We start from the raw sequence: 72089 nt of genomic DNA on the forward strand, positions 1-72089 counted from the left end.
AATAAATGTATTGTAGTGTGCTTGTACTTTTATGTTCTATGTAAAAATTGCTTGTATTGTTTGTTATTACGAATCTAATCCTTGTCTATTTTACAGTATAAAAACAAAATGGATGTTAAGGGTAGACAACCGAATATTTTAGAATACCTACCAGAGGATATGATTGAGGAAATCTTGTCTAGAGTCAGTCAGAATTCATCAGCACATTTAGTTATGGCGAAATTAACTGTCAAACATTTGAAAGAATTTCCAGTAATGCCTTAGTTTATAAAAGGCTTTCCTTTGATAGGTGGGGTATATCACATTGGGGAGACCGTAAGTTAAGCCGTGTTTTCTTTAAAGCGTTAAATGCGGGGAACCCAAATGCAATTTTACGCTACGGGTTAAGAACCTATTTTGACTCAACATATCCCAACATAGGATTTCGTGAATTAGAAAGAGCTTCTAACATGCAACATAAAGAAGCATGTTATGCTTACGGGTTAGTGATGTTCGCTTCTTATCAAAGTGAGAAAAAGAACATCGGATTGCAGCTTTTAAATAAAACTTTCCCACAAGTGATGGATTCAGTAGTTGGGGTGAGAAACAAGGTTTTAAGATTATTACGGGGCTGTTGGACATTACGAAACCCTCGTCCTTTTGATGACATTACAAGATGCTGCCTAGCTAATGGTCATAACGGTTATTTTCCACAAGACCAAGGATGGGAAGTCATCTTAGTAAAACCAGAATGCATGACTTGTTTATGGACTTATGAATTACGTGTCTTTATTTCCTTTGCTGAACAACTTGCGTATTAACTAGATTTATCTTCAAAACTGTCCTGTATCATAGTGTACTATATTTCATGTTATATGTAATATAGCGAAGTTGTAAGTTTGAAGAATATTTGTATGTGATATATTATTATAATCAGTTTTTCATATGGAATTGTAGTAGTTGAATTGTATATTAGCTACTAAGTATGAACTTAAAAGGTAGGTAGTACCCGAATTTAAACTTATAAAACGCTAATATGAAGAAAAAGCTTTTATAAATGAGTTCATATTATGCTACGAGATACTATTGACTACTCTTAATATTCTGTATGATTAACTTGTTTCATTTGCCTATTTTGAAGGAAATGGCACCGACTACTCGACACACCATGAATATGAGTGAAGAGGAATTTCGTGCCTTTCTTGCTTCAAACATAGCCGCAGAACAGGCCGCGCTACATACCAACAATAACTCTGAATCTAGCAATACAGCTAACAGCGCAAGAAATCGTGTAGGATGCTCCTACAAGGAATTCACTGCCTGCAAACCTTCAGAATTTGATGGGACCGAAGGACCAATCGGATTGAAACGGTGGACCGAGAAAGTTGAATCGGTGTTTGCCATAAGTAAGTGTGCTGAAGGAGACAAAGTGAAGACGCTACGCATACCTTCACAGGTATTGCGTTAACATGGTGGAATACCTATCTATAGCAAGTGGGACAAGATGCTGCTTACGCGCTACCGTGGTCAGCATTCAAGCACTTGATGAACGAGAAGATCAGATGAAGAAGAAATACCCGCACTTATTTCCAGAAGATACGTCAACACCTCCAACTGCTTAAAATTTCGGGACGAAATTAATTTAACGGGTAGGTACTGTAGTGACCCGAACTTTTCCATGTTTATTTATATTAAATGAAATTGTTATTTACATAATTAAATGTTTCCAACATGCTAAGCAATCAAACTTTTTAAGACTTGATTAATTGAAATAGGTTTTATATAGACAATTGACCACCCAAGTTGACCGGTGATTCTCGAACGTTAAAACTTGTAAAAACTATATGATGACATATATATGGATATATATATATATATATATATATATATATATATATATATATATATATATATATATATATATATATATATATATATATATATATATATATATATATATATATATAGTTAACATGATATTATGATAAGTAAGTATCTCATTAGGTATTTTAACAATGAGTTATATAAATAAAATTGAGTTTATTGAATTAAGAAACTCGAAACAATATATATAACGATTATCGTTATAACAACGTTTTACTAAATACATATGAATCATATTAAGATATTGATACACTATGTTTAATCATGATAAATGATAAGTAAACATGTCATTAAGTGTATTAACAATGAACTACATATGTAAAAATAAGACTACTAACTTAATGATTTTGAAACGAGACATATATGTAACGATTATCGTTGTAACAACATTTAACTGTATATATCATACTAAGATATATTAATATATCATAATATCATGATAATGTAATAATTTAACATCTCTTTAGATATAATAAACATTGGGTTAACAACATTTAACATGATCGTTAACTTAAAGGTTTCAAAACAACATTTACATGTAACGACTAACGATGACTTAACGACTCAGTTAAAATGTATATACATGTAGTGTTTTAATATGTATTCATACACTTTTGAAAGACTTCAAGACACTTATCAAAATACTTCTACTTAACAAAAATGCTTACAATTACATTCTCGTTCAGTTTCATCAACAATTCTACTCGTATGCACCAGTATTCGTACTCGTACAATACACAGCTTTTAGATGTATGTACTATTGGTATATACACTCCAATTATCAGCTCTTAGCAGCCCATGTGAGTCACCTAACACATGTGGGAATCATCATTTGGTAACTAGCATGAACTATCTCATAAAATTACAAAAATATTAGTAATCATTCATGACTTATTTACATGAAAACAAAATTACATATCCTTTATATCTAATCCATATACCAATGACCAAAAACAGCTACAAACACTTTCATTCTTCAATTTTCTTCATCTAATTGATATCTCTCAAGTTCCATCTTCAAGTTCTAAGTGTTCTTCATATATTCCATAAGTATAGTTTCATAAAAATTAAGAATACTTCCAAGTTTGCAAGTCTACTTCCAAGCTTTCTAATCCATTCCAAATAATCATCTAAGATTAAGGAACCTTTGTTATTTATAGTAGGTTATATTTATAATTCAAGGTAATATTCATATTCAAACTTTGATTAAATTTCTACAACTATAACAATCTTATTTCGAGTGAAAATCTTACTTGAACTGTTTTCGTGTCATGATTCTGCTTCAAGAACTTTCAAGCCATCCAAGGATCCTTTGAAGCTAGATCCATTTTTCTAATTTCCAGTAGTTTTATCCAGAAAACTTGAGGTAGTAATGATGTTCATAACATCATTCGATTCATACATATAAAGCTATCTTATTCGAAGGTTTAAACTTGTAATCACTAGAACATAGTTTAGTTAATTCTAAACTTGTTCGCAAACAAAAGTTAATCCTTCTAACTTGACTTTTAAAATCAACTAAATACATGTTCTATATCTATATGATATGCTAACTTAATGATTTAAAACCTGAAAACACGATGAACACCATAAAATCGGATGTACGCCGTTGTAGTGAAACCGGGGGCTGTTTTGGTTTGGATAAATAAAATCTATGATAAACTTTGATTTAAAAGTTGTTCTTCTGCGAAAATGATTTTTCATATGAACATGAAACTATATCCAAAAATCTTGGTTAAACTCAAAGTGAAAGTATGTTTTTGAAAATGGTCATCAAGATGTCGTTCTTTCGACTGAAATGACTACCTTTACAAAAACGACTTGTAACTTATATTTCCGACTATAAACCTATACTTTTTATATTTATATTCATAAAATAGAGTTCAATATGAAACCATAGGAATTTTATTCACTCAAAACGGATTTAAAATGAAGAAGTTATGGGTAAAACAAGATTGTATATTTTTGATCTTTTTAGCTACGGGAAATGTTTAACAAATCTATACAAATCATATCCTAGCTAACTTATATTGAATTATACATGTATTCTAATATATTATGTAATCTTGGGATACCATAGATACGTATGCAAATGTTTTGACATATCATATCGACCCATGTATATATATTATTTGGAACAACCATAGACACTCTATATGCAGTAATGTTGGAGTTAGCTATACAGGGTTGAGGTTGATTCCAAATATATATATATACTTTGAGTTGTGATCTAGCCTGAGACGTGTATACACTGGGTCATGAATTGATTCAAGATAATATATATCGATTTATTTCTGTACATCTAATTGTGGACAACTAGTTGTAGGTTACTAACGTGGACAGCTGACTTAATACATTCAAATCTTTAAAACATAATAAAAATGGTTGTAATTATATTTTGATCATACTTTGATATATATGTACATATTTGTATAGGTTCGTGAATCGATCCGTGGCCAAGTCTTATTTTCGAGGAAGGATATATCTGTGAAAGTGAGTTATAGTCCCACTTTTAAAATCTAATATTTTTGGGATGAGAATACATGCAGGTTTTATAAATGATTTACAAAATAGACACAAGTACGTGAAACTACATTCTATGGTTGAATTATCAAAATCGAATATGCCCCTTTTTATTAAGTCTGGTAATCTAAGAATTAGGGAACAGACACCCTAATTGACGCGAATCCTAAAGATAGATCTATTGGGCCTAACAAACCCTATCCAAAGTACCGGATGCTTTAGTACTTCAAAATTTATATCATATCCAAAGGGTGTCCTGGAATGATGGGGATATTCTTATATATGCATCTTGTTAATGTCGGTTACCAGGTGTTCACCATATGAATGATTTTTATCTCTATGTATGGGATGTGTATTGAAATATGAAATCTTGTGGTCTATTGTTACGATTTGATATATATAGGTTAAACCTATAACTCACCAACATTTTTGTTGACGTTTAAAGCACGTTTATTCTCAGGTGAATACTAAGAGCTTCCGCTGTTGCATACTAAAATAAGGACAAGATTTGGAGTCCATGTTTGTATGATATTGTGTAAAAACTGCATTCAAGAAACATATGTCGATGTAATATATTTCTATTGTAAATCATTATGTAATGGTCGTGTGTAAACAGTTTATTTTAGATTATCATTATTTGATAATCTACGTAATGTTTTTAAAACCTTTATTGATAAAATAAAGGTTATGGTTGTTTTAAAAATGAATGCAGTCTTTGAAAAACGTCTCATATAGAGGTCAAAACCTCGCAACGAAATCAATTAATATGGAACGTTTATAATCAATATGAACGGGACATTTCACTTAGTATCAGAGCGTTGGTCTTAGAGAACCAGAAAATTTGTATTAGTGTGTCTTATCGATTTTGTTAGGATGCATTAGTGAGTCTGGACTTCGATCATGTTTTCTTTAAAAATGATTGCTTAACATTTTTGTTGGAAACTATATATTATTAAGATGTAAATATTATGTGATATATTAATCTCTTAACATGTTTGATATTGTGTGATAGATGTCTACCTCTAGCACGAATCCCATTGACTCACCTAATAATAACGAAGAGTCGAATATATATTGGCAAGATTCACAAGTTCCCGAAGAACTGGAAGAAGAGGAAACGAAACCGGAAGAAGAGGAAACGGAAGAAGAGGAACTGAAAGAAGAAGAGGTTCCGGAGGGGGGAATAGTAGGAACCACAGAAAACCGGTCAAATAAAAGAAAATCCTCAACCAATGGACCAAAGTTAATAATGGTCAATGGTGTTTCCGCTAAGGAAGCAAAATATTGGGAAAATTACCAATTTTCTGATGAATGGATTCTGATGAGGATTCCGATGATGTTATAGAAATTACCCCGACCCAATTTAATGAGGCAAAAGAAAATAATAAGGGAAAAGGCATCAAAATAGAGAAATCTGATTCCGACCCCAATGAACTTTATATGTACCGTCAACACCCGTATTTTCAATATCGTGACAATAACCCGGGAACCTCTAAACCACCAGGTTTTTCTAAACCAATGTGGAAAATGATGACTCGTATTAGAGGAACATCATATATCCCTAGAAGATTAGGAAAAAGAACCAAGTCCGAAGAAGAAGAAACCAGTGATTCAGATTAGAGGGGTGTGAGCATGTTGTGTAATAAATGTATTGTAGTGTGCTTGTACTTTTATGTTCTATGTAAAAATTGCTTGTATTGTTTGTTATTACGAATCTAATCCTTGTCTATTTACAGTATAAAAACAAAATGGACGTTAAGGGTAGACAACCGAATATATTAGAATACCTACCAGAGGATATGATTGAGGAAATCTTGTCAAGAGTCGGTCAGAATTCATCAGCACATTTAGTTATGGCGAAATTAACTTGTCAAACATTTGAAAGACTTTCCAGAAATGCCTTAGTTTATAAAAGGCTTTCCTTTGATAGGTGGGGTATATCACATTGGGGAGACCGTAAGTTACGCCGTGTTTTCTTTAAAGCGTTAAATGCGGGGAAAACAAATGCAATTTTACGCTACGGGTTAAGAACATATTTTGACTCAACATATCCCAACATAGGATTTCGTGAATTAGAAAGAGCTTCTAACATGCAACATAAAGAAGCATGTTATGCTTACCGGTTAGTGATGTTCGCTTCTTATCAAAGTGAGAAAAAGAACATCGGATTGCAGCTTTTAAATAAAACTTTCCCACAAGTGATGGATTCAGTAGTTGGGGTGAGAAACAAGGTTTTTAGATTATTATGGGGCTGTTGGACATTACGAAACCCTCGTCCTTTTGACGACATTACAACATGCTGCCTAGCTAATGGTCATAACGGTTATTTTCCACAAGACCAAGGATGGGAAGTCATCTTAGTAAAACCAGAATGCATGACTTATTTATGGACTTATGAATTACGTATCTTTATTTCCTTTGCTGAACAACTTGCGTATTAACTAGATTTATCTTCAAAACTGTCCTGTATCATAGTGTACTATATTTCATGTTATATGTAATATAGCGAAGTTGTAAGTTTGAAGAATATTTGTATGTGATATATTATTATAATCAGTTTTTCATATGGAATTGTAGTAGTTGAATTGTATATTAGCTACTAAGTATGAACTTAACGGGTAGGTAGTACCCAAATTTAAACTTATAAAACGCTAATATGAAGAAAAAGCTTTTATAAATGAGTTCATATTATGCTACGAGATACTATTGACTACTCTTAATATTATGTATGATTAACTTGTTTCATTTGCCTATTTTGAAGGAAATGACACCGACTACTCGACAGACCTTGAATATGAGCGAAGAGGAATTTCTTGCCTTTCTTGCTTCAAACATAGCCGCAGTACAGACCGCGCTACATACCAACAATAACTCTGAATCTAGCAATACAGCTAACAGCGCAAGAAATCGTGTAGGATGCTCCTACAAGGAATTCACTGCCTGCAAACCTTCAGAATTTGATGGGACCGAAGGACCAATCGGATTGAAACGGTGGACCGAGAAAGTTGAATCGGTGTTTGCCATAAGTAAGTGTGCTGAAGGAGACAAAGTGAAGTACGCTACGCATACCTTCACAGGTATTGCGTTAACATGGTGGAATACCTATCTAGAGCAAGTGGGACAAGATGCTGCTTACGCTCTACCGTGGTCAGCATTCAAGCACTTGATGAACAAGAAGATCAGATGAAGAAGAAATACCCGCACTTATTTCCAGAAGATACGTCAACACCTCCAACTTCTTAAAATTTCGGGACGAAATTTATTTAACGGGTAGGTACTGTAGTGACCCGAACTTTTCCATGTTTATTTATATTAAATGAAATTGTTATTTACATGATTAAATGTTTCCAACATGTTAAGCAATCAAACTTGTTAAGACTTGATTAATTGAAATAGATTTTATATAGACAATTGACCACCCAAGTTGACCGGTGATTCATGAACGTTAAAACTTGTAAAAACTATATGATGACATATATATATATATATATATATATATATATATATATATATATATATATATATATATATATATATATATATATATATATATATATATATATATATAGTTAACATGATATTATGATATGTAAGTATCTCATTAGGTATTTTAACAATGAGTTATATAAATAAAATTGAGTTTATTGAATTAAGAAACTCGAAACGATATATATAACGATTATCGTTATAACAACGTTTTACTAAATACATATGAATCATATTAAGATATTGATACACTATGTTTAATCATGATAAATGATAAGTAAACATGTCATTAAGTGTATTAACAATGAACTACATATGTAAAAACAAGACTACTAACTTAATGATTTCGAAACGAGACATATATGTAACGATTATCGTTGTAACAACATTTAACTGTATATATCATACTAAGATATATTAATATATCATAATATCATGATAATGTAATAATTTAACATCTCTTTAGATATAATAAACATTGGGTTAACAACATTTAACATGATCGTTAACTTAAAGGTTTCAAAACAACATTTACATGTAACGACTAACGATGACTTAACGACTCAGTTAAAATGTATATACATGTAGTGTTTTAATATGTATTCATACACTTTTGAAAGACTTCAAGACACTTATCAAAATACTTCTACTTAACAAAAATGCTTACAATTACATTCTCGTTCAGTTTCATCAACAATTCTACTCGTATGCACCCGTATTCGTACTCGTACAATACACAGCTTTTAGATGTATGTACTATTGGTATATACACTCCAATGATCAGCTCTTAGCAGCCCATGTGAGTCACCTAACACATGTGGGAACCATCATTTGGCAACTAGCATGAACTATCTCATAAAATTACAAAAATATTAGTAATCATTCATGACTTATTTACATAAAAACAAAATTACACATCCTTTATATCTAATCCATATACCAACGACCAAAAACACCTACAAACACTTTAATTCTTCAATATTCTTTATCTAATTTATCTCTCTCAAGTTCCATCTTCAAGTTCTAAGTGTTCTTCATATATTCCACAAGTATAGTTTCATAAAAATCAAGAATACTTCCAAGTTTGCAAGTCTACTTCCAAGCTTTCTAATCCATTCCAAGTAATCATCTAAGATCAAGGAACCTTTGTTATTTACAGTAGGTTATATTTCTAATTCAAGGTAATATTCATATTTAAACTTTGATTAAATTTCTACAACTATAACAATCTTATTTCGAGTGAAAATCTTACTTGAACTGTTTTCGTGTCATGATTCTGCTTCAAGAACTTTCAAGCCATCCAAGGATCCTTTGAAGCTAGATCTATTTTTCTCATTTCCAGTAGTTTTATCCAGAAAACTTGAGGTAGTAATGATGTTCATAACATCATTTAATTCATACATATAAAGCTATCTTATTCGAAGGTTTAAACTTGTAATCACTAGAACATAGTTTAGTTAATTCTAAACTTGTTCGCAAACAAAAGTTAATCCTTATAACTTGACTTTTAAAATCAACTAAACACATGTTCTATATCTATATTATATGCTAACTTAATGATTTAAAACCTGAAAACACGATGATCACCATAAAATCGGATATACGCCGTTGTAGTGAAACCGGGGGCTGTTTTGGTTTGGATAATTAAAAACTATGATAAACTTTAATTTAAAAGTTGTTCTTATGGGAAAATGATTTTTCATATGAACATGAAACTATATCCAAAAATCTTGGTTAAACTCAAAATGAAAGTATGTTTTTCAAAATGGTCATCAAGATGTCGTTCTTTCGACTGAAATGACTACCTTTACAAAAATGACTTGTAACTTATATTTCCGACTATAAACCTATACTTTTTCTATTTATATTCATAAAATATAGTTCAATATGAAACCATAGCAATTTGATTCACTCAAAACGGATTTAAAATGAAGAAGTTATGGGTAAAACAAGATTGGATATTTTTGATCTTTTTAGCTACGGGAAATGTTTAACAAATCTATACAAATCATATCCTAGCTAACTTATATTGTATTATATATGTATTCTAATATATTATGTAATCTTGGGATACCATAGACACGTATGCAAATGTTTTGACATATCATATCGACCCATGTATATATATTATTTGGAACAACCATAGACACTCTATATGCAGTAATGTTGGAGTTAGCTATACAGGGTTGAGGTTGATTCCAAAAATATATATACTTTGAGTTGTGATCTAGCCTGAGACATGTATACACTGGGTCGTGGATTGATTCAAGATAATATATATCGATTTATTTCTGTACATCTAATTGTGGACAACTAGTTGTAAGTTACTAACGAGGACAGCTGACTTAATACATTCAAATCTTTAAAACATAATAAAATTGGTTGTAATTATATTTTGATCATACTTTGATATATATGTACATATTTGTATAGGTTCGTGAATCGATCCGTGGCCAGAAATATCTGTGAAAGTGAGTTATAGTCCCACTTTTAAAATCTAATATTTTTGGGATGAGAATACATGCAGGTTTTATAAATCATTTACAAAATAGACACAAGTACGTAAAACTACATTCTATGGTTGAATTATCGAAAGATAGATCTATTGGGCCTAACAAACCCTATCCAAAGTACCGGATGCTTTAGTACTTCGAAATTTATATCATATTCGAAGGGTGTCCCGGAATGATGGGGATATTCTTATATATGCATATTGTTAACGTCGGTTACTAGGTGTTCACCATATGAATGATTTTTATCTCTATGTATGGGATGTGTATTGAAATATGAAATCTTGTAGTCTATTGTTACGATTTGATATATATAGGTTAAACCTATAAGTCACCAACATTTTTGTTGACGTTTAAAGCATGTTTATTCTCAGGTGAATACTAAGAGCTTCTGCTGTTACATACTAAAATAAGGACAAGATTTGGAGTCCATGTTTGTATGATATTGTGTAAAAACTGCATTCAAGAAACATTTGTCGATGTAATATATTTCTATTGTAAACCATTATGTAATGGTCGTGTGTAAACAGTATATTTTAGATTATCATTATTTGATAATCTACGTAATGTTTTTAATACCTTTATTGATAAAATAAAGGTTATGGTTGTTTTAAAAATGAATGCAGTCTTTGAAAAACGTCTCATATAGAGGTCAAAACCTCGCAACGAAATCAATTAATATGGAACGTTTATAATCAATATGAACGGGACATTTCACGTTATAGAGCCGATACTGCATGTCATGAGAAATCTATTCACTTGAAGACCCCAAGTGGGGGAGAGTTAATTATTCATGGCGAGAGACGGAGAAGACTTGTGCCATTATGCACTTATGCACGGGCACGTCATTTTCTTGTTAGTAGTGGCATGTCTTTTCTTGCCTATGTAGTTGATACTCGTGAAGAGCCGCCATCCATTCATGAAATTCCGGTGGTTAGTGAATTTGAAGACATTTTTCCGGATAAATTGTCGGGTGTTCCGGCAGAAAGACGTTGAATTTCGTATTGAGTTGGTTCCGGGTGCTACTCCCATTGCTAAGACTCCTTATCATTTAGCACCAATGGAAATGCAAGAGTTGTTAAATCAAACCCAAGAGTTTCTTGAAAAGGGTTTTATTCAACCGAGTGCTTCGCCATGGGGCGCTCCGGTTTTATTCGTGAAGAAGAAGGATGGTAGTATGCGGATGTGCATCGATTTTTGGGAGTTGAATAAAGTGACGATAAAGAATCGTTATCCGTTGCCTTGGATTGATGATTTGTTTGTCCAACTCCAAGGTGCAACGTATTTCTCTAAGATTGACCTACAGTCCGGCTATCACCAAATGCGGGTCCGTGAGGAAGATATTGAGAAAACGGCTTTTCGAACGCGTTACGGGCATTATGAGTTTTTAGTTATGCCTTTCGGTCTTACGAATGCACCGGGGGCATTCATGGATCTTATGAACCGAGTGTGCCAACCTATGTTGTACAAGTCGGTGATTGTGTTCTTTGACGACATACTTGTCTATTCGAAGAGTATGAAGGAACATGAACATCATTTGCGTGGTGTGTTGAAGACTTTGCGGAAGGAGAAGTTGTATGCAAAATTCTCCAAATGTGAATTTTGGCTAAGGGAAGTTCAATTCCTTGGCCATATTGTGAACAAGGATGGTATTCAAGTAGTTTCGGGGAAGATTGAGACGGTAAAAAGTTAGGGACGACCGACTACGCCTATGAAAATCCGAAGTTTTCTCAGATTGGCCGGTTATTATCGTCGGTTTATCCAAGACTTTTCTAAAATCTCTTCTCCATTGACAAAGTTAAAGAGAAAGAACACGAGATTTAATTGGGAAAACGAGCAAGAAATTGCTTTTCAATTGTTAAAAGAGAAGTTATGTCAAGCTCCGGTATTAGGGTTTGCCGGAGGGTGTGGAGGACATGACAGTTTATTGTGATGCTTCTTTAAATGGTATTGGTTGTGTTCTAATGCAACGAGGTAAAGTCATCGCGTATGCCTCTCGACAATTAAAGGAACACGAAACGAGATATCTGACTTATGATCTTGAGTTGGCGGCGGTTGTTTATGCGTTGAAAATTTGGCGCCATTACTTGTATATATATATATATATATATACATGGTGTCAAGTGTACGATTTATTCAGATCACAAGAGCTTAAAACATATTTTTGATCAACGAGATTTGAATTATCATTAACGTAGATGGATGGATGTGGTGAAAGTCTATGATTGTGAAATACTTTATCATCCAGGTAAGGCGAATGTGGTCGCGGATGCATTAAGTTGGAAGAGCCAACATCTGGCGATACGAGTAGGATCGTTACGCATGATTATTACTAACAATTTTGTTGTAAAGCTTGGCGAGACTCAAATTGAAGCCTTTGTTAACAACAAATATGAGGAACGAATCGTGGGCCAAACGGAGTCTATTACCTTAGGCCCGCATGGTTTGTTATCCTTTCAAGGACGAGTGTGGGTGCCTAGAATGGGAGATTTCTGACGAGTGCTACTTGATGAAGCACATAAGTCAAAGTATTCCATTCATTTGGGCGCGACGAAAATGTATCTTGATTTAAAGAAGGAGTATTGGTGGCCGGGCATGAAACGTGATGTTGTAAAGTATGTTGAACAATGCGTCACATGTTTGCAAGTTAAAGCCGAACACCAAAAGCCGTATGGTACGTTAAAACCGTTAGAAATTCCAAAATGGAAATGGGAGCACATTACCATGGATTTCATCACAAAGTTACTAAAGACGGCGAGAACCCAATTTGATTCGATTTGGGTAATAGTTGATCAATTGACGAAAAGTGCCATGTTTCTTCCCATTCGGGAAGCGATATCATCGGAGGCTTTGTCTAAGTTATTTATCAAGGAGGTGATATCGAGACAAGGGGTTCCTATATCTATTATTTCGGATCGAGATACCCGTTTCACATCTCGGTTTTGGGAAAAGTTTCATGAAGATATAGGTACACAACTGAAATTGAGCACGACGTACCATCCTCAAACGGACGGTCAAACCGAACGTACGAATCAAACATTGGAGGATATGTTACGGGCGTGTATTTTTTATTTCAGTGGTAGTTGGGATGAGCACTTACCATTGGTGGAATTCTTGTATAATAATAGTTATCATACTAGTATCGGGATGCCACCTTACGAGATGCTTTATGGGCGTAGGTGTTGAACTCTGATATATTAGGGTGAAGTGGGTCAAAGAGAAATCGGGAGTACCGATTTGGTTTTAGAGACGAATAGCAAGATTGATATGATTCGGGCTCATTTGAAAAAGGCTCAAGATAGACAAAAGGCGTATGCCGACAAACGAAGGTGACCGATTGAGTTTCAAGAAGGTGACATGGTGATGCTTAAAGTTTCGCCATGGAAGGGTGTTATTCGGTTTCGAAAACGAGGAAAGTTAGCTCCTCGGTTTATTGGACCATTTAAAATTTTAGCTCGTGTTGGTGAAGTTGCATATCGTTTGGAATTACCCGAAGAGCTTGCGGGGATCCATAATACATTTCATGTTTCCCATCTCCGTAAGTGTCTTGCGGATGATTCTTCATGGGTGCCACTAGACGAGATTGAGCTAAACAATAAGTTAGAGTATGTTGAGGAGCCGATTGCTATACTCGATGAAAAAGTGAAAACGTTGAGAAATAAAGAGATGAGAACTTTTAAAGTTCAATGGCGTCGAAGTATAGGTTCTGAGTTTACGTGGGAATCTGAAGAGTTTGTGTTGGTGTATCTTCCTGCTTGTCATGCGGCTTGGATCGCGAGGTCGCACTCCGGTTCAAGTGGGGGAGAGTTGTAAGATCATGTTTTCTCATAATGGGACGCCGTCCAAAATGGTGGGACGCTGTCCAAACTTGAAGGGCTGGACGCCGTCCAGTATTCTGGACGCCGACCAGATGAACTGGCGAGCCAGCTGTTTTGTTTTTAGATATTACAAAGGCGTATTTTTGTATTTTCACTTTGTGGACGAATTTAAGGCACTAGATCAGTTGGGGGAGCCTCATTTACACCACTTTCACCAACCTTATCCCTTTCCACTTGAATTCTAGAGAGAGAGAAAGATCTAGAGTGAGAGAGCTAAAATCAAGGAAGAAGAAGGTCGAATCGGGGCTTCGTGTGAGCTCTAAAGTGGTTCATTTAGTCCCTAGCTACATTTTGATTGTAGTGGTAACTCTTAACCTTGATTTCCTTGTTTTATTTGTTTAAGGGTTAGGGTTTGGGTTAGTAATGAACATAAAACCTAATTGTTAGTGTTTTGGGGGGTTTTGGGGTAAGTTTGGGTCATGAGGACTCAAAGATGACTAACCTAGGGTTTTGAAATGTTAAATTGTGTATATGGGTCTTAAATGTTAGTAAATCTCTAGCACACTTAGTGGTTAAAGTGAATGGGTGTATATGGGTATGATAGTGACCCAAATGAGTGTGTTAACCTTGAAATAGGTCAAATGAGTCTTTGATGACCTAAGTGGGTTAAGGGGTGCGAAAATGAGATAACTTTGTGTTAAAAGGTGTATTAAGACCATAATTGAATTGTTGGTAAGGGTTTGACATAATCCCGACCTAGTGTTAGAATGAATGGTGCAAATGGGTCACGTTTGCACTATGGGCCAAATGGCACTTGTATGGCGAATAAGTTAGTTGACCAACTCGAATGAATAATTGATATATGTACTTAATGTATTAGGTACTTTGCTTTGAAGTGTACGGAAGTGTTTAATCATCACCGACGTGTAAGGTGAGTGGAATAATTATGCGTGTACGTATATAATGTATTTATTTCTGTAGCGTGGAATGTGGAATTGTCGCGGTGTTCAAGACACCACATTCTACGTAACGAGTGGAATTGTCGCGGTGTTTAAGACACCACTCATTGGCTTGATTGACATGTGAAATAGTCGCGGCGTGTAAGACAACACATTGTCATGGGAGTGGAATTGTTGCGGTGTTCAAGACACCACTCATTGGTTTGATTGACATGTGGAATTGTCACGGTGTTCAAGATAACACATTGTCATGGGGGTGAAATTGTCGCGGTGTTCAAGACATTACCCGAGGGATTAGTGATTACGCGTCGTATGTACACTAATGGATGTTATGAACTCTGATGGTCTCTAGCAATTACCGTTCCCTTGTACGATTGGTTAACCATGGTTGTGTGAATTTTGTATTAGCATATTTAATTGTGAACTATATGCTTTTGGTGTCGCTAGCTTATTGTGAATTGCGGATATTGGTTTATGCATAATGTTTGCATAGTTGTCGAATTGCTAGCTTGTATGAGGTATTGTGTAATTGATTGCAAGTAAGTAGGTTATATATGTATATGTATAATTATTGCATTCACTAAGCTTTAGCTTACCTTCTCGTTGTTTACCTTTTTAGGCTTCGGCGTAGACAAGGGCAAAGGTATTCGTTTGGAATAGTAGTGGCTCTCGGGGGTTTAGCTTTTTGGAAGTTCGACCAAGATTTGGGTAGTTTAACCCCAAACACCATGCTCTAGTGTCGTTTGGAAATTAAACTAGTACGGTTGAAACTTGTATTTTTGAACGAAACTCGTAAAACGGCCGATGTGGGCCCGATGTTGTAAAACTTGATTTTATTGTGGAAATCTCTTAGTTTAACTTATATTGACATGTTGTGAAAAGGTTTTCGCTTAAAAGTGTCGGCAAGCGGGTTTTCTGCTCATGTAAGTTGGACATCCAGATCAGAACCTGACAGTTCATTTGGACACCGTCCAGATCTTCTGGACACCGTCCAAGGCTTCTATGTTGGACGTCGTCCAGATAACTGGACGCCGTCCAGATGTATTGCTTCAGAATTTTTTTTTCAAGCGTGTTTTTGGTATAACGAAGTCGGGTCGCTACAATCATCCTCAACCTCTTGTTGAGCTGCATGACATTTACCCCTACCCTTGACTCCGATACTCTTTTGGCGTTTACCATGTGATCTCATGGGTTCGTTAGTCTACAAGACATGACAACAAGAGAAAAACATTGCGGAGAGGTAAAAGTTAGCATATAAACAATTTTGCTTTCAAATTCCAAACATTATTTCCAAGTTGACTTCAAATATTTCACAATTAGTTTCATCATGCAAAACATGTGCGTGTATATGATGCATGAATAAAACAATTGCATTTAGACATGGTCAAATGTGAAACGAAACAAGGACAAACCACTTGGTGAAATTTCAAACTTTACATAAAGTTGCAACATTTAGCTCATGCAATCAACTGTCAATCACAAGTAGTATCATAAGCTAAACATACATTATACTTTATCATTAAGCTCATCTTGGTCAAACTTGGTCACCATGAATCAATTGCAAAAATTCAACGCTAGTCAAAGCCTAATTAGTTTAAAATTTGACTAAGACCAGAGTATTCATCAAATTATATCAATTCTTCATGTTATGGCATAAATATACCGTAAACAAGCACCTTATCAGTAATCACATGGTCAAATTGGTCAAATCCATTCAAAACCCTAGCTTATGAACCCTAATTTTCAATTTCAAATCATACAAGCATGAAAGATGGATTCAAAGCAAGATAATCATGGTAGACTAACAATTAAGCATCAACAATAACAATTAACCCTCCAATTTGGCTCAAAATCAAAAACCCCCAAATTGGATGAAGCCTAGAATTTCAAAGTTGAAATCGATGTAACTAAGCATGCATATCATGTTAATAAACATCAATGTAGTCTAGATTCATCAACAATTTGACTATTAACATCATAAATCAAGCATAATCTACGATTTAAGCATAAAGAGAAAAATGGTAAAAATCAACCAAATCATGTTAAAGAGTGAATTAAAATGATAGACTCTTACTTTTCCCATGTTAGATGATGAAGATTTGCAAGAAAATTGATGAAATTTAAAGCCTTGGGTCGATTTAGGTTGATTAGGGTTATAGTAGCGCCGCTATTAGAGAGGAAATTGAAGTTGGGTGTGAAGAAATGATGTTTTGTTCGTGCAGAATTCTTAAGTAGCAGATGCAAAAGCGCCGCTTTTCAAAAAGGAGCGTCGCTCCTGACAAAATAGAAGCGTCGCTTTAGAGAGAAAAGTGTTGCTCTATGCGAACTAAAAGCGCCGGTTTTGAACACAAAAGCGCCGTTCTTGGCTACTGTCCATTTTTGACACAAAATCACAGGTTAAAGCATCGCTATTGTAGTAAAAGTGTCGCTCTTGGAAGTGAAAAGGGCCGCTCCTAGGTCAAAAGCGCCGCTTTTGTACCTGATTGCAGTTTTTCTAGTTTTAAGTCCATTTTGACCCATTCACAAACTATTTTTGACGTTTTCCGGTTTTACCCATATGCATGTAATGCAAAAACATAAAAATGAAACTAAGAAAAGGAATATCATACAATTCTAAACGGAATGCAATTAAAAGAAATTATATACATAATTGTAAAAAGTTTTTGACGAGTCTATCACCCGACTCCCATTCTCTTGAGATTTCAACTAATCTCGGGGTGGTAAACTTCCCTTCCCTTTGAGCTAAGGGAAATATTTTCATTACCGCCACCACTTAACATTGACATTAACCAATCATTCATTACCTTAGTTTCATTGATTAACTCCTTAAGTTTGACTTTCTCATTTTTTGACAAGTTTGACACTAGGTGTTTTCTCAAGTGTTCATCCTTTTGGATGAAGCCCGATGCACCCGCCCAAATAAATTTTGCATATACTTTTCAACAACGTTGTTTTGATTTTTGGGTTTACCTTGAATTCCCTTGGTTAATCCCCCACTACCTTTAGTTGGTGAACCAACTTGCCTTGTGCTTGTGATGCATTGCACACTAGCAATAGCTTGTGGTGTATTGATGGAGTTTTAACACGTTTGGTTTTTATGCTCATGCATTTCTCTTTATCCCAAAGAGTCAATTTCCCGGTTCTAAAGTTAAAGAAGGAGCCTGCGGTTGCCAAAAATGGTCTTCCTAAAACAAGGGGCACAACCAGGTCTTCCTTTATATCAACAATAACAAAGTCAATGGGAAATTCCATGTCCCCCACCTTAACATTTAAGTCTTCGGCGATCCCCATACTAGAGTTAATTGATTGATCAATTAATTTAACTCCCATTGTAGTGGGTGAAAGGTCACCTAGGCCTAGCCTTTTGTAAACGGAGTAGGGCATGAAGTTGATACTTGCTCCTGAATCGGCTAAAGATGTGAGCATCTCCGAACCGTTTACATTGCATGGGATAAGGAAAGGTCCGGGATCACCCATTTTTGATGGTAGGTTACTTTTCTTTAAAATTCCATCACACTCCTTTTTCAAGAAAGCGGTGGGTGCTTGCTCAACATCTCCCTTTTTGGCCATGAGTGTCTTCAAAAATCTCCCATAGTTGGGCATATTCTCAAGCACCTCCGCCAAGGGGAGTTTAACATAAATATTTTCATTGTAGGGTAAGGTTGACTTACAATCCACATCATTTAGATGTGTAGGAGGTAATGATTGAGGTTGTGAGACCGGTGTCTCATTTTTCTCCTTAGTTGATGTAGCAAGAACCTCGACCTCGTTCGTTTGCGCCTTTGTCTTCAATAAAGTTTCGACCTTTTGCTCTTTATCAACCTTTCCCAATTGAAATTGCTCAAAACCACCCTTTAACTCCTTGCATGTCGACTCGGTAGCCTCCATGGACATTACACTTTTAACTTGGTAGGGAATGAATGTTGCATCGTCCAAATCTTCCGAAAATTGAATACTCCATAATCGGTAGTATCAATTTCTAATGCTTCATCAAAATCAAACTTGTCTCCTTCAATGTCGAACTTGAAAGCTTGAGGATATTCGGCTTGATCCTCTTTGGTTGATTCAATCGAGTTCACTTGAGCATAAGTATTGGTAGGATTTAATGAACTCGCTTGATTTTAGGTTGGATTGGTAGTGTTGCTCTCGATAGGAATAACTCTCATGTTATTTTGGTGGTTTTGTTGGTTGTTTCGGTTATTGTTGTAATTATTCGGGTTAACTTGAGTGTTTGAAGGTAAAGTTCCTTGTGGTCTTTCGGCAACTTGATTTGAAATTCTTCCAACGGTGCTCTCAAGGTTTTGAAATTAGGCTTGTTGGTTTCGGAGTTGTTGCTTCAAGAGCTCATTCTCTTTTATTAGAAAAGCTTCGGTTGATTCTACCTTCTTGATGTAGTTTTGCATGATTTCTTCTAAGCTCTTCGAAGGTTGGGATTGTTGATTGTTTTGTTGAGGTTGTTGATTGTAAACTTGGTTATTTTGTGATTGACTATAACCTTGGTTGTTTTGATAATTTGAATTGGCTTGATTGTTGTAAGGTTGGTTGTTGTAAGGTTGTTGGTTTTTGTATTGAAAATTGTTGTTTCGGTTTTGGTTATAGATGTTGTAACCTTGATTTCGGTTTTGGTTTGTGAATCCGGGTGGTGTATTGGTTTGGTTATTGAATGATACTTGTTTTTGATTAGGATTGTAGTAGCTTTGGTTAGATGTTCCTCCCCGTTGGTAGTTTTGATTACTCACGTAGTTCACATGAACATCCGAATTCATGGGAATATCATTTAGATCAACATGATTGCATTGATTAATTTGAGGACAATTCTTCGTGAGATGTGGACCTTCGCATCGTTGAAAACCTACTTGCATTGAACTACCGTTTGTTGAATCTTCTTCAATTCTTTCCCAAATGTTTGAAATTGATTGTTCAAGCTTGCAAGCGTCACTTGTCCATTATCACTCTCGACTTGTGCTACACTTTTCATTGTCAAATCTCGCGGTGAAGGTGCCCATTCATACGTGTTGACCGAGATGTCTTCTAGCATAATTTCGGCCACATTTAGTGATTTGTACATAAATACCCCACCGGATGAAGAATCAAGATATTGCTTCGTAAAAGTATTTCAACCCCGATAGAATGTGTTGATATACTCCTTCTTCGTCAAACCATGCGGTGGACAAGCTCTTAGTAGCTTCTTTAATCGAACCCATGCATCATACAAACTCTCATCACCCCGTTGTGTGAACCCATTAATCTCCATTCTAAGCCGCTCTACTTTTGACGGTGGAAAGAAATGATTAATAAAATCGTTTGTTAATTCTTGAAAATACCTTATGGAATCAGATGGTAAACTTCACATCCAAGCTTTTGTGTCTCCTTGAAGTGTGAAGGGGAATGCCCTTAGCATAAAAGCGTCATCGGTGACGTTTTTGGTTTTGTAAATATCACAAGATCATTAAAGTGTTGAAAATGTTCGAACGGATTCTCATCAATCAACCCATGAAAGTATGTATCCTTGATCAACGTGAAAAAGTTACCCTCGATCTTCCAATTATCCGCTTCAATTAGTGGTTTTTTAATAGCCGGTGCTATCATTGTTGGTGCCACCAATCTAGCGTTCCACATTGGTATGTCGTTTGGATCATTCAATAATTCTTGATTAACCGGAGGACCATTAGGATTGCCCTCTTCAACGTGAATCGGATTACCGTTTGGATCCATCTCTTCTAAACAAAATGGCAAAGCTTTGAAATTCTTTCTAATACCCTTTCTTCTCTACGATTATAAACCCCGTGCACGTGTCTTTCCGGATCGGAGAATGGATGTGTGAACTCTTGATCCTTGTGAGACCTTGTTTTCATACACCAAAGGTACCTATCCTTCAATCACAACATAAACACAAGCGATTTTCCAAACGAAAAAAATAATATAAAATGCGAAAAGTAACTTCTGTAAGGGTAAACCCCTACGAAAGGATCGAACAATTAAAAGTTTAAACCAAATAACCAACTAGGCTAACCGCATCCCCGGCAGCGGCGCTAAGTAAGTGTGATGCGTTCGTGAGATATACATATTTTACCCTCTAAATTTATATTTGATTCAAACACTGCAATCAAGCACACACAACTAACGAGCATTTAGAACCCGGTTATTATAGCACTTTAATGTAAGTATTCATATTAAGTTCATCCCAAGGGACACAGTGTAAGTCGGATATTTGAAACTATCAATTGTCCTAGGGTTTGTTTGATTGGGGGGGTTTCGATTGATATCAACTAACAACTAAAACTTGCACAATTAAACAAACCTAAATTTATCAATTAAACTAGTAACAAGAAACAAGTAGTGAAGTATTAAGACTTAAAACAAATTAACTAAGACGTGTTCACTTATCTAATCCTCTCTATGCTTGGCTTGCCCCATTTTGCCTATATTGCTATCTCATTAGTTGTTAAACTATTAAATATTTAGGATTACTACTAAACCTCAAATCAAATGATACTCCACGAATTCACATAAGCTTTATATCTTAAGATCAAGTTAAGCATGATTTGGTCATTGAGATTGAGCTAAGGTTGAAATCACTTAAAACCCCCAACTATCGAAATCACTTAAGATAATCGGCATTACTATGTTGACTAGAGGCCAATTGAAAACCAACCTAGATCAAGAACACAATCACTTACAATTCCTAAGCTAGTTGTCTAGATCACCTAAGGTGTTGAAGCACATATTAATTCACTTCTCAAATCACTAAGAGAGCTACACAACATATGTAATCAAAGTCAAGCCTAAAACAAACTCATAGCAATGGATCTTTACCTAACTCAACAACACATGATCATATAATTCATTTAAACAACAATAATCAATTGATTTGGAGCAAACACTAGCATTAGAGATTCATAGATAAGCAAACACAAGAAATTTAGCCAATCATAGCTAAAATTAAACTAATAATAAGCATAGAAATGTAAATCATCATCATCTTCAAGTTATTACAAGTAATCAATGCAAAATATGAAAAGTAAAGTGAAGATTACAACCCAAAATGTAAAGAAGATGAAGATCTAAGCTAAACAATGATGAATCTTGAGCTTGCTTCCTTGAATCCACCCTTAAACACCAATGGATGATGAAATTAGGGTTTTGTATGTGAAATTCGGACCTTAAGCAGCTGCTCCCAAAGATGCATATGAAAAATGACCTAATCTCGTTCCTTTTGTAGTGCTGAAAATTTGGGCTGAAACAGCGACAGGAGTGCCGCTTTTGGACAGGAGCGACGCTTTTGGCTTTAATGAGGAGCGGCGCTTTTGATCAGGAACACCGCTTTTAGCTCTAAACGGGGACGACGCTTTTGTTGAGGAGCGACGCTTTTGGCTGAATAGGAGCAACACTTTTGTTGAGGAGCGACGCTTTTGGCTGAATAGGAGCGACGCTTTTCACTGTAGGAACGACGATTTTGCTCACTGGAGGAAAATGGAGCTGAAATGTGCATGAGAACGTCGCTTTTTTAGTTGGTGCGGTGCTTTTGGCTCACAGGAGCGGCGCTCTTGATTGAGGAGCGGCGCTTTTGATGCTGATTCTGCACTTCTCCATTTTCTTAGCCAATTTTGCCCAAGATTTGGTCAATTTTACACCAAATCCACTTCTTACCCCTTAATTTATCATTTAGCTCAATAGCACATAAAATAGGCTCCAAGATAGTCATAAACCGAGCAAAGTGAGGTAGATATCACGAAATAAAACATATATAGATAGAGCGATATCCAAATTCAAGAAAATCAGATTACACAATTAATCATACCGAAACCGTTTTAATCATAAGTTTCGACCCGTAAATCGAAACCATACAATATCTAAACTCTAATTTAATAGTTTTTCGAAAGCTAATAAATAATAAGCATGTTAAGATCAGTATCATGTCACAATATCTCAGAAAATCAGATTTAAGAACGAAGTTGCACTAAAACCCTAGTTGAACGTATCTTGTTAACGGGTTATCAAAATCGTGTGTTATCTATATGCAAAAGTATTAATTTTTCGAGAGCAATCTAAATATGTAATTAATTTATTTGATTTAAGCATGAAAAATTTGATTTAGGTCAGATCCAATTTTGTGATTTCAATAAAAGCATACAATCGAACAATAAATCACAATAACGCATATAATTAATCGAAGACTTGAGTATAGACTCTATTGCAACCCTATATGAGCTTGAAAAACAATAAAATACGAAAAAATAGAGTTTTTGAATCTTAACCTAATCATACAATTATTGGTATAGATGCGGAGAGCACGATGAGAGGATCATGAATCCGTAATGGATTTAATGATCAAACAACTAATTGATGGCATTCTTGAGGGAGGAAGAAGTCGACCTAGATAATGAAGATGAAGTTTAAAGCGGTGAGAGGGGGAGAGATGAATGCGCGTTCAAATTTTTTTTATTTTTTTTATTTTTGTGTTTTGTGGGTTTGAGGAGTTTAAGTGTTGGTGGGTTGGACTAAACAAGCAATCGAGCCACAAAATAAAAGAATATATCATGGGGAGCAAGGATTTCAGCCAAAGGGATGAAAAAGGGGCCCTTAGGCTCACAAAAATTGTTAATTAAATTCTTATGGTTTTTCGTTAAGTGTCGTTAACCGAAACCTAAAATTCGGAATGTTAACCTAGTGTTTAAACGATTTCGTCGTGCTTTTAATTTATAATATTTCTAATAAATCAAAAAAAATAAATTAAAACTTAATAATTATATAAAATAATTATTAAAAATAAATTACCATACATTTCGATGTCTTAAAAGACGTTTTTCGCGATTTTCACTAACCGTACGTTCATTTTCCAAGTTTCTCGCAGACTTCTAAACTAAAGTATGAAATCAAGTAATATGTAACACATATTAAAATATCTTATTCTTTAAAAAAAAAAATTGACGTAGAAATTCATAGAATTTAACTAACGGTCGTTAAGTATTTATTGGAAAGTTAACAGAAAAGTCGGGTTGTTACATGGTAGGTGGCAATAAACCTTGTGTGATTGTCACAATCGTTTTAGGCTACGGATCTGCTAGCATTATGTGTCGTAAGTGTTACTACTTTTGTATGTATGTATGCCATGCTTAGTTGTTATTGCTATTTACACATATATATTTTACTAAGATTTTGCTTATTCATAGAATGTTGCAGGTGCAGTTGGTTCAATTGACAAGGGCAATGGAAAGACCTAGCTAGACGTTTAGAAGTAATCTTTTGGTAAGTGGATGCTCCGGTTGTAAACCATGTGAAGATACAACTACTTGATTGCGTAACGCCCTTTTGTGTAATTTGAATATGATTTTGTGAATGAATTGTTGGAAGCCTTTTTGGTTTTGTGAATGTATAACGCTTAACGAAGGTTTCCGAAGGGCATGAATTATTAGTATATATTTTCGAAACATGGGAGTCAAGATCAAGTATCTGATGTAGTCATGTTTATGAAATGATTTTTTATATCATGGACATGTGTTTTTGTTCCACTGAAAGCAGAAAATATCATTTAGGACTTTTAAGTTTGGTGAAGAAACGGGTCAAGTTGATTTTTGTAACTTCAGGCTTGGAGAGGCTTACTGTGCGCCTCGCAATAACCCTGTAAGAAAAAATTTATAGAGTCGTGGGCATTTCAAAGTAGGTATATGATTTAGAAGTTGAGAAATCAATCAGTTTTCTGTAGAAATCGTCTTGGACCTATGGAGTTTAACGTGATATCAAGTGAAGAGTTTTAAAATGATAGAAATAGGTAGAAAAAGGGTTTCTTAGATCAGAAAATTTGATTATCTAATCCAAAGCTACATGTTTCGCAAAAAGTAAGACGAGGCATTGGCTGAGAGCACAAGGGTCTGAGTTGCTGCACGCTTTATGAGCAAAACTTTTGGCTGTTATTTTGTTTTGAGGATTTCATATTGTGTTATTGAGATAATGGGTTATTCACACATTTAAATACTATAAATGATGTAAATACCTGTACTCAAATCGTATATAATTAAAATTTGATTTCTTTAAAAAATAAACAAATAAAAAGAAGTGTAACTTGAAAAAAGTTTGATTTCGAGGACACTCCTATTGCCCTTAGATCACGTAGTATATCACGTATTATGGTCACTGTGATGCAAAGTTATTTTGAAGTGGGGTACGTGTGACGTGACAATGTCATTTTTTTGAAAAGGTGTAATTGGAGAGTGTTGTAAGAAGGTTATAGTGATTTCTGATAAATATAATAAAGAGTTGAGTGAAAACCCCGCATTACAGGAAACCGATCCCTTAACCATCCCGAGAGGCAGGCGGACCGAGTTTGAATCCTAAATGGATCCGGGAGAAAACCCCGCTGAGGTTAATATGGATATCCATATTTCAGGCAGATTAATTAATAGGTTGGACAGAGCGAGGTTCAAACCCACAAGGTTGTAAAACTAGTGACTCGGGGAGTTCTTGGCAGGAAGTTTTTGAGGAGTTCTCGGCGACTCGGGGAGAACTCGGGAGAGAACTCGGGGGAGAACTCGGATGTTGACTTTTGTTGACTTTTTAAATATATAAATATATATATTCTAATATATACAGGTATAAATATAAATATAAATATTAAACATTTGAATCAAACATGTAATGAGTTTTGTAATTATGAGGGGAATTAATGTCAATTGGTTAAAATTTTAAGAGTACATATCAAATTTGTTCTTGTTATTAAAGTTTGTAAAAGCTCAGCGATTGTTATTCTCACTTAAAAAAAGGAAAAAGAAAAAGAAATTAAAAATAAAAATAAAATAGAAGTAACGTGTTCATGTTATTAACTTCTAACTTAATTAATAAAACCTTAATATTAAAAAAGAAACACACATGTCGCTATGTATGTACGCTTCTTCTTCTCCGTTCTTCCTCTGTCACTAATCTCCTTCTCCAACAACAATCTTAATTCATAATCAAATCGATTCAGATTCAGATGTTGCTCTTCAGATTAGAAACCACAATCTTTCTGGTCACCAACTAGTCACAATTACGCTGCCATCTTCAACATTATTTCATTCACCAACCCTAACTTGTTCGAAGACTTTTCTGATATGAAAATCGCCACAAATTACATGTAAGTTTCTTCAATTCGTTCGAAGACTTGGCCGTAGTTGACCGCCGTTGACCGTGTAATTGGGCAAATTAGCCCCCGATTTCTCATTGAGACCTTTCTGGCGAGTTATCGCCGATAAATCGGCCGAGTTGGCCGAGTTTTGCAGCCATGCGAACCCATGACCTAATCACCACCCCAAACACACAAGGTGAAAGGGATGCCGTTGAAGAAATGTTTCGTTGGCAGTAAAAGTGTTAAGTACAGAAAATAATCAATAAGGTCGGTCGCTCGTCAACATATGAAGCACGACCCTCTAAACTTTTAAAAAAAATTAACTCACTTAAGAGGTGTTATGGGAGTCATCCCTTCGCCATCTTGACGAACAAGGCTCGTTACTTGTACCAATACCTTTGACCAATACTGTCTGTGGCATTTTCTCCTTGCCCTCACTATGTTCTCTTCACCCTTTGTCGCCCTATCATTTTCGCCCTGATTCTCGTGCTTGTTAAGGACAAATGAGAACGAGCAATATGTATATATTGTTTGTAATATTATCTTTAATACTTGTATATTTGTATAATTAGACGGAAGTTGTGATGTGGTCCAGCGATTGGTGGTCTGCCTCCTTTAAGGGATGTCAGGAGTTCGACCCCCGTTGGCTACATATTAAAACACAATTTCATCCCTGCCATGAAGTATCCACCCATGGCACCTTTCTCATATCGTTTTTTTTGGGGGGGGGGGGGGGGGGGGGGGGGGGTAAAGGGAAGGTTGTTTTACTTAGCCGTGCCCTTGGATCGGTTTCAAGGTTTCCTCCCGGGCAGCGATGGGGGCGGGGTTATTATCGCTGCATCGGCATAGTCGAAACGGGAGATGATCGCAACGGGGGGTTTAGTCCCCCTCGGGTGATCCCAATCGCTGTTCAGAAACATATAATTAGACTCCTTTTTTTAGAAAGTATGTCATTGATTGTAGTGGTTCAGTTATCGTTATGTTCTAGAAAGAAGTATTGATGTGACGCTGATTTGAAAGTTCATCGTGAGAATAAATTGTTAGTTTTATGATTAAAAATTAAATATTTAGTTTTTATGCACATCGTACTTGAGGTTTCACGGGAGAGCCAATGTCCAACATGGTTTTTTTTTAATAATCAGTCCCTACACATTAATTATATTAACTCAAGATTCAATATTTGCAAGAGAGTTTTTAGAATTTAGTAATTTACATGTACTAGTTGACAAAGCCTGTGCGTTGCACGGATTGGTCTTAAATTTCAAGATTTTGATGTTAATGTTTTGAATGATTTCATCATCGAGTTGGCTAAGATCTTTGATTAGGACGTCGTTGCAAATTCATGTAAAATCAATTAACAAACGTAAATAATCACACAAAATCTTGTGTAAACCATGATGTTGTCCGATACACACCCATAGCTTCCGATAATAATAATATGTAATGTATTAAGGTCAGATATTTAATCAAATAACTTACAACATATATGTCACAACATAAACAGAAAACACCAAAGTAAGCAAAATAATCATTTCTTCTATTAAGTTAAACTCTGTATCACAAATTTATGCTTGTAACATATGATCACTACACACACACTTACCATCATAATGCTAAAATGTACGCCGTAATACTAAGTGTCAAAATTCAAATACATTTAGAATTATTGTTCCAAACAACATAAAGTAATTCACACTCATAATTTATAATAAACAAAAAGAAAATATAATAAAACTTAATAATGTTTGTGATAGGATTCTATAATATTTGAAGATATGATTCGATAATTTTTTAAGAACTTAACTGTGTCTTTAATGTTTACTATTAGATGTCATTGTATCTCTTCATCACTTCCCAAGTACCAATAACCACCGAACTATTGGTTGAGTGGTAAAAAGTCTCAGTTGGTTGTGAGGGGGAGTTTTCTCCAATGTTGTGCATCTGGTATTCTTCACTCTGTGCGGGCCAAACATTTAACCTAAAGCATTCCGGATACGCTTTGCACGATGGATGCGAGGAGTTTCTTCCTAACGGGTGTGTAGGTGACAAATGAGAGGATTCGATGCCAAAATTGTTGTTCTAAAGAAAAACTTCCCAAGTACCAATATCCAACTACATAACACAAACAAAAATGGTTGATATGAAAAAAGTATTACGAAGTATTTGATAAGGATGCCCACACATAACACGAACAAAAATAAATCCATATATAAAGCATTTAGATCAAATCAATAAACATATCTAAGTGATAAATTTAATAATAATAATAGAGACTATTCTTCTTCAAGATAACCAACTACATAAATAGTAAAGAGATTAGAATAAATGATAACGTAAACATACATAATATATCAATTGCAATAACATACACTTTAACATAAAATAAACGTACTTATTAGAATGGAAACTAAAACTTGATAATACATTAACATGTGTAGACTTACTCAGAGAACCCATGAAACCCACGTACTATCAGTATTAGATCGATACAGTAAAAAATGAGTTTGAGAATCAGATATCAAGTATGGAACCCACTTACAGTAATAGGTATCAATATAGTGTTTGATTCCCAATCTTTATTCAAAAACTGGCAACCAAATAAGTTAATGAGTAGCTATCCGATTTCTACTCTTATTTCCATCACCTAACCTGAAAAAACAAACACACTATGAATATTTGATATCAAAATCTACAATATTTTGTAAACTTACTGAGAGAACCCATGAAATAATTAAAAGAGGTGTAGGTTTTTAACTACGAATATTAGTAGTGATATTTTTCGAGTTGTACTGTTGTACATACTAAAAAATTTCTTTCTGTAAATTTTTCTGTGTGCTACACTGTTTGTTCCAATTTATACCTGAACAATGTGAGAACGTTTTTTTTTTTTTTTTTTTTTCAGTTCCATGTGAAATAGTGAGGAGGAGTTAAACATCCTTTAATTTAGAGTTGAATTTATTGATGTAAAGTAGTGATGATTCGTAACCATCGGTTTGTTTATGCATTGAGAAACGTAAGAGTTTAAAAACAATTGCATTACACTTGTAGTTATTACTGACGATATGTTCCGGCCCGCGCGATGCGGCGAGAGCTTTCGGCCTGTGTATTCATATTTAATGTAGTGTTGTGTATTTACAGAGGGGAAAATGCTCATGTCTTAAGCGCCGTTTTAGATGTCGTTGTCTTAAGTGTTTTCTAAAAAGTGTCCGTTTCGAACGTAGTTAGTTTCGTTTTGTTCATAAAAAATTTTCGAGTGTAACGGTGCTGTCGAAAAAATTTAACTTGCGGCGAACAGAAAGATACGGGCTGTCGTTGTGTTAAGCGTTTTTTAAAAAGTGTCTGTTTCGCGTACAGTTAGTCCCGTTGGCTTCGTGAGACTGTTTCGAGTTGAACGGTGGCCTCGAAAAAATTTAACTCGCAACAAGCGAGAAGGTAGGGCTCGTTATAATTTTGGGGGAATTAGTGTATTTTATTTTAATAAAATTATATGGTTACACTTTTTACCCTTGAAAAAGTGTAAAAATGAGGGGCTGTTGTGTAAATTGAGCCGAATTTGAGGGATCGATTATAATGTGGATGTAAACTCAAAACTACAATCCAAATTAACTAAAACTACACATCTATCCATCCCTTTTAGTATATAAGGGTTAATAATTAGAATTATCCCTTATAGTTATTACTGACGATATGTTCCGGCCCGCGCGATGCGGCGGGAGCTTTCGGCCTGTGTATTCATATTTAATGTAGTGTTGTGTATTTACAGAGGGGGAAATGCCCATGTCTTAAGCGCCGTTTTAGATGTCGTTGTCTTAAGTGTTTTCTAAAAAGTGTCCGTTTCGAACGTAGTTAGTTTCGTTTTGTTCATAAAAAATTTTCGAGTGTAACGGTGCTGTCGAAAAAATTTAACTTGCGGCGAACAGAAAGATACGGGCTGTCGTTGTGTTAAGCGTTTTTTAAAAAGTGTCTGTTTCGCGTATTAGAATTATCCTTATTATAATTAGAAAATGAAACTGACAAATTGAATTTATAATTTATGAATAAAATCTTAAAATTAATGCCATGTAATGATCTTTCACATAACTCAAAATATGAAAGAACACTTAAAGTTAATGCCATGGCATGATCTTTCACATAACTCAAAAGGTAATGTACGAACAAAACTGGTGTTTTTGACGTTTAGGATTACCAACACTAATTTCTAATGCAAAACTAATTTCTAATGGCCTTTAATGTTATGATATACGGAGTACTTAATTTTTGATTAAATGAATTTGTAACTAAGAAGACACCATAGCTTTTTTCTTTACTTTTATATTTTTTCTTTTACTTATTACCATCAATTAATATAGAGGTAATTAACCATAATTACATGTAGGACTCAATCTTTGGATAGAGAATATAGATAAAGTTTTACCATATGATTAAGTGGTTATGTTGGGTAAAAAATTAAAAGTAAATGAAGTGGGTTAATGAACTTATTTATGACATTTGGAGTCAAAATTTAGATATACATAGAAGATTACCCTCAATTATTTTGCACATATAGCCTAACTCCCTAACGTTTTCACATAAATTTGGAAATATACCAGCTCAAATACGCCACAAAATTAACACGCATGGCCTAAGATCATATATATTGTAAGGAAACGATAAAAAATTTTAAACACTTACTTTTATTACTTTTCTCAACTAGTAATGTGCGCGTCTCGTGAACTTTTACAGAAAATATGTTATTTGTATTGTGCATTATGTTTTAAAATCGTAAGCTTTCGTATTTTACATAACAACATACATAGGTATCAGGTATGTGTAAGCATATGTAGCATTGTAGCAACCAGATAATACCTTAAAGCAAGAATCTACACTTGAAACTGTAAGATTGTATAAAGATAATGGTTCTCTTCGCATCATTCTATTTAGATCGTATGAAATGGTTAACTGACCATTATCGCTTCTAGCTATTACATGATAAATTCTTGGGAAACATGTTTCATCTCAAAATTATTATTTTTTTAACGCCAAAATATTATATAACTGCAAAATATACCTATACGATTTATTTTGTTCATAAACTGATACATATTTATTATTCTCAATAAAACTTATATTTAAATATTTCCTATAGCAAAGTTACAAGCAACTCAAATAAAGTCAACTGCAAGTTCAAGGGTTAATCTGTATTTAGTTTGTAGAATAGGGACTATTCTTGTAACATTTCATAGTTAGGTTGTTAGTGGCAGTTGAGCTGTTATATTAGGGCTCATAACCATTTCTGTATTAACTTAATCAATTCTGTAAATCAATTCTTCAAATCAGTGAAATTGATCTTTCAAATCTATTCATCTTGATCACGCTAAACTTCTCATGGTATCAGAGCGTATGAGTTTAGCTGTTCATCGTTCAATTTGATTTCATTTCATCCGGTGTTCGCTTAAATCAAACTAGATCTGGTGATTTCACTAAAAATGAAATTCAATGTGTTTGATTTCGAATATTTGGATTATTGTACTGCTTCCGCAATCATTGTTAAGTCATGGATCCGCAAGTGTTTCAAAATCCTTTGTTTCTACATCCATCAGATGGTCCTGGATCATTGCTGATACAAGAAAAATTGATGGGAGCTTAAAATTATAGGTCATGGAGGCGTTCGATTGAAATTGCACTCTCAACCAAGCGTAAGCTTGGATTTGTTACTGGTACAATTGCGAGACCTGCAGATGATCTTACTCGAGCAGATCAATGGGACACATGTAATAACATGGTGAATAGCTGGTTGATGAACTCTGTAAGTGAATCAATTGTGAAATTTATCATGTTTATTGGAACTGCATCTGAAATTTGGACATAGTTAGAAAAAAGATTTGCACTCAGCAATGGATCTAGAAAATACAAGTTACACAAAGAGACTTACTCCTGTGAACAACAAGGAGTGGCTATTAGTGAGTTTTACACTAAGATGATGTGCATTTGGGAAGAGATTGACTCTATGAGTGGTCTGCCTAGGGTTACGGGTACTACACCTGAAATTGTGAACTTCTTGAATGCTGTCAATCGTCAAAAAGAAGAACAACATTTATTCCAGTTTCTTAATGGTTTAGATGAACATTTTAGTGCCCTTAGAAGTCAATTGTTGATGATGAATCCTCTACCTAGTGTGGAAATTGCTTGTTCTATGCTTCAACAAGAAGAGTCACAAAGAGAAATATTCTCCTCTGCTGATTCTACTGCTTTGTACAGTAATACTAATGCCAAAGACAAGTGTGAATTTTGTAGTTTTAGGTGGCACTCACCTGATAAGTGTTGGGAGAAAATTGGATATCCTCCTTGGCATTATAAAAGTAGGCAAGCTGCTAAACAGACAAGTCACAAAGCTAAGCATGGAGGTTTAAATCAAACTAAAAGAACTGCTGCTAGTGTGAAAGGCAATAATGTGATCTTTACTTCAGAATAATTTGAGCAGGTGCTGAAATGCCTTCCACAAATGACACAAAATGAAGTGCACGGGACTGTAGCTGGTTCAGATGATGAACTGGACCATCACTTTACTGCAGGTATATTGTCTAAGTCCTCTAATGTTACAAATTAGATCTTAGACACAGGTGCCGCTGATCACATAACTCCTAGTCATAATGAGTTAATTGAGTCAAAAGTACTACAAACCTCATATTAGGCTTCCAAATGGTAATACATCTAGGATAACTCATATTGGTCAAGCTAAACTAGGAAATGAAATGGAATTAAAAGATGTGCTGGTTATGCCATCTTTTAAGTTTAGTTTGCTGTCTGTACCAAAGTTGACAAAGGATCAGTCTTGTGTGGTAATATTCTATTCACATTTCTGCCTGATTCAGGACTTGATCACCAAGAAGGTGATAGGGCTGGGTGAAAGAAAGGAAGATCTCTGTTACTTGGTGAATGTGCCTCTTCATCAAGTTAATAAGAGACTGGTGTTATTGATATCTGCTTCTGTACAAAGATCTAGTTTGTTTTCAATAAAAGAAGGTTATAGTGCTAATTCTAGTAAGCTTGTAATGACCTACAGTCTATGCAATCATAGTCTAGGGCATGTATCAGATACTAAGCTAAAATGTATTCCTTCTGTTTCAAATACATTGATAAAACAAAATGAAGTTGTTTGTATCTCTTGTCCTATGGCTAAGTTTACAAAGTTACCTTATAAGTTGAGTGATTCTCATTGTGATAGCATTTTTTAAATGGTTCATATGGATATTTGGGGTCCCTATAAGGTTGTGACTTAAGGAAAATATAGATATTTCCTTACAATTGTTGATGATTATAGTAGGGCAACCTGGATATACTTACTTGTGAATAAAAGTGATTGCTATGAGATGTTTAAAGCCTTCTTGAAGTTTGTTAATACACAGTTTTAGAAAAAAGTGAAAATTGTTAGGTCTGATAATGCATTAGAGTTTATTAGGGGTAAGCTTGGAACTTATTTGACTACACAAGGTATTATTCAACAAACTTCTTGCCCTGATAGGCCACAATAGAACGGTAGAGTTGAAAGAAAACATAGACATATTCTTGACATAGCTAGAGCTATTAGATTTCAGGCTAATCTTCCTTTGACTTTTGGGGAGATTGTGATGACAGCTGTCTATTTGATCAATAGAATACCATCTTCTGTGTTAAATAATAAAATACCCTATGAAATACTCTTAAATAAACCTCCTACTTATGATCATTTAAGAGTATTTGGGTGTCTTTCCATGGCCAGTAATCCTTCAAGAGTGGTTGACAATTTTGTGAAAGAGGGGTTCCATGTGTATTTTTAGGTTATCATGCAAGTCAAAAAGGGTACAATCTATACAATTTGTTGACTAAGTCTACATTCATCTCAAGGGATGCGATATTCTATGAAAAGATTTTCCCTTTTTTCAAAGAACTTTGATAGTCAATTGTTGCAGTCATTACCTCCTGATAAAGTTCCAAATGTAAGTGCATATGAAGATTTTTATAATGTTCTTGTTACTGTTACTCCAAGTGTGGTTCAAGTTGATCCTACACATGAAAGCACATCTGATACTTCCCAACCTGTTTTAAGAAGGTCAACTAGGCAGTCAAGTGTGCCTATTTGGCATAAAGATTATGTCATCCCTACAGGTCATTCTGTGTTAAATCACACTCCTGTTGCAAGTCAGGTTTCATCTGCTTGTTTGAAGAATGAATTTGAAACTTATCTCACAGCTTTAATGGCTACTACTGACCCAAGATGGTTTAAAAAAGCTATAGTTGATCCAGAATGGTGCAAGGCAATGGATTCTGAATTAACTGCTTTAGAAGACAATGAGACATGGGAGGTGACAGATTTACCTCCAAATAAAAAACCCATCAGTTGTCACTGGATATATAAAACAAAGTTACAGACAGATGGGACTGCTGATAGAAAGAAGGCTAGATTGGTTGTTGATGGCAACAGACAGAGAGAAGGTATAGACTACACTGAAACTTTTGCTTCTGTTACAAAGATGGTCACTGTTAGATCTTTATTAGCAGTTGCAGCTATGTACAACTGGCATATTTCACAAATGGATGTATCAAATGCTTTTTTACATGGTGACTAGTTAGAAGAGGTGTATATGAAGATGCCTTTGGGATATGCAGGTAAGGGGGAGTTAGTTCAAAACATACCTGCAAATACAACCAAAGTGTGTAAACTAAAGAAATCTTTATATGGGCTAAAGCAGGCACCAAGACAATGGTTCTCAAAGTTGTCATCTGCTCTTCCGAGTTTTGGGTATACACAATCAAAGGAAAATTATTGTCTTTTTACTAAAAAAGATGATAGTCAGTTTACAGCTATTTTGATCTATGTGGATGATTTACTCATCACTAGAAATAGTTCATCTCATATTGAACAGTTAAAAGAGCAATTAAAGTCTCAATTTAACATGAAAGATTTGGGAAATGTGAGTTATTTTTTGGGTTTGGAAATATCTAAGTCTGACCAGGGTATATTTGTTTCTCAACAAAAATATACCTTAGATTTGTTGAAAGAAAATGGAGTGTTGAACTGCAAACCTTACAAGCTTCCTTTGGATCCAAATACCAAGTTGCAAGCTGGTGTAGGTACACCTATGCAAGATCCAGAAGTTTATTGAAGGCTGATAGGTAAACTCATCTACCTCACTATCACCAGGCCTGACATTTGTTATGGTGTGCAGTTATTAAGCCAATTTATTCAGTCACCTACTTCTATTCATTATCAAGCAGCTAAACATTTGTTGAGGTATTTGGTATTAGCTCCATACCAAGGCATATTATTAGCCAACAACTCTGATTGGGCTAGTTGTCCTATGACTAGAAGGTCAACTACTGGATACTGTGTTTTATTAGGCAAATCTCCAATTTCATGGAAGTCAAAGATGCAGAGTGTTGTGTCCAGATCTTCTGCTGAAGCAGAGTATAGAGCTATGGCTCTAACTTGCTGTGAAGTTACATGGTTGATTAGTCTTTTAAAAGATTTAGGTTTAAAAGAGTTGGTGTGTGTTTAATTGTATTGTGATAATCAAGCTGTCATTCACATTGCTGCAAATCCAGTGTTTCATGCTCGAACCAAGCATATAGAGGTTGATTGTCATTATGTTAGAGATCAAGTCAAGCAAGATTTAGTTCATCCTCAATATGTTAATACAAAGGAGCAATTAGCAGATGTGTTCACCAAAGTTGTTTCTGTGGAACAGCACAACAACTTATTATCCAAGTTGGGAGTGACTGTAGATACTCACTCTCAACTTCAGGGGGAGTATAGCAAAGTTACAAGCAAGTTAAGGGTTAATATGTATTTAATTTGTAGAATAGGGACTATTCTTGTAACATTTCGTAGTTAGGTTGTTAGTGGTGGTTTAGCTGGTTGAGCTATTATATTAGGGCTCATAACCATTTCTGTATTAACTTAATCAATTCTGTAAATCAATTCTTCAAATCAATGAAATTGATCTTTCAAATCTATTCATCTTGATCATGCTAAATTTCTCATTTCCAGACTAATTATTATGTATGTAAAGTTAAAAAAATTTCAATATAAAATGCATGAAAGTACATATATGATATTATATTATTATTATTATTATAGAACATGAATTTTAGTTCCATTTATACATCTAGAACCAAGTGATTTTTTGTAGTGCTGAAACTTATTTGATTCCAAAATTCCCACAAAATAGAGTTCGGGGTTAAACTCTTGTCTTTTATAAGCTAATGGTGAAACTTGACAGTTATAATACTTTTAGGATTCAAACTTTAAATTGTTGCTAGGAGTTTTGTGAGCAGCCCCCTCACAGAACACGGAATGTTGTGGGAAGTAAAGTGCCGACACATAGGTAAATGCTAGTTAAAATCACATGCACCAAAGTACAAGAAGGTTATGTTTCTCACGCTATTATTACCTTTTATGTAAAAGTTCATTTCTAATAAAAAAAAGTCAATTGATTAAAAAAGTTCAAAACTTTTAGACGCAGGAAAAAAATTAAAAAAATAATAGAATTAACGTTTAAGAAAAAACTCATAACTTTTTGTCATTTACTATTTATTTTAACATTTTTATCTACTTTATCAAACACCTAATACATACTTCATATAAAAAAAATAACAGCTATAAGCTAGAAGATATCATCTAGAAGCTACCAGATATCATTTATAAGCTAACAGCTACCAGCTAGTTTGACCAAACACACCTTAAATCAAATTTACATTTATTAAATAGAAAGACAAAATTGCGTTGTTGGTCTCTCAACTTTATCACAAACAACATAGGCGACATTTATCTTTTTTTTTTACCTCAATGGCCTTCATCTATCATTTTATGACACATATGACCCTGAAAATAACTCCTGTTACTTTTATCCCATTTAGTATTGTCATATCCTTAGCTTGTGAGGGCATAATTGTCTAGACGAACCTATGTAGTTGATTACCCATCACTGTTTACTTTAAATTACATCACGGTGGTGTCTTAATTAAACCACTAGACATAGAGTATTTGATGGTAAAGTATCTTTATATGATGGTGTTGATAGTTTTACTTTTATCGTGTAAAGCCTTGAAGAATAATTAGGGATATGATTTGCCTAAGAAGATGTACTATCATTTTCAGTCGCCTAAAACCAATATAGACAATGGATTACATACTTTTAGCAATGATGAAGACATGAATGTATTAAGGAGTTATGTTGTTACTCATAAGGAGATTTGCATGTTTATTGAATATCAGGTATGTGTAGCAAGATCAAGTCAGGTAAGTTTCTTGGATGAATTAGCAACACATAATTCAAGGTTAGTTGATCATGGAGATGAAGAACATTTAATAGAAGGGCTGGAAAAAACAACATGTGATCCTAATATTGTTAATAGCGAAGGATATGATATTGATGATGAGGACTAAATAGTGGATGAAGATAATAGATATGAAGACGTTAATTTAGACATGTCCGAATATCACCTTTTTATAGACAAGGATGTTGAGTTCATCGGTAATGTTAGCCAAAAAAGTTCCATAAGTTGACTCAACTGATGAATCTATTGAAGTTGATGAGTTGAATAATTATGAGTCTGACAGTGATCAAGAGGGTGAAGATGCTGATGAGAGGATAAGAAAGAAAAAGGCGGGGGAAGTAAGACAGCAAGAAAAAGGTGATGAAGATGTTAGCAATAATTATTCTTAAGTTTGACAAGAGTTTGGTATAAGAGATGAAGTTAAAGAGCTAGTGAGAATACATGAAGTTGAAACTAGAAGGCATCAAAAGTAAGGGAAACAGAATACAAGTTTGTTGTGTAGGAGAATGTTCACAAGAAGAGGTTGTAGAGAAAGGAGAATGTTCAAAACAAGTGATTGAAAAAAACAACAAAAGCAAGGGTAAAAGGTTGTTGATATTGAGGAAAAAAAGAAGACATGGGGAAAAAGGAATTCGAAACTTAATTGTTCATGGAGGCTATTTGTTTCAAACTTGTTAACAAAGAGACATAGAAAGTTAAAAAATCTAAACCTGAACATGAGTTTATAACTTTAAGAAACATCAAACAATGTACCTATGAATTCCTTGCTTTTAAATTGGTTCACCAGATTCCAACAAATCCAAAAATTCCATCAGTAGCAATCAAATCACAGTATGAGCAGGAACTTGAGTTGGGTATTTCAAAAACTAAGGCTTACAGTGTAGTGACCTGAACTTTTCCATGTTTATATATATATTAAATGAAATTGTTATTTTACATGATTAAGTGTTTCCAACATGTTAAGCAATCAAACTTGTTAAGACTTGATTAATTGAAATAGGTTTCATATAGACAATTGACCACCCAAGTTGACCGGTGATCCACGAACGTTAAAACTTGTAAAAACTATATGATGACACATATTGAAATGTCCCGTTCTTATTGATTAAAAATGTTCCATATTAATTGATTTCGTTGCGAGGTTTTGACCTCTATATGAGACGTTTTTCAAAGACTGCATTCATTTTTAAAACAAACCATAACCTTTATTTCATAAACAAAGGTTTAAAAAGCTTTACGTAGATTATCAAATAATGATAATCTAAAATATCCTGTTTACACACGACCATTACATAATGGTTTACAATACAAATATGTTACATCGAAATCAGTTTCTTGAAAGCAGTTTTTACACAATATCATACAAACATGGACTCCAAATCTTGTCCTTATTTTAGTATGCAACAGCGGAAGCTCTTAGTATTCACTTGAGAATAAACATGCTTTAAACGTCAACAAAAATGTTGGTGAGTTATAGGTTTAACCTATATATATCAAATCGTAACAATAGACCACAAGATTTCATATTTCAATACACATCCCATACATAGAGATAAAAATCATTCATATGGTGAACACCTGGTAACCGACATTAACAAGATGCATATATAAGAATATCCCCATCATTCCGGGACACCCTTCGGATATGATATAAATTTCGAAATACTAAAGCATCCGGTACTTTGGATGGGGTTTGTTAGGCCCAATAGATCTATCTTTAGGATTCGCGTCAATTAGGGTGTCTATTCCCTAATTCTTAGATTACTAGACTTAATAAAAAGGGGCATATTCGATTTCGATAATTCAACCATAGAATGTAGTTTCACGTATGTGTGTCTATTTTGTAAATCATTTATAAAACCTGCATGTATTCTCATCCCAAAAATATTAGATTTTAAAAGTGGGACTATAACTCACTTTCACAAAGTTTTACTTCGTCGGGAAGTAAGACTTGGCCACTGGTTGATTCACGAACCTATAACAATATATACATATATATCAAAGTATGTTCAAAATATATTTACAACACTTTTAATATATTTTGATGTTTTAAGTTTATTAAGTCAGCTGTCCTCGTTAGTAACCTACAACTAGTTGTCCACAGTTAGATGTACAGAAATAAATCGATAAATATTATCTTGAATCAATCCACGACCCAGTGTATACGTATCTCAGTATTGATCACAACTCAAACTATATATATTTTGGAATCAACCTCAACCCTGTATAGCTAACTCCAACATTCACATATAGAGTGTCTATGGTTGTTCCGAAATATATATAGATGTGTCGACATGATCGGTCGAAATATTGTATACGTGTCTATGGTATCTCAAGATTACATAATATACAATACAAGTTGATTAAGTTATGGTTGGAATAGATTTGTTACCAATTTTTACGTAGCTAAAAAGAGAAAAATTATCCAATCTTGTTTTACCCATAACTTCTTCATTTTAAATCCGTTTTGAGTGAATCAAATTGCTATGGTTTCATATTGAAATCTATTTTATGAATCTAAACAGAAAAAGTATAGGTTTATAGTTGGAAATACAAGTTACAAGTCGTTTTTGAAAGAGGTAGTCATTTCCGTCGAAAGAACGACATCTTGATGACCATTTTGAAAAACATACTTTCACTTTGAGTTTAACCATGATTTTTGGATATAGTTTCATGTTCATAAGAAAAATCATTTTTCCAGAAGTATAGCTTTTAAATCAAAGTTCTTCTTAGCTTTTAATTATCCCAACCAAAACAGCCCCCAATTTTACTACGACGGCGTATATCCAGTTTTATGGTGTTTATCGTGTTTCCGGGTTTTAAATCATTAAGTTAGCATATCATATAGATATATAACATGTGTTTAGTTGAGTTTAAAAGTCTAGTTAGAAGGATTAACTTTATTTGCGAACAAGTTTAGAATTAACTAAACTATGTTCTAGTGATTACAAGTTTATAACGTTGAATAAGACAACTTTTTATGTATGAATCGAATGATATTATGAACATCATTAATACCTCAAGTTCCTTGGATAAACCTACTGGAAATGAGAAAAATGGATCTAGCTTCAAAGGATCCTTGGATGGCTTGAAAGTTCTTGAAGCAGAATCATGACACGAAAACAATTTCAAGTAAGATTTCCACTCGAAATAAGATTGTTATAGTTATAGAAATTGAATTAAAGTTTGAATATGATTATTACCTTGTATTATAAAGATAACCTACTGTAAGTAACAAAGGTTTATTGATCTTGGATGATTACTTGGAATGGATTTAGAAAACTTGGAAGTAAACTTGCAATCTTGGAAGTATTCTTGATTTTATGAAACTAGAACTTTTGGAATTTATGAAGAACACTTAGAACTTGAGAGAGATCAATTAGATGAAGAAAATTGAAGAATGAAAGTGTTTGTAGGTGTTTTTGGTCGTTGGTGTATGGATTAGATATAAAGGATATGTAATTTTGTTTTCATGTAAATAAGTCATGAATGATTACTCATATTTTTGTAATTTTATGAGATATTTCATGCTAGTTGCCAAATGATGGTTCTAACATATGTTAGGTGACTCCCATGGGCTGCTAAGAGCTGATCATTGGAGTGTATATACTAATAGTACATACATCTAAAAGCTGTGTATTGTACGAGTACGAATACGGGTGCATACGAGTAGAATTGTTGATGAAACTGAATGAGGATGTAATTGTAAGCATTTTTGCTAAGTAGAAGTATTTTGATAAGTGTCTTGAAGTCTTTCAAAAGTGTATGAATACATATTAAAACACTACATGTATATACATTTTAACTGAGTCGTTAAGTCATCGTTAGTCGTTACATGTAAGTGTTGTTTTGAAACCTTTAGGTTAACGATCTTGTTAAGTGTTGTTAACCCAATGTTTATAATATCAAATGAGATTTTAAATTATTATATTATCATGATATTATGATGTATAAATATCTCTTAATATGATATATATACATTAAATGTCGTTACAACGATAATCGTTACATATATGTCTCGTTTCAAAATCATTAAGTTAGTAGTCTTGTTTTTACATATGTAGTTCATTGTTAATATACTTAATGATATGTTTACTTATCATAATATCATGTTAACTATATATATATCCATATATATATATATATATGTCATCATATAGTTTTTACAAGTTTTAACGTTCGTGAATCACCGTTCAACTTGGGTGGTCAATTGTCTATATGAAACCTATTTCAATTAATCAAGTCTTAACAAGTTTGATTGCTTAACATGTTGGAAACACTTAATCATGTAAATAACAATTTCATTTAATATATATATAAACATGGAAAAGTTTGGGTCACTACAGTACCTACCCGTTAAATAAATTTCGTCCCGAAATTTTAAGCAGTTGGAGGTGTTGACGTATCTTCTGGAAATAAATGCGGGTATTTCTTCTTCATCTGATCTTCTCATTCCCAGGTGAACTCGGGTCCTCTACGAGCATTCCATCGAACCTTAACAATTGGTATCTTGTTTTGCTTAAGTCTTTTAACCTCACGATCCATTATTTCGACGGGTTCTTCGATGAATTGAAGTTTTTCGTTGATTTGGATTTCATCTAATGGAATAGTGAGATCTTCTTTATCAAAACATTTCTTCAAATTCGAGACGTGGAAAGTGTTATGTACAGCCGCGAGTTGTTGAGGTAACTCAACTGGGTAAGCTACTGGTCCGACACGATCAATAATCTTGAATGGTCCAATATACCTTGGATTTAATTTCCCCCGTTTACCAAATCGAACAACACCTTTCCAAGGTGCAACCTTAAGCATGACCATTTCTCCAATTTCAAATTCTATGTCTTTTCTTTTAATGTCGGCGTAGCTCTTTTGTCGACTTTGGGCGGTTTTCAACCGTTGTTGAATTTGTATGATCTTCTCGGTAGTTTCTTGTATTATCTCCGGACCCGTAATCTGTCTATCCCCCACTTCACTCCAACAAATCGGAGACCTGCACTTTCTACCATAAAGTGCTTCAAATGGCGCCATCTCAATGCTTGAATGGTAGCTGTTGTTGTAGGAAAATTCTGCTAACGGTAGATGTCGATCCCAACTGTTTCCAAAATCAATAACACATGCTCGTAGCATGTCTTCAAGCGTTTGTATCGTCCTTTCGCTCTGCCCATCAGTTTGTGGATGATAGGCAGTACTCATGTCTAGACGAGTTCCTAATGCTTGCTGTAATATCTGCCAGAATCTTGAAATAAATCTGCCATCCCTATCAGAGATAATAGAGATTGGTATTCCATGTCTGGAGACGACTTCCTTCAAATACAGTCGTGCTAACTTCTCCATCTTGTCATCTTCTCTTATTGGCAGGAAGTGTGCTGATTTGGTGAGACGATCAACTATTACCCAAATAGTATCATAACCACTTGCAGTCCTTGGCAATTTAGTAATGAAATCCATGGTAATGTTTTCCCATTTCCATTCCGGGATTTCAGGTTGTTGTAGTAGACCTGATGGTTTCTGATGTTCAGCTTTGACCTTAGAACACGTCAAACATTCTCCTACATATTTAGCAATATCGGCTTTCATACCTGGCCACCAAAAATATTTCTTAAGATCCTTGTACATCTTTCCCGTTCCAGGATGTATTGAGTATCTGGTTTTATGAGCTTCTCTAAGTACCATTTCTCTCATATCTCCAAATTTTGGTACCCAAATTCTTTCAGCCCTATACCGGATTCCGTCTTCCCGAATATTAAGATGCTTCTCCGATCCTTTGGGTATTTCATCCTTTAATTTTCCCTCTTTTAAAACTCCTTGTTGCGCCTCCTTTATTTAAGTAGTAAGGTTAGTGTGAATCATTATATTCATAGATTTAACTCGAATAGGTTCTCTGTCCTTCCTGCTTAAGGCGTCGGCTACCACATTTGCCTTCCCCGGGTGGTAACGAATCTCAAAGTCGTAATCATTCAACAATTCAATCCACCTACGCTACCTCATATTCAGTTGTTTCTGATTAAATATGTGTTGAAGACTTTTGTGGTTGGTATATATAATACTTTTGACCCCATATAAGTAGTGCCTCCAAGTCTTTAATGCAAAAACAACCGCGCCTAATTCCAAATCATGCGTCATATAATTTTGTTCGTGAATCTTCAATTGTCTAGACGCATAAGCAATCACCTTTGTTCATTGCATTAATACACAACCGAGACCTTGCTTTGATGCGTCACAATAAATCACAAAATCATCATTCCCTTCAGGCAATGACAATATAGGTGCCGTAGTTAGCTTTTTCTTCAACAACTGAAACGCTTTCTCTTGTTCATCCTTCCATTCAAATTTCTTCCCTTTATGCGTTAATGCAGTCAAGGGTTTTGCTATTCTGGAAAAGTCTTGGATGAACCTTCTGTAGTAACCAGCTAGTCCTAAAAATTGACGTATATGCTTCGGAGTTTTTGGGGTTTCCTACTTTTCAACGATTTCGATCTTTGCCGGGTCCACCTGGATACCTTCTTTGTTCACTATGTGACCGAGGAATTGAACTTCTTCCAACCAAAATGCACACTTTGAAAACTTAGCGTACAGTTTTTATTTCCTCAATACTTCTAGCACTTTTCTCAAATGTTCTTCGTGCTATTGATCATTCTTTGAGTAAATAAGTATGTCATCAATGAAAACAATGACAAACTTGTCAAGATATGGCCCACACACTCGGTTCATAAGGTCCATGAACACAGCTGGTGCGTTAGTCAATCCAAACGGCAAAACCATAAACTCGTAATGACCATAAAGCGTCCTAAAAGCAGTTTTTGGAATATCATCCTCCTTTACTCGCATTTGATGATATCCAGAACGTAAATCGATCTTCGAATAAACCGATGAGCCTTGTAGTTGATCAAATAAGTCATCAATTCTCGGCAGTGGATAACGGTTTTTGATGGTAAGTTTGTTCAACTCTCTATAGTCAATACACAACCTAAATGTACCATCCTTCTTCTTGACAAACAAAACAGGAGCTCCCCATGGTGATGTGCTTGGTCGAATGAAACCACATTCTAATAGTTCTTGCAGTTGGCTTTGCAGTTCTTTCATCTCGCTGGGTGCGAGTCTATAAGGAGCACGAGCTATTGGTGCAGCTCCTGGTACAAGATCTATTTGAAATTCAACAGATCGATGTGGAGGTAGTCCCGGTAATTATTTCGGAAATACATCGGGAAATTCTTTTGTGACGGGAACATCATTGATGCTCTTTTCTTCAGTTTGTACTTTCTCGACGTGTGCTAGAATAGCATAGCAACCTTTTCTTATTAGTTTTTGTGCCTTCAAATTACTAATAAGATGTAGCTTCATGTTGCCCTTTTCTCCGTACACCATTAAGGGTTCTCCTTCTTCTCGTACAATCCGAATTGCATTTTTATAACATACGATCTCTGCTTTCACCTTCTTCAGCCAGTCCATGCGAACTATTACATTAAAACTCCCTAACTCTACTGGTATCAAGTCAATCTTAAATATTTTGCTACCTAGTTTAATTTCTCGATTCCGGCATATATTATCTGCTGAAATTAATTTACCGTTTGCTAATTCGAGTAAAAATTTACTATCCAACGGCGTCAATGGACAACTTAATTTAGCACAAAAATCTCTACTCATATAGCTTCTATCCGCACCCGAATCAAATAAAACGTAAGCAGATTTATTGTCAATAAGAAACGTACCCGTAACAAGCTCCGGGTCTTCCTGTGCCTCTGCCGCATTAATATTGAAAACTCTTCTGCGGCCTTGTCCATTTGTGTTCTCCTGGTTCGGGCAATTTCTAATAATGTGGCCCGGTTTTCCACATGTATAACAAACTACATTGGCATAACTTGCTCCGACACAACTTTCTCTGCCATTACTCGTTCCGACACCATTTGTTCCTTTCGTTCTGTTAACCCCTGGTCCGTAGACCTCACACTTCGCCGCGCTATGACCATTTCTTTTACATTTGTTGCAAAATTTAGTTCAGAACCCCGAGTGATACTTTTCACACCTTTGGCATAGATGCTTTTGATTGTTGTTGTTGTTGCGGTTGTTATTGTTGTTGGGATGATTGTTGTAGTTGCTGTTGTTGTTGTTGTTGTTGTTGGGCCGTTTGTTGTAGTTGCGATTGATGTTGCGATTGTTGGGATAATTGTTGCGATTATTGTTGTAATTGCTGTTGTTGTTGTATTGGTGATTCTTATCACCGTTTTCCTCCCACTTTTTTTTGACTTGCTTCACATTGGCCTCTTCAGCCGTCTGTTCTTTAATTCTTTCCTCAATCTGGTTCACTAGTTTGTGAGCCATTCTACATGCCTGTTGTATGGAGGCAGGCTCGTGTGAACTTATATCTTCTTGGATTCTTTCTGGTAATCCTTTCACAAACGCGTCGATCTTCTCTTCCTCATCTTCAAACGCTCCCGGACACAATAGACACAATTCTGTGAATCATCTTTCGTACGTGGTAATATCAAATCCTTGGGTTCGTAACCCTCTAAGTTCTGTCTTGAGCTTATTGACCTCGGTTCTGGGACGGTACTTCTCATTCATCAAGTGCTTGAATGCTGACCACGGTAGTGCATAAGCATCATCTTGTCCCACTTGCTCTAGATAGGTATTCCACCATGTTAACGCAGAACCTGTGAAGGTATGCGTAGCGTACTTCACTTTGTCCTCTTCAGTACACTTACTTATGGCAAACACCGATTCGACCTTCTCGGTCCACCGTTTCAATCCGATCGGTCCTTCGGTTCCATCAAATTCCAAAGGTTTGCAGGCAGTGAAATCTTTGTAGGTGCATCCTACACGATTTCCTGTACTGCTAGATCCAAGGTTATTGTTGGTATGTAGCACAGCCTGTACTGCGGCTATGTTTGAAGCTAGAAAAGTACGAAATTCCTCTTCATTCATATTCACGGTGTGTCGAGTAGTCGGTGCCATTTCCTTCAAAATAGTCAAATGGAACAAGTTAATCATACAGAATATTAAGAGTAGTTAATAGTATTTCGTAGCATAATATGAACTCATTTATAAAAGCTTTTTCTTCATATTAGCGTTTTATAAGTTTAAATTCAGGTAGTACCTACCCGTTAAGTTCATACTTAGTAGCTAATATACAATTCAACTACTACAATTCTATATGAAAAACTGATTATAATAATATTTCGCGTTCAAACTTTTATACAATATTTTACAAACTTATAATATCGCTTATTTTACATAAAGCATGAAATATAGCACACAATAACTTTGATACAAGATAGTTTTCCAGATAATTCTAGCTAGTACACAAGTCGTTCAGCAAAGGCAATAAAGACACGTAATTCATACGTCCAGAAACAAGTCATGCATTTTGGTTTTACTAGGACTACTTCCCATCCTTGGTCTTGTGGAACATAACCGTTATGGCCGTTGATAAGACAGCGTGTTGTAACGTCGTCAAAGGGACGAGGGTTACGTAATGACCAACAGTCTCGTAATAACCTAAAAACCTCATTTCTTACCCCAATTACTGACTCCGTCACTTGTGGAAACGTTTTGTTTAATAGTTGTAGCCCGATGTTCTTTTTCTCACTTTGGTGAGAAGCGAACATTACTAACCCGTAAGCATAGCATGCTTCTTTATGTTGCATGTTTGCCACTTTTTCTAAATCATGAAGTCCTATATTCGGATACATTGAGTCAAAATAATTTCTTATCCCGTTGCGTAAAATAGCATTTGGGTTCCCCGCAATATATGCGTCAAAGTAAACACATCGTAACTTATGGGTTTCCCAATGTGATATCCCCCATCTTTCAAACGAAAGTCTCTTATAAACCAAGGCATTCTTGGAACGTTCTTCGAATGTCTTACAAACTGATTTCGCCGTAAATAGTTATGCCGAAGAATTCTGACCGACTCTAGACAAGATTTCATCAATCATGTCTCCGGGTAGGTCTCTTAAAATATTGGGTTGTCTATCCATTTTGTGTTTTTATACTGTAAAATAGACAAGAGTTAGATTCATAAAAAAAAATACTTATTAATACAAGCAATTTTTACATATATCATAAAGCATAAGCACACTATATTACATATATTACACCACACGAATACAACTATCTTATTCTGACTCGCTCGTTTCTTCTTCTTCAGTTTTGGTTCGTTTTGCCAAGTTTCTAGGGATATATGATGTTCCCCTAATACGAGCTGTCGTTTTCCACAACGGTTTAGAAAAACCTGGTGGTTTAGAGGTTCCCGGGTCATTGTTACAACTTAAGGGCTTCGGGGGTTGACGATACATATAAAGTTCATCGGGGTTGGAATTAGATTTCTCTATTTTTATGCCATTTCCCTTATTATTTTCTTTTGCCTTTTTAAATTCAGTTGGGGTAATTTCTATAACATCATCGGAATTCTCGTCGGAATCCGATTCATCGGAGAATTGGTAATCCTCCCAATATTTTGCTTCCTTGGCGGAAACACCATTGACCATAATTAACCTTGGTCGGTTGGTTGAGGATTTTCTTTTACTTAACCGTTTTATTATTTCCCCCACCGGTTCTATTTCCTCCTCCGGTTCCTCCTCTTCCAGTTCTGATTCTTCTTCCGATTCTGCTTCTTTCGGTTCCTCTTTGGGAACTTGTGAATCAGTCCAATATATATTCGACTCTTCGTTATTATTAAGTGAGTCAATGGGATTTGTGCTAGAGGTAGACATCTATCACACAATATTAAACATGTTAAGAGATTAATATATCACATAATATATACATGTTAATAATATATAGTTTCCAACAAAAATGTTAAGCAATCATTTTTAAAGAAAACACGGTCGAAGTCCAGACTCACTAATGCATCCTAACAAACTCGATAAGATACACTAATGCAAATTTTCTGGTTCTCTAAGACCAACGCTCGGATACCAACTGAAATGTCCCATTCTTATTGATTAAAAACGTTCCATATTAATTGATTTCGTTGCGAGGTTTTAACCTCTATATGAGATGTTTTTCAAAGACTGCATTCATTTTTAAAACAAATCATAACCTTTATTTCATAAATAAAGGTTTAAAAAGCTTTATGTAGATTATCAAATAATGATAATCTAAAATATCCTGTTTACACACGACCATTACATAATGGTTTACAATACAAATATGTTACATCGAAATCAGTTTCTTGAATGCAGTTTTTACACAATATCATACAAACATGGACTCCAAATCTTGTCCTTATTTTAGTATGCAACAGCGGAAGCTCTTAGTATTCACCTGAGAATAAACATGCTTTAAACGTCAACAAAAATGTTGGTGAGTTATAGGTTTAACCTATATATATCAAATCGTAACAATAGACCACAAGATTTCATATTTCAATACACATCCCATACATAGAGATAAAAATCATTCATATGGTGAACACCTGGTAACCGACATTAACAAGATGCATATATAAGAATATCCCCATCATTCCGGGACACCCTTCGGATATGATATAAATTTCAAAGTACTAAAGCATCTGGTACTTTGGATGGGGTTTGTTAGGCCCAATAGATCTATCTTTAGGATTCGCGTCAATTAGGGTGTCTGTTCCCTAATTCTTAGATTACCAGACTTAATAAAAAGGGGCATATTCGATTTCGATAATTCAACCATATAATGTAGTTTCACGTACTTGTGTCTATTTTGTAAATCATTTATAAAACCTGCATGTATTCTCATCCCAAAAATATTAGATTTTAAAAGTGGGACTATAACTCACTTTCACAGAGTTTTACTTCGTCGGGAAGTAAGACTTGGCAACTGGTTGATTCACAAACCTATAACAATATATACATATATATCAAAGTATGTTCAAAATATATTTACAACACTTTTAATATATTTTGATGTTTTAAGTTTATTAAGTCAGCTGTCCTCGTTAGTAACCTACAACTAGTTGTTCACAGTTAGATGTACAGAAATAAATCGACAAATATTATCTTGAATCAATCCACGACTCAGTGTATACGTATCTCAGTATTGATCACAACTCAAACTATATATATTTTGGAATCAACCTCAACCCTGTATAGCTAACTCCAACATTCACATATAGAGTGTCTATGGTTGTTCCGAAATATATATAGATGTGTCGACATGATAGGTCGAAATATTGTATACGTGTCTATGGTATCTCAAGATTACATAATATACAATACAAGTTGATTAAGTTATGGTTGGAATAGATTTGTTACCAATTTTTACGTAGCTAAAATGAGAAAAATTATCCAATCTTATTTTACCCATAACTTCTTCATTTTAAATCCGTTTTGAGTGAATCAAATTGCTATGGTTTCATATTGAAATCTATTTTATGAATCTAAACAGAAAAAGTATAGATTTATAGTCGGAAATATAAGTTACAAGTTGTTTTTGAAAGACGTAGTCATTTTCATCGAAAGAACGACATCTTGATGACCATTTTGAAAAACATACTTTCACTTTGAGTTTAACCATGATTTTTGGATATAGTTTCATGTTCATAAGAAAAATCATTTTTCCAAAAGTATAGCTTTTAAATCAAAGTTCTTCTTAGCTTTTAATTATCCCAACCAAAACAGCCCCCGATTTTACTACGACGGCGTATATCCAGTTTTATGGTGTTTATTGTGTTTCCGGGTTTTAAATCATTAAGTTAGCATATCATATATATATATAACATGTGTTTAGTTGATTTTAAAAGTCTAGTTAGAAGGATTAACTTTATTTGCGAACAAGTTTAGAATTAACTAAACTATGTTCTAGTGATTACAAGTTTATAACGTTGAATAAGACAACTTTTTATGTATGAATCGAATGATGTTATGAACATCATTACTACCTCAAGTTCCTTGGATAAACCTACTAGAAATGAGAAAAATGGATCTAGCTTCAAAGGATCTTTGGATGGCTTGAGAGTTCTTGAAGCAGAATCATGACACGAAAACAATTTCAAGTAAGATTTCCACTCGAAATAAGATTGTTATAGTTATAGAAATTGAATTAAAGTTTGAATATGATTATTACCTTGTATTAGAAAGATAACCTACTATAAGTAACAAAGGTTTATTGATCTTGGATGATTACTTGGAATGGATTTAGAAAACTTGGAAGTAAACTTGCAATCTTGGAAGTATTCTTGATTTTATGAAACTAGAACTTTTGGAATTTATGAAGAACACTTAGAACTTGAAGATAGAACTTGAGAGAGATCAATTAGATGAAGAAAATTGAAGAATTAAAGTGTTTTTAGGTGTTTTTGTTCGTTGTTGTATGGATTAGATATAAAGGATATGTAATTTTGTTTTCATGTAAATAAGTCATGAATGATTACTCATATTTTTGTAATTTTATGAGATATTTCATGCTAGTTGCCAAATGATGGTTCCCACATGTGTTAGGTGACTCCCATGGGCTGCTAAGATCTGATCATTGTGTAACATCCCGCGTTTTTCCGTTAAATTTATTTTTAACACCGTCTTTTTCTTTTAAATAATACCTTTCGTTATTTAAATTCGTAGTTTCCGTTGACTAACGTTCATAATAATTCCGTCATTTAATTATAACATCTCTCGTTAACTTGCGTTTTAAAAATATTCGATTGGTTAAATCCCGCACCCGCTTTGAAACTCGAGGGACCGGAGTTGCCAAATGGGCAAACTAGTTGACTAGGTCAACTAGTCAACCCATTTCATCCATTCCATCATCTCCCTCATCCCTTTTCTCTCCATCTCAAGAACACACACACAAACCCATTCCATTCATTCATCATCTAAATTCAATCTTGGAAGCTCACAACAAATCCGATTACATATTTGGAATCCTCTCTTCATCCTCTACAATTTGATACCAACTTCATCTCGTTTGGGTAACATTTCTAAAACTCTAGATTTCTCTAAATTCGTGTTTTTGATTTGAAATGGTGTTAGTTAGTGTCTATGGCTCGAGTCTAACATGAATATATGTTTGGTTTGCTCGATTTGTTGTTTTTGGAGTAACTAGCATGAACTTGAGATGGGTGTGCTTAATCCTTGATTTTGGATGAGTTAATGTTGTTAGATTGTTAAAGTGCATGTTTTAATTGTGTTACTAGTATCACTAGCTTCATTTTGATGTGTAGGTTGATTTGTAAAACTTCAAAAACATGATTAATGATTTTGTGATTCTTGACTAGGGTTTGATGGTTCTTGACATGAATTTTTGGATGCTTGAATGCCATGGAATGTTAATTGTTAGTGTTTAGTTGTAATGTATGCTCCATTACCTTCAAAACGGCATATCATATGTGTGAATTGGTTTCCCGAAACTCAAATTGCATTTGATGAACTTGAAACCTTGAAATGAACGTTTAATGATCACTTGATGAGTTTTCGGCTATTGTAAATGATGTTGTCGTTTGATGATAAGTGCTTAGTTGTGTTCCTTGTCAAAAGAGCTTTCCAACGGTATAAGATACGTCTTCTAGTTGTTTACGGTTTGCGTTTTATGGTTATTTGAAGTTTTGACCAAGACTTGAACCTTGAAACTGACCAGGTGCCAGACCACGTGTTATGTCGCGGCGCGACACATCTGGCCGCGGCGCGGCATATGCCGTGGTCAGATTCTGACCTATTTTGTCAAATTTCGAAAAATGTTTGCTATGCTACGCACCTCCGATTAACATGTAACTTGGCCAACATGCTCATATATGACTTCTAAGCTTAGAAAAATAGTTCGGAACCCGACCCGAACGTGTTGACTTTCGTTGACTTTGACCGACCAAAGTTTGACTTTTAATCAAACTTAACCAAATATTTGTGCAATCGTTCTAACATGTTTTTATACTTGTACCTTGCATGAAACATGACAATTTGATTCACATGCTATTATGATCGAGTCTTAACGAGCCATAGGACTAATTGAACATCTTTGACCTATCGTGTTTACCGTTATTGATACAACCTATATGTTTAGGTCAAGACTAGCTTTGTCTTTGCACGCGTCTACTTGTTGAAGTACTTTATTAACTCTTGCACTCGAGGTGAGATCATAGTCCCACTTTTACTCTTTTTGAACTTATATTGGGATGAGAAAACATAAACGATTCTTTTGAACTAAGTGAACACAAGAACGGGAAAACAAACATTCTACATACGAGTTTAGAACAAAATCCTCAATTCGATTATCATTAATTACACTTGCCGGGTGTAAGCGAGAACTTATGTTATATGGCCATATGGGTTGACAACCCTCATCCTTGACGGTTCGCTACCGTCTACGGATGAAATATAATTTCGAGAATCAGTGTTTGTTCTAGCACTAAGTGATGGGGTATACAATGGAAGGAATGTTAAGCTTTGATAATTGGGTGCTCGTGAAACAAACTTTTGGAATGTATTACTATTATTTCATTGATGCAAATCTTGTGGTTCACTTGTACTTACTTACTTAAACCTATGATTTCACCAACGTTTTCGTTGACAGATTTCTATGTTTTTCTCAGGTCTTGCACGATATGTGAAACATGCTTCCACTCATTATTTGATACTTGCATCCGATGTCGAGTATACATGCATTTCATGGAGCGTCTTTTGACTTTACTTTAAACCGTGTCGCCTAGATTTCAATCGTATCTATAACGTTGTAACTTAACTTTTGGTTGAACAATTCTTGTAAACTTTGAAACAAGCTTTATTTTGAAATGAAGGCGACATATTTTGGTCAAACGTTATCTTAAAGACTTATAATCAGGTAATGGGACCCACGTAGCCGACGCCGTCACTTGACGATTTGTCGGGGTCGCTACAGTTGGTATCAGAGCCTTGGTTGTAGGGATTTAGAGTTCATTTGTGTCCACCCCGAGTCATAGGGTACATAGGTGAATCTAGACTACAACCGGCATATAGACTGAAGTAGGAATTATTTGACAAATTGTGCATTTATACTCGAACTCTTCTATCATATCTAACTCGTATTCGATCTTGATCTTACGTTGATAAATTTTGTTGATGCGCCACCTTGACTTTATGAAGTAATGTTAAATGCACATGAGAATCAGGGTAATATAATTTCCGGGATTATATTACGGTGATTCACATGGACGTTCCGACATTATGACGTAAAGAATTTAAGGCGAGTCAAGGAAAATTTTCTCTCTATCCTTATTCCATACTGTGGTTAGTATTGTTGAAAATACTAACCAACGATATTCTTGTGTCATGAAGGAACAATGGCTCACCAAGGTCAACACAACACTCCTCTCGAAACTCTTGAACAAGCTCTTCAACGAATGATAACCACCGCCGTGGGTACGGCCGTGGCCGATCACTTTTCTAACAACAACAATCATGGGGTCGGTAATTCAAACGGGGGGGTGCTCCTACAAAAACTTCATGAAGTACAATCCTCCCACTTTCAATGGAACCGAAGGACCGGTTGCTCTCACCCGATGGTTCGAATAAACAGAAGCCGTTTTTAGTATAAGCGGTTGTCGGGACCAAGATAAGGTCAAGTTTTCCACCCTCACTCTCACCGGTATTGCTCTCTCATGGTGGAACACGTATGTACAATCGGTGGGTATCGATGAAGCCCTTACACTCTCTTGGACCGAATTAAGAGAAAGAATGACCACCGAATACTTCCCGCGCGAAGAGACTCGAAGGCTCGAACAGGGGCCAAGAAATTTAAAAATAGCCCGAGATGACCTCGAAGCTTATAATCAACGGTTTGCCGAACTAACCTCCATTTGTCCAAACCTCCGGGCTCCCGGGCCCCAAGGAGTTGAGTTTTACATGGATGGCCTCCCTAAGAGCATTCCACACGGGGTAATGCCATTAAGACCCGCCGACCTACAAGAGGCTGTGATGATAGCCCGCCGATTTATAAAAACGGTGGATGAAATTGAAGCGCTGGCACCAACGGCCGAGGCCCAACCAGTTAACAACAAAAGAAAACAGGAAGCCTCTCAATCAAGCAACCACAACAATAACAACAACCCCGCCAAGAAGCCCTTCATCCCCAACGACAAGAAAGGTTATACCGGACACCTACCGTATTGTAACGAGTGCTACAAACATCATTTAGGTGAATGTGGCAAACCTTTTTGCTTGAAGTGTCAAAGAAGTGGCCATGTAGCCCACGATTGTAGGAATACCGCTCCCGTCGCTAAAAAGGTGCCCAGTGCACGCAGAAGGGGTGCTTGTTTTGAATGTGGACAACTGGGTCATTTTAAGAATGCATGTCCCAAGAAGAACGCCCACCCTAATGTACGCGAATGAGCTTTCAACCTTAACACATAGGATTCCCGGAACGACAATTAGTTACGGGTACGTTCCTTCTCAACGACTCTTATGTTTCATGTTTATCCGATTCGGGTATCGATAAATGTTTTGTATCCAAGGCTTTGGAGCCTACTCTTTGCACTCCACCCCTCCCCCTAGATATTACTTACGCCATTCAAGTGACCAACGGGAAACCATTGCGTATCGATAAATTTTATCGGAGGGAGTACGTTAGACTTATTGGGTAGGTAATTTGAACTTTGATTTGACATCTATAGAACTAGGGAGCCCAAAAACTATACGTTAGGAAGGGAATGTTTTCCCCACATATATGTGATTCTAGTGAACTAAATGATTTCCGTTTAAGAACCGATATCCTCTTTCCCGTATCAACAACCTCTTGAACTGTTACACGGATCTCGCGTATATTCTAAAATCGACCTTCATTCTGGTTATCATCAATTGAGGGTTAAGGGAGACGATGTCTCCTGAGTCTTTTCCGAACTCGCAACGTTAGTTGTAAATCTCTCTTAGTACCGTTTGATTTATTTAGGACTCCGTCCGTATTCATGAACCTCCTAAACCACGTATGCAACTTATCTAGACAAATCTGTTATCGTATTTATGGATGACATCTTAACTTATTCAAGTAAAGAAGGCAAACGAACAACATCATCATCTTACGCTCGAACTTTGAGAAAAGAGCAACTCTATACCAAATTCTCCGAGTGAGAATTTCTGTTAAACGAAGTCAAATTTTCTAGACCATGATGTTAATGGTCAAAGCATTACAATCAATCTCGAAATCAAGCCACACGTGATCATGAAACTCTCTCAACTCAGACTTGTATTTGTAAAATCTTAGAACTCGCCTGTTATCACCGAAGATTCATTTCTGACTTTTCTCGTGTTACCCGACTTTTAAACTCGTTAACTCACTAAGGGAAAACTTTAAACCTCTCCGTGTTCGAACCTTGAGCGTGATTCTTCACACCAACATTTCTAGTTAAAATCGTATAGCAACAGATGGAACTCAAACATGGAAATATTTCTACATGAACGCCGAAAGGCATACTCTCTCGACTCAAAAATTAACGTAACTAAAATTCGTTATTTTGCACGAAGAAGTCGAATACTAAATTGTGGATCCGATCAATTTTCTCGTCATCACGTACCACACTACACACCTCTGATATTTCACCGTTACCGTCTGATATTACTGGAACTTAAGATAACACACAATCCAATGATACTTCACTCTTCTTTGACTTAATGTCATTGTGTTCCTGATAATCGGCCAACTATTATTCAACCCCGAACTATACAACTACGTGTACTATCTCGTTTCTCTTTCAGACTTCAACTTTTGACAACTAGAGGCACGTTATGGCAACCTCGAGATGTAAACTCATCCTATTCTAAGTCCTCATTTCACTCCTATCTTTATCGCTCGCATTTCCGTTTAAGGAAACTCCTTGTAACATTTCTCCATGGGTAGAGAAACTCCTCACATTACATTAGTATTCGCCACGAGGGTGAATAGTCATAACGAACATTTTTTTGTGAACCCTAACTGACTTGTTCAAACATATCTTAAGAGATTCTATTCCAACACGGTGTATCCTTGTCAATTATCCCGTATCGAAATACTCGTTTCACTTCTAGTTTTACAAGAAACCTTGGGAACCTGCTTAGACATGAGTACCGCGTACCACCCACAAACTGACGAACCGAGCAAACGAACGATTTACGTCTTGGAAAGACATCTCACAAACTCGTATTGTCACCTATAGTAGATCACTCTTACAACAGTAGTTACCACTCGTGTGTTCACGCGCACTTTTCGAAACCTTATATGACCGCTAATGTCATACCCCTGTTCATTTAACCAAAGCATCAACCACCGAAATCTGAACTCCATCAAGAAACAACAATTGAGGTCGTTCAAGTCCGAGAAGGGCTCGAGACAACCCATTGTCGCCAGAAGAGTTATACCAAACTTAGAGGAGAACCTCACAAATCCCAGTGTGTAACCGCGTAATATTGAGAACCCGCACCTTGGAAGGGTGTAATCCGTTTCGGGAATCAGGGAAAGTTAAACCCGCGACATGTTAACCCTTTTGAAACCTTGGGGCGTATTGGAACCGCTCCCTACCATTTAGAACTTCCGACTCAATTAAGTTTCCGTTTACCCTACATTTCGTGTAACAAACTTAGAAACGTGTCCTGCGGAACAGGAACGTGCAATCCTGCTGGATACATCAACTATCGATGACAAACTTCTCTTCATAGGAAAACCAGTTGAAACTGGGGATCGTAAAAACCGAACCATAAAGCAACGTAAAACCCTGACTATCCAAATTCATGAGAACCCTCAAGAACGTACTTTCACTTATTCATAGCATTGACAACGTAAAGTCTCGAGTAAGAGATATCGACTACTACTTCCAACTAAATTTCGGGACGAAATTTCTTTTGAGTTGTGGATAATGTAACATCCCGCGTTTTTCCGTTAAATTTATTTTTAACACCGTCTTTTTCTTTTAAATAATACCTTTCGTTATTTAAATTCGTAGTTTCCGTTGACTAACGTTCATAATAATTCCGTCATTTAATTATAACATCTCTCGTTAACTTGCGTTTTAAAAATATTCGATTGGTTAAATCCCGCACCCGCTTTGAAACTCGAGGGACCGGAGTTGCCAAATGGGCAAACTAGTTGACTAGGTCAACTAGTCAACCCATTTCATCCATTCCATCATCTCCCTCATCCCTTTTCTCTCCATCTCAAGAACACACACACAAACCCATTCCATTCATTCATCATCTAAATTCAATCTTGGAAGCTCACAACAAATCCGATTACATATTTGGAATCCTCTCTTCATCCTCTACAATTTGATACCAACTTCATCTCGTTTGGGTAACATTTCTAAAACTCTAGATTTCTCTAAATTCGTGTTTTTGATTTGAAATGGTGTTAGTTAGTGTCTATGGCTCGAGTCTAACATGAATATATGTTTGGTTTGCTCGATTTGTTGTTTTTGGAGTAACTAGCATGAACTTGAGATGGGTGTGCTTAATCCTTGATTTTGGATGAGTTAATGTTGTTAGATTGTTAAAGTGCATGTTTTAATTGTGTTACTAGTATCACTAGCTTCATTTTGATGTGTAGGTTGATTTGTAAAACTTCAAAAACATGATTAATGATTTTGTGATTCTTGACTAGGGTTTGATGGTTCTTGACATGAATTTTTGGATGCTTGAATGCCATGGAATGTTAATTGTTAGTGTTTAGTTGTAATGTATGCTCCATTACCTTCAAAACGGCATATCATATGTGTGAATTGGTTTCCCGAAACTCAAATTGCATTTGATGAACTTGAAACCTTGAAATGAACGTTTAATGATCACTTGATGAGTTTTCGGCTATTGTAAATGATGTTGTCGTTTGATGATAAGTGCTTAGTTGTGTTCCTTGTCAAAAGAGCTTTCCAACGGTATAAGATACGTCTTCTAGTTGTTTACGGTTTGCGTTTTATGGTTATTTGAAGTTTTGACCAAGACTTGAACCTTGAAACTGACCAGGTGCCAGACCACGTGTTATGTCGCGGCGCGACACATCTGGCCGCGGCGCGGCATATGCCGTGGTCAGATTCTGACCTATTTTGTCAAATTTCGAAAAATGTTTGCTATGCTACGCACCTCCGATTAACATGTAACTTGGCCAACATGCTCATATATGACTTCTAAGCTTAGAAAAATAGTTCGGAACCCGACCCGAACGTGTTGACTTTCGTTGACTTTGACCGACCAAAGTTTGACTTTTAATCAAACTTAACCAAATATTTGTGCAATCGTTCTAACATGTTTTTATACTTGTACCTTGCATGAAACATGACAATTTGATTCACATGCTATTATGATCGAGTCTTAACGAGCCATAGGACTAATTGAACATCTTTGACCTATCGTGTTTACCGTTATTGATACAACCTATATGTTTAGGTCAAGACTAGCTTTGTCTTTGCACGCGTCTACTTGTTGAAGTACTTTATTAACTCTTGCACTCGAGGTGAGATCATAGTCCCACTTTTACTCTTTTTGAACTTATATTGGGATGAGAAAACATAAACGATTCTTTTGAACTAAGTGAACACAAGAACGGGAAAACAAACATTCTACATACGAGTTTAGAACAAAATCCTCAATTCGATTATCATTAATTACACTTGCCGGGTGTAAGCGAGAACTTATGTTATATGGCCATATGGGTTGACAACCCTCATCCTTGACGGTTCGCTACCGTCTACGGATGAAATATAATTTCGAGAATCAGTGTTTGTTCTAGCACTAAGTGATGGGGTATACAATGGAAGGAATGTTAAGCTTTGATAATTGGGTGCTCGTGAAACAAACTTTTGGAATGTATTACTATTATTTCATTGATGCAAATCTTGTGGTTCACTTGTACTTACTTACTTAAACCTATGATTTCACCAACGTTTTCGTTGACAGATTTCTATGTTTTTCTCAGGTCTTGCACGATATGTGAAACATGCTTCCGCTCATTATTTGATACTTGCATCCGATGTCGAGTATACATGCATTTCATGGAGCGTCTTTTGACTTTACTTTAAACCGTGTCGCCTAGATTTCAATCGTATCTATAACGTTGTAACTTAACTTTTGGTTGAACAATTCTTGTAAACTTTGAAACAAGCTTTATTTTGAAATGAAGGCGACATATTTTGGTCAAACGTTATCTTAAAGACTTATAATCAGGTAATGGGACCCACGTAGCCGACGCCGTCACTTGACGATTTGTCGGGGTCGCTACACATTGGAGTGTATATACCAATAGTACATACATCTAAAAGCTATGTATTGTATGAGTACGAATACGGGTGCATACGAGTAGAATTGTTGATGAAACTGAACGAGGATGTAATTGTAAGCATTTTTGTTAAGCAGAAGTATTTTGATAAGTGTCTTGAAGTCTTTCAAAAGTGTATGAATACATATTAAAACACTACATGTATATACATTTTAACTGAGTCGTTAAGTCATCGTTAGTCGTTACATGTAAGTGTTGTTTTGAAACCTTTAGGTTAACGATCTTGTTAAGTGTTGTTAACCCAATGTTTATAATATCAAATGAGATTTTAAATTATTATATTATCATGATATTATGATGTATAAATATCTCTTAATATGATATATATATACATTAAATGTCGTTACAACGATAATCGTTACATATATGTCTCGTTTCAAAATCATTAAGTTAGTAGTCTTGTTTTTACATATGTAGTTCATTGTTAATATACTTAATGATATGTTTACTTATCATAATATCATGTTAACTATATATATATATATATATATATATATATATATATATATATATATATATATATATATATATATATATATATATATATATATATATATATATATATATATATTATATATATATGTCATCATATAGTTTTTACAAGTTTTAACGTTCGTGAATCACCGTTCAACTTGGGTGGTCAATTGTCTATATGAAACCTATTTCAATTAATCAAGTCTTAACAAGTTTGATTGCTTAATATGTTGGAAACACTTAATCATGTAAATAACAATTTCATTTAATATATATATAAACATGGAAAAGTTCGGGTCACTACACATATATGGTTATATATATATAGTTAACATGATATTATGATAAGTAAACATATCATTAAGTATATTAACAATGAACTACATATGTAAAAACAAGACTACTAACTTAATGATTTTGAAACGAGACATATATGTAACGATTATCGTTGTAACGACATTTAATGTATATATATATCATATTAAGAGATATTCGTACATCATAATATCATGATAATATAATAATTTAAAATCTCTTTTGATATTATAAACATTGGGTTAACAACATTTAACAAGATCGTTAACCTAAAGGTTTCAAAACAACACTTACATGTAACGACTAATGATGACTTAACGACTCAGTTAAAATGTATATACATGTAGTGTTTTAATATGTATTCATACACTTTTGAAAGACTTCAAGACACTTATCAAAATACTTTTACTTAACAAAAATACTTACAATTACATCCTCGTTCAGTTTCATCAACAATTCTACTCGTATGCACCCGTATTTGTACTCGTACAATACACAGATTTTAGATGTATGTACTATTGGTATATACACTCCAATGATCAGCTCTTAGCAGCCCATGTGAGTCACCTAACACATGTGGGAACCATCATTTGGCAACTAGCATGAAATATCTCATAAAATTACAAAAATATGAGTAATCATTCATGACTTATTTACATGAAAACAAAATTTCATATCCTTTATATCTAATCCATACACCAACGACCAAAAACACCTACAAACACTTTCATTCTTCAATTTTATTCATCTAATTGATCTCTCTCAAGTTCTATCTTCAAGTTCTAAGTGTTCTTCATAAATTCCAAAAGTTCTAGTTTCATAAAATCAAGAATACTTCCAAGATTGCAAGTTTACTTCCAAGTTTTCTAAATCCATTCCAAGTAATCATCCAAGATCAAGAAATCTTTGTTACTTATAGTATGTTATCTTTCTAATACAAGGTAATAATCATATTCAAACTTTAATTCAATTTCTATAACTATAACAATCTTATTTCGAGTGGAAATCTTACTTGAAATTGTTTTCGTGTCATGATTCTGCTTCAAGAACTTTCAAGCCATCCAAGGATCCTTTGAAGCTAGATCCATTTTTCTCATTTCCGGTAGGTTTATCCAAGGAACTTGAGGTAGTAATGATGTTCATAACATCATTCGATTCATACATAAAAAGCTGTCTTATTCAACGTTATAAACTTGTAATCACTAGAACATAGTTTAGTTAATTCTAAACTTGTTCGCAAATAAAGTTAATCCTTCTAACTAGACTTTTAAAATCAACTAAAAACATGTTCTATATCTATATGATATGCTACCTTAATTATTTAAAACCTGAAAACACGATAAACACCATAAAACTGGATATACGCCGTCGTAGTAAAATCGGAGGCTGTTTTGGTTGGGATAATTAAAAGCTAAGAAGAACTTTGATTTAAAAGCTATACTTCTGGAAAAATAATTTTTCTTATGAACATGAAATTATATCCAAAAATCATGGTTAAACTCAAAGTGAAAGTATGTTTTTCAAAATGGTCATCAAGATGTCGTTCTTTCGACGGAAATGACTACCTCTTTCAAAAATGACTTATAACTTGTATTTTCGACTATAAACTTATACTTTTTCTGTTTAGATTCATAAATTTAAGTTCAATACGAAACCGTAGCCACTAGAATCACTCAAAACGGATTAGAAACGAAGAAATGGCGAGTAAAACAAGATTGATAAAAACTACTCAGTTTACCTACGTGAAAGTTAGTAATAAATCTATTCCAACCATAACCAAAGCAACTTATATTGTATATTATGTAATCTTGAGATACCATAGACACGTATACAATGTTTTGACCTATCATGTCGACCCATCTATATATATATTGCGGAACAACCATAGACACTCTATATGTGAATGTTGGAGTTAGCTATACAGGGTTGAGGTTGATTCCAATATATATATATAGTTTGAGTTGTGATCAATACTGAGATACGTATACACTGGGTCGTGGATTGATTCAAGATAATATTTGTCGATTTATTTCTGTACATCTAACTGTGGACAACTAGTTGTAGGTTACTAACGAGGACAGCTGACTTAATAAACTTAAAACATCAAAATGTATTAAAAGTTTTGTAAATATATTTTGAGCATATTTTGATATATATGTATATATTGTTATAGGTTTGTGAATCAACCAGTGGCCAAGTCTTACTTCCCGACGAAGTAAAAATCTGTGAAAGTGAGTTATAGTCCCACTTTTAAAATCTAATATTTTTGGGATGAGAATACATGCAGGTTTTATAAATAATTTACAAAATAGACACAAGTACGTGAAACTACATTCTATGGTTGAATTATCGAAATCGAATATGCCTCCTTTTTATTAAGTCTGGTAATCTAAGAATTAGTGAACATGCACCCTAATTGACGCGAATCCTAAAGATAGATCTATTGGGCCTAACAAACCCCATCCAAAGTACCGGATGCTTTAGTACTTCGAAATTTATATCATATCCGAAGGGTGTCCCGGAATGATGGGGATATTCTTATATATGCATCTTGTTAATGTCGGTTACCAGGTGTTCACCATATGAATGATTTTTATCTCTATGTATGGGATGTGTATTGAAATATGAAATCTTGTGGTCTATTGTTACGATTTGATATATATATAGGTTAAACCTATAACTCACCAACATTTTTGTTGACGTTTAAAGCAAGTTTATTCTCAGGTGAATACTAAGAGCTTCCGCTGTTGCATACTAAAATAAGGACAAGATTTGGAGTCCATGATTGTATGATATTGTGTAAAAACTGCATTCAAGAAACTGATTTCGATGTAACATATTTGTATTGTAAACCATTATGTAATGGTCGTGTGTAAACAGGATATTTTAGATTATCATTATTTGATAATCTACGTAAAACTTTTTAAACCTTTATTTATGAAATAAAGGTTATGGTTTGTTTTAAAAATGAATGCAGTCTTACAAAAACGTCTCATATAGAGGTGAAAACCTCGCAACGAAATCAATTAATATGGAACGTTTTTAATCAATAAGAACGGGACATTTCAGTTGGTATCCGAGCGTTGGTCTTAGAGAACCAGAATTTTGCATTAGTGTGTCTTATCGAGTTTGTTAGGATGCATTAGTGAGTCTGGATTTCGACCGTGTTTACTTGGAAAAAAAAAAGATTGCTTAACAAATTTTGTTGGACACTATATATTTTTAACATGTGAATATTATGTGATATATTAATCTCTTAACGTGTTTAATATTATGTGACAGATGTCTACCTCTAGAACTAGTCCCTTTGACTCACCTAATAATAATGAAGAGTCAAATATAAATTGGAATGATTCGTGGACTGATTCACAAGTTCCCGAAGAGGAACCGGAAGAAGAGTCGGAACCGGAAGAAGAATCGGAACCGGAAGAAGAACCAGTGGGGGAAATAATAAAATGGTTAAGTAGAAGAAAATCCTCAACCAACCGACCAAAGTTAATTATGGTCAACGGTGTTTCCGCCAAGGAAGAAAAATATTGGGAGGATTACCAATTCTCCGATGAATCGGATCCCGACGAGGATTCCGATGATGTTATAGAAATTACCCCAACTGAATTTAAAAAGGCAAAAGAGAAAAATAAGGGAAAGGGCATAAAAATAGAGAAATCTGATTCTAACCCCGATGAACTTTATGTGTATCGTCAACACCCGTATTTCTTAAGTTGTAACAATAACCCGGGAACCTCTAAACCACCAGGTTTTTCTAGACCAATGTGGAAAACGACGGCTCGTATTAGGGGAACATCATATATCCCTAAAAACTTAGCAAAAAGAACCAAGTTCGAAAAAGAAGAAACGAGTGAGTCGGCATAAGATAGTTGTATTTGTGCGGTGTAATATATGTAATATAGTGTGCTTATGCTTTACGATATATGTAAAAATTGCTTGTATTAATAAGTATCTTTTATGAATCTAACTCTTGTCTATTTTACAGTATAAAAACACAAAATGGATAGACAACCCAATATTTTAGAAGACTTACCCGGAGACATGATTGATGAAATCTTGTCTAGAGTCGGTCAGAATTCCTCGGCACAACTATTTATGGAAAAATCAGTTTGTAAGACATTCGAAGAACGTTCCAAGAATGCCTTGGTTTATAAAAGGCTTTCTTTTGAAAGATAGGGGATATCACATTGGGAAACCCATAAGTTACGATGTGTTTACTTTGACGCATATATTGCGGGGAACCCAAATGCTATTTTACGCAACGGGTTAAGAAATTATTTTGACTCAATGTATTCGAATATAGGACTTCATGATTTAGAAAAAGCGGCTAACATGCAACATAAAGAAGCATGTTATGCTTATGGGTTAGTAATGTTCGCTTCTCACCAAAGTGAGAAAAAGAACATCGGGCTACAACTATTAAACAAAACATTCCCACAAGTGACGGAGTCGTTAATTGGGGTAAGAAATGAGGTTTTTAGGTTATTACGAGACTGTTGGTCATTACGTAACCTTCGCCCTTTTGACGACATTACAACACGTTGTCATACTATCGGTCACAACGGTTACGTCCTGCAAGACCAAGGATGTGAAGTGGTATTAGTAAAACCAGAATGCATGACTCGTTTCTGGACGTATGAATTACGTGTCTTTGTTGCCTTTGATGAACGCCTTATTTATTAACTAGAATTATCTTCGCAACTACTTTGTATCAAAGTTTTATGTGCTATATTTCATGCTATATGTAAAAAAAGCGGGATTGTAAGTTTGCAAGTTATTGTATAAAGGTTTGAATATGATATATTTTTTTTGTGATTAGTTTTTCATATAGAATTGTGGTAGTTGAAATGGTATGTTAGCTACTAAGTATGAACTTAACGGGTAGGTACTACCCGAATTAAAGAGTATAAAATGCTAATATGAAGAAAGAGCTTTTATAAATAAGTTCATATTACGCTACGAAATACTATTGACTACTCTTGATATTCTATATGATTAACTCGTTTCATTTGACTATTTTGAAGGAAATGGCATCGACTACTCGACACACCTTGAATATGAGTGAAGAGGAATTTCGTGCCTTTCTTGCTTCAAACATAACCGCAGTACAGGCTGCGCTACATACCAACAATAATCTTGGATCTAGCAGTACAGGAAATCGTGTAGGATGCACCTACAAAGAATTCACTGCCTGCAAACCTTTGGAATTTGATGGAACCGAAGGACCGATCGGATTGAAACAGTGGACCGAGAAGGTCGAATCGGTGTTTGCCATAAGTAAGTGTACTGAAGAGGACAAAGTGAAGTACGCTACGCATACCTTCACAGGTTCTGCGTTAACATGGTGGAATACCTATCTAGAGCAAGTGGGACAAGATGATGCTTACGCACTACCGTGGTCAGCATTCAAGCACTTGATGAACGAGAAGTACCGTCCCAGAACCGAGGTCAATAAGCTCAAGACAGAACTTAGAGGGTTACGAACCCAAGGATTTGATATTACCACGTACGAAAGATGATTCACAGAATTGTGCTTATTGTGTCCGGGAGCGTTCAAAGATGAGGAAGAGAAGATCGACGCGTTTGTGAAAGGATTACCGGAAAGAATCTAAGAAGATATAAGTTCACACGAGCCCGCCTCCATACAACAGGAATGTAGAATGGCTCACAAACTAGTGAACCAGATTGAAGAAAGAATTAAAGAACAGACTGCTGAAGAGGCCAATGTGAAGCAAGTCAAAAGAAAATGGGAGGAAAACGGTGATAAGAATCACCAATACAACAACAACAGCAATTACAACAATAATCGCAACAACTATCCCAACAATCGCAACATCAATCGCAACTACAACAAACGGCCCAACAACAACAACAACAACAACAACAACAACAACAACAACAACAACAACAACAACAACAACAACAACAACAACAACAACAACAACAACAACAACAACAACAACAACAACAACAACAACAACAACAACAACAACAACAACAACAACAACAACAACAACAACAACAACAACAACAACAACAATAACTACAACAATCATCCCAACAACAATAATAACCGCAACAACAACAACAATCAGAAGCAGCTATGCCAAAGGTGTGAAAAGTATCACTCGGGGTTCTGCACCAAATTTTGCAACAAGTGTAAAAGAAATGGTCATAGCGAGGCGAAGTGTGAGGTCTACGGACCAGGGGTTAACAGAACGAAAGGAACAAATGGTGTCGGAAGGAGTAATGGCGGAGCAAGTAGTGTCGGAGCAAGTTATGCCAATGTAGTTTGTTATAAATGTGGAAAACCGGGCCACATTATTAGAAATTGCCCGAACCAGGAGAACACGAATGGACAAGTCCGCGGAAGAGTTTTCAATATTAATGCGGCAGAGGCACAGGAAGACCCGGATCTTGTTACGGGTACGTTTCTTATTGATAATAAATCTGCTTACGTTTTATTTGATTCGGGTGCGGATAGAAGCTATATGAGTAGAGATTTTTGTGCTAAATTAAGTTGCCCATTGACGCCTTTGGATAGTAAAGTTTTACTCGAATTAGCAAATGGTAAATTAATTTCAGCAGATAATATATGTCGGAATCGAGAAATTAAACTGGTTAGCGAAACATTTAAGATTGACTTGATACCAGTAGAGTTGGGGAGTTTTGATGTGATAATCGGTATGGACTGGTTGAAAGAAGTGAAAGCAGAGATCGTTTGTTACAAAAATGCAATTCGCATTATACGAGAAAAAGGAAAACCCTTAATGGTGTACGGAGAAAAGGGCAACACGAAGCTACATCTTATTAGTAATTTGAAGGCACAAAAACTAATAAGAAAAGGTTGCTATGCTGTTCTAGCACACGTCGAGAAAGTACAAACTGAAGAAAAGAGCATCAATGATGTTCCCGTCGTAAAAGAATTTCCCGATGTATTTCCGAAAGAATTACCGGAATTACCCCCACATCGATCCGTTGAATTTCAAATAGATCTTGTACCAGGAGCTGCACCAATAGCTCATGCTCCTTACAGACTCGCACCCAGTGAGATGAAAGAACTGCAAAGTCAATTACAAGAACTTTTAGAACGTGGTTTCATTCGACCAAGCACATCACCGTGGGGAGCTCCTATTTTGTTTGTCAAGAAGAAAGATGGTACATTCAGGTTGTGTATCGACTACCGAGAGTTGAACAAACTTACCATCAAGAACCGCTACCCACTACCGAGAATTGACGACTTATTTGATCAACTACAAGGCTCGTCTGTTTATTCAAAGATTGACTTACGTTCCGGGTATCATCAAATGCGGGTGAAAGAAGATGATATTCCAAAGACTGCTTTTAGGACGCGTTATGGTCATTACGAGTTTATGGTTATGCCGTTTGGATTGACTAACGCACCAGCTGAAATGTCCCATTCATATTGATTATAAACGTTCCATATTAATTAATTTCGTTGCGAGGTTTTGACCTCTATATGAGACGTTTTTCAAAGACTGCATTCATTTTTAAAACAACCATAACCTTTATTTTATCAATAAAGGTTTCAAAAGCATTACGTAGATTACACACGACCATTACATAATGGTTTACAATAGAAATATATTACATCGACATATGTTTCTTGAATGCAGTTTTTACATAATATCATACAAACATGGACTCCAAATCTTGTCCTTATTTTAGTATGCAACAGCGGAAGCTCTTAATATTCACCTGAGAATAAACATGCTTTAAACGTCAACAAAAATGTTGGTGAGTTATAGGTTTAACCTATATATATCAAATCGTAACCATAGACCACAAGATTTCATATTTCAATATACATCCCATACATAGAGATAAAAATCATTCATATGGTGAACACCTGGTAACCGACATTAACAAGATGCATATATAAGAATATCCCCATCATTCCGGGACACCCTTCGGATATGATATAAATTTCGAAGTACTAAAGCATCTGGTACTTTGGATGGGGCTTGTTGGGCCCAATAGATCTATCTTTAGGATTCGCGTCAATTAGGGTGTCTGTTCCCTAATTCTTAGATTACCAGACTTAATAAAAAAGGGCATATTCGATTTCGATAATTCAACCATAGAATGTAGTTTCACGTACTTGTGTGTATTTTGTAAATCATTTATAAAACCTGCATGTATTCTCATCCCAAAAATATTAGATTTTAAAAGTGGGACTATAACTCACTTTCACAGATTTTTACTTCGTCGGGAAGTAAGACTTGGCCACTGGTTGATTCACGAACCTATAACAATATATACATATATATCAAAGTATGTTCAAAATATATTTACAACACTTTTAATATATTTTGATGTTTTAAGTTTATTAAGTCAGCTGTCCTCGTTAGTAACCTACAACTAGTTGTCCACAGTTAGATGTACAGAAATAAATCGATAAATATTATCTTGAATCAATCCACGACCCAGTGTATACGTATCTCATTATTGATCACAACTCAAACTATATATATTTTGGAATCAACCTCAACCCTGTATAGCTAACTCCAACATTCACATATAGAGTGTCTATGGTTGTTCCGAAATATATATAGATGTGTCGACATGATAGGTCGAAACATTGTATACATGTTTATGGTATCTCAAGATTACATAATATACAATACAAGTTGATTAAGTTATGGTTGGAATAGATTTGTTACCAATTTACACGTAGCTAAAATGAGAAAAATTATCCAATCTTGTTTTACCCATAACTTCTTCATTTTAAATCCGTTTTGAGTGAATCAAATTGCTATGGTTTCATATTGAACTCTATTTTATGAATTTAAACAGAAAAAGTGTAGGTTTATAGTCAGAAAAATAAGTTACAAGTCATTTTTGTAAAGGTAGTCATTTCAGTCGAAAGAACGACGTCTAGATGACCATTTTAGAAAACATACTTCCACTTTGAGTTTAACCATAATTTTTGGATATAGTTTCATGTTCATAATAAAAATCATTTTCCCAGAATAACAACTTTTAAATCAAAGTTTATCATAGTTTTTAATTAACTAACCCAAAACAGCCCGCGGTGTTACTACGACGGCGTAAATCCGGTTTTACGGTGTTTTTCGTGTTTCCAGGTTTTAAATCATTAAGTTAGCATATCATATAGATATAGAAAATGTGTTTAGTTGATTTTAAAAGTCAAGTTAGAAGGATTAACTTTTATTTGCGAACAAGTTTAGAATTAACTAAACTATGTTCTAGTGATTACAAGTTTAAACCTTCGAATAAGATAGCTTTATATGTATGAATCGAATGATATTATGAACATCATTAATACCTCAAGTTCCTTGGATAAACCTACTGGAAATGAGAAAAATAGATCTAGCTTCAAAGGATCCTTGGATGGCTTGAAAGTTCTTGAAGCAGAATCATGACACTAAAACAATTTCAAGTAAGATTTCCACTCGAAATAAGATTGTTATAGTTATAAAAATTGAATTAAAGTTTGAATATGATTATTACCTTGTATTAGAAAGATAACCTACTATAAGTAACAAAGGTTTCTTGATCTTGGATGATTACTTGGAATGGATTTAGAAAACTTGGAAGTAAACTTGCAATCTTGGAAGTATTCTTGATTTTATGAAACTAGAACTTTTGGAATTTATGAAGAACACTTAGAACTTGAAGATATAACTTGAGAGAGATCAATTAGATGAATAAAATTGAAGAATGAAAGTGTTTGTAGGTGTTTTTGGTCGTTGGTGTATGGATTAGATATAAAGGATATGTAATTTTGTTTTCATGTAAATAAGTCATGAATGATTACTCATATTTTTGTAATTTTATGAGATATTTCATGCTAGTTGCCAAATGATGGTTCATACATGTGTTAGGTGACTCACATGGGCTGCTAAGAGTTGATTATTGGAGTGTATATACCAATAGTACATACATCTAAAAGCTGTGTATTGTACGAGTACAAATACGGGTGCATACGAGTAGAATTGTTGATGAAACTAAACGAGGATGTAATTGTAAGGATTTTTGTTAATTAGAAGTATTTTTATAAGTGTATTGAAGTCTTTCAAAAGTGTATGAATACATATTAAAACACTACATGTATATACATTTTAACTGAGTCGTTAAGTCATCGTTAGTCGTTACATGTAAATGTTGTTTTGAAACCTTTAGGTTAACGATCTTGTTGAATGTTGTTAACCCATTGTTTATTATAACAAATGAGATGTTAAATTGTTATATTATCATGATATTATGATATATAATATATCTTAGTATGATATATATACAGTTAAATATCGTTACAACGATAATCGTTACATATATATGTCTCGTTTCGAAATCATTAAGTTAGTAGTCTTATTTTTACATATGTATTTCATTGTTAATACACTTAATAATATATTTACTTATCATTTAACATAATTAACCAAGTGTATCAATATCTTAATATGATTCATATGTACCTAGTAAGACGTTGTTATAACGATAATCGTTATATATATCGTTTTCGAGTTTCTTAAATTAATAGTCTCATTTTTATGTATATAACTCATTGTTAAAATACCTAATGAGATACATACTTATAATAAAATCATGTTAGCTATATATATAACCATATATATGTCATCGTATATTTTTTACAAGTTTTAACATTCGTGAATCACCGGTCAACATGGGTGGTCAATTGTCTATATGAAACCTATTACAATTAATCAAGTCTTAACAAGTTTGATTGCTTAACATGTTGGAAACACTTAATCATGTAAATAACAATTTCATTTAATATATATATAAACATGGAAAAGTTCGGGTCACTACAGTACCTACCCGTTAAATAAATTTCGTCCCGAAATTTTAAGCAGTTGGAGGTGTTGACGTATCTTCTGGAAATAAATGCGGGTATTTCTTCTTCATCTGATCTTCATGCTCCCAGGTGAACTCGGGTCCTATACGAGCATTCCATCGAACCTTAACAATCGGTATCTTGTTTTGTTTAAGTCTCTTAACCTCACGATCCATTATTTCGATGGGTTCTTCAATGAATTGAAGTTTTTCATTGATTTGGATTTCGTCCACCGGAATAGTGAGATCTTCTTTAGCAAAACATTTCTTCAAATTTGAGACGTGGAAAGTGTTATGTACAGCCGCGAGTTGTTGAGGTAGCTCCAGTTGGTAAGCTACTGGTCCGACACGATCTATAATCTTGAATGGTCTAATGTACCTTGGATTTAGTTTCCCCCGTTTACCAAATTGAACAACGCCTTTCCAAGGTGAAACCTTAAGCATGACCATTTCTCCAATTTCAAACTCTATATCTTTTCTTTTACTGTCCGCGTAGCTCTTTTGTCGACTCTGGGCAGTTTTCAATCTTTGTTGAATTTGGATGATTTTCTCGGTAGTTTCTTGTATTATCTCCGGACCCATAATCTGTCTATCCCCCACTTTACTCCAACAAATCGGAGACCTGCACTTTCTACCATAAAGTGCTTCAAACGGCGCCATCTCAATGCTTGAATGATAGTTGTTGTTGTAGGAAAATTCTGCTAACGGTATATGTCGATCCCAACTA

At 34.9% G+C, this 72089-nt stretch overlaps 1 protein-coding gene and 1 non-coding gene across 2 annotated transcripts; both read left to right on the forward strand.

Annotated features, from left to right (window-relative positions):
* The first annotated feature begins 20315 nt into the window (after window positions 1–20315).
* On the forward strand, window positions 20316–20422 carry LOC139873851 (small nucleolar RNA R71). The gene has a single exon (XR_011767564.1). It is a non-coding gene; the product is annotated as a small nucleolar RNA R71 (small nucleolar RNA).
* An 11303-nt stretch (window positions 20423–31725) lies between these two features.
* Window positions 31726–32711, forward strand: LOC139870972 (uncharacterized). The gene is made up of 3 exons (XM_071858732.1): window positions 31726–31805; window positions 31895–32045; window positions 32109–32711. The coding sequence occupies exons 1-3, from the start codon at window positions 31726–31728 to the stop codon at window positions 32709–32711; spliced, it is 834 nt and encodes a 277-aa protein (XP_071714833.1).
* Window positions 32712–72089: the final 39378 nt, after the last annotated feature.

This window comes from Rutidosis leptorrhynchoides, chromosome 10 (genome assembly GCF_046630445.1).
Source record: "Rutidosis leptorrhynchoides isolate AG116_Rl617_1_P2 chromosome 10, CSIRO_AGI_Rlap_v1, whole genome shotgun sequence".
NCBI lineage: Eukaryota > Viridiplantae > Streptophyta > Magnoliopsida > Asterales > Asteraceae > Rutidosis > Rutidosis leptorrhynchoides.

What these genes read in the sequence shown, in the direction of transcription:
- LOC139870972 (XM_071858732.1), top strand. Translation starts at nt 31,726, where the DNA reads ATGAAATTCAATGTGTTTGATTTCGAATATTTGGATTATTGTACTGCT. An exon ending in GTTAAGTCATGGATCCGCAA is followed by an intron (nt 31,806 to 31,894) that starts GTGTTTCAAAAT and finishes TTAAAATTATAG; the next exon opens with GTCATGGAGGCGTTCGATTG. An exon ending in ATAGCTGGTTGATGAACTCT is followed by an intron (nt 32,046 to 32,108) that starts GTAAGTGAATCA and finishes ATTTGGACATAG; the next exon opens with TTAGAAAAAAGATTTGCACT.